We start from the raw sequence: 72,089 nt of genomic DNA on the forward strand, positions 1-72,089 counted from the left end.
AGCAGACAATTCCATATTGAATTCGTTTTAGATATAGCAACTGCTGGAAAGTAATATGCTGTGAAGTAGATTTCACATCTGCTTTTGAGTTATTGAATTATCTTTCTCAAAATTGGGTAGTTTACAAATATTTGCAGAAACCATAAAGTACTACAAGTATTTTTCTTGCTGGAAAATGTAAAATGTGAAAAGGGGGCAGTCCTAGCTCACTGCCTGTTTTGATAGCAAGCTATTTTTTTGTATTATTTCATGTAAAAATGGTGAGCTGGAACTAAAAAGAAAAAGTCTTTTTTGCTTTTTGATGCTCTTTCTACTTAATTACCTCTTGCCCCACTCCAACTTTTACTCTATGGCAATGTCTACGCTGCAAGTACGAGGTGTGATTCCTAGCTCAGGGAAACTTAAACACACCAGCTTTGCTTGAGTTACTGCATTAAAAATAGCAGTGCGGCCGTGGTGGCACTGCTCAAGCTATCCACCCAAGTACAAGGTCCAAGATCCTAGGTATGTATTCGGGCAGCTAACTGTAGCTAACTGTAGCCATGGCCGCACTGCTATTTTCAGGATGCAAAGCAAGTGCATGTACATCTACCTGAGCTGGGAATTACACCTCCCAGCTGCAAGGTCGACATAGCCTACATTTTAGAGTACAAGCAATAGCACATGATCCAAATTTAAAAAGACAATCTCCTCTCTGAAGTCTAGCCATTGATCTTGGGACTTTTCCAGACACTATGCAATCTAGTCAATACAGTTGTAGAATTATTCTTTTTTCAACTGTATAGAATTATTTCAATGGGCAAAAGGATGTCTTCATCCTATGTCATCTCCATTTTGCCTATATATGGCTAGCAGGAGCAAGGGCAGGCAAACAAAAGGATTGAAGATGTCTCAATTGAAATAACATTGTCAGCTCATGCTATTTTATCACGTCTTGAGCTATTTCATGTTTCTGTTAAAGCCACAATTCCTGTAATCCTGTGACTATCTAAGAATCTCAGCTTTCTTTCTTCTTCTTCTTTTTTTTTTTTTTAAAGTAAGCTTCTTGACCAGGGGTTCTCAAACTGGGGGTCGTGACCCCTCAGGGGGTTGCAAGGTTATTATATGAGGAGTCAGGAACTGTCAGCCTCCATCCCCAAACCTCGCTTTGCCTCCAGCATTTATAATAGTGTTAAATATTAAAAAATGTGTTTTTTAATTTATTAGGGGGGGTTGTACTCAGAGTCTTGCTCCGTGAAAGGGGTCACCAGTACAAAAGTTTGAGAACCACTCTTCTAGACCTCTTGGTTCCAGAGAAAAGTTTGAAAATGTAACCTGAGTGTATCCTAAAGGCTCAAAAACTAGAAGGTTAATAAAAAGAACACATTTATTTATTAAAATCTCATCATTTTCAGCAAATCTAATGATTGTGGGGCTTAACTCATGATTTTTGAACATCTGGCACTACTGAATATATTTGAGCTAAATGGAAAAATTCAAGATCTAGTTTATTTTTAAATAACATTCAATTTACAAAGTCAATCTTGTGTTATGATTTTGGCTATTGTTAATAAGCTGGTGTATAATTACTTACTGACACAGTTTAGCAAATTTGTATCAACTGATAAAATCATAAGTACTATATATTTAATTGATTTTATAATGTATAGATGTCTTTTTAAAAGGGCACAACTGAATGCCCTTATGATATGTAACAGAGATCTGCTGAATTTCTTGGCATGTATCAGGTGAAAGCCACATCAAATTCTGGTTTTATAATGAGACATATCACAGTCTAGGTAGCAGGTCACAAAAAGTTCAAGTAATATTTATGAAAGTTGCCATTCATTATAAAGACCTGGTTTAGAGAATGCCTTCAGGATTGAATCCTGAAGACCTAATTACACTGCAAGCTTACGGTGACTTGCCTAGCAGTGAAAACCAGCCTCATTGTCCCTGGGCTCCTTTGCCACCCTTAACCACTTTCCTGGTTTCAGTCTGTCAGCCACTTTTACCTTGCCACATTATTTCCTGAACCATAGTTCAACACACACACACACACACTTGTTTTTCTTTTTCTTTCTTTCTTTCTTTCTTGGGGTGGGGTGAGGGGAGCTGAGGGGCAAATGAATGTGTTTTTGTTTTGTTTTAGCCATTAAAAATAATTTACCACCTTCACTTCCCTTGGCCAAATAAAAGTGAGAGGCCACCAGTACCAGTCACCCATGAACAAACAAACACAATAAATAAGAAAAAGAATAAACCAAACAAAAGCAGCAGACTTAGAACTAAGCAGTTCCCCATTCATTGTAATAGGATGATGCATGCCTAGCACCAGGTGTGTGGGAGTATAAACAGCAGCACTCAGAAGCCTCTTCACCTGGCTCAAAATACTGTTTGCTATCAAGCTCTGTTAGTTTCCCTTGGATCCAGAGAGGTAACAACTCCTCTGAAGTAAGAGAGCCTGTTTGTTTGTTTTTTAAATAGTATAAGGGGACATGTAAGGAAGGAATGACTTCTGTAGTGTGTGCTCTGCAGCTAGTTTCTCCTAATTTTATCTTGAGGGCTTGATATTAATTTCAATTGATAATTTTCAGGCAAATTAGAATTATATTGACCTGTGAACAGGACCTTAACCCTCTCATAGTTTCCCCCCATGGCCTGTCTCCGCCTGAAGGATAGATGTCTCTGTCATGACCTTTGATTGTTAAATGATACAGTATCTATTAGTTAGTTTGGTAGCATTACTGAGATGTGGGAAGTGGATATTTGCAATAGTTACAAAGAGTATTCTTGCAATTTTATTTTGAGTCCTATGAAATTTGGTGGGTTGTTGTTTTTTTTAAAGCCCCAGTTCCTGGAGTTGTGAATATAACTCTCCGCTTTGATGCTTAACAAAAGGAAAGCTGTTAGTCCTCTTGGTTGCAGAGAAAAGCTTGAAAACATGTCCCCTAATGTCCCAATAAGTTGGAGGCAAATAAAAGGAACCACAAAATTTATGTTTTTTTAAATCTTTCTTTAGGACCTGAGTCATGATTTTTGGATGCTTGGAGTTGGCAGTGCAGTGAAATAGAGACAACAATACTACATTTCATATGAATAGCAAAGTAGGTGCTTATAATGTTTTAATTAGAGTAATCCATCTATTTTTCTGACTGATTCTTATCGACTTGTGTAGAGCCTTGAGCTTCTTGGTTAGAAAAGGAGGTGGTGGTTTATAAATATGGCATTTCTTGGTCAAACAAATTGGCTAAATTATTTGGAATTTACAATCTTGGCAAAAGATGATTTCCCCTTATAATGTTAATCTCTTCCTATGCAGTGTTATTTCCAGAAAAGAATACATAGGGAACCCCTCATGGCCTGAAAAGTTAAAATGATGCAGATAATAGACCAAAACTGTGTAAACAATAATGCATTATCACAAGAATGTAGTAAAAATATATATTCCAATAGCTTAGGTCTGAAGACTGCACCCGCAGCCAGTCTTACATATATGCCAGTCTGACATAAGAAAATGAGCAACATGTCGTACATGAATACACAGCTTTATGTATTTCTTATCTATGGACCCACTGAATACTAGACAAGCACATCTTTAGCTATGAGAAATCCATATGGATGAATATAAATTTTGCACAGAGACAGCTACATTCCCCTTGTATGTTAAAATGAAGTAAAATAAAAACTGGACTTTCCCATAGTAAGACCCATAACTTCTAATCACTGATAGAATGGAAAAATCTATCCATTCAGATATGGCTAAAATGATTATGTGATCTTAGAAATAATATTCCTTCTTTCCATAAGTGAATGTTGTTCTAGTAATTTGTAGCTTTTCTTGGATTATTTGTTGTTTCGCAATGATCGGAGGCTTCTTATTTCTAGCCTTAGCAGTGCTTATAAAATGACATACATTTTAACAAAATTATAGTTGTCTGATCATGCTGGCTCAATTCCAGATAACATGGGCATATGGAAAACTGAGCTAGACCCCAAAATTTCAACTTCATTTGAAAAGCTGTACATTTTTCAGTTTAGCATGCTGTGAAGTGAAGGATCTTGGCACAAGAGACTGTCAGAAGTGCTTTGAAATCCCTGAGTGTAATCAAAATGCCTAAAAGTTGTGCATTCTTGACTATTTTAAACCCTAAAAGGGAGTAATGTTTGAGATCCCCCTTAATTTTGTAGAAGACTAAATTGCAGAGATGTGTTAAGTGCAAGGCAGGAGAAGTGGCAAGTCCTTTCTTTCCTGGCTTTGTGAAGACAAAATTTGGAAAGGAAGAAGTGGGGGAAGGAAGGGGATTAACGCTTCAGTAGCATCCAGGAGGATCTCACACTACATGTACAATTCTTGAAAATCTACAGAGAACAAAGCAAGGGAGGAGAGTGAGTGACCAGCTGTAGTCTCTTCTCCAGACTGGTAAATTCAAACTATGGATAAAGGAGGATGTTCTGTGAACTTCATTGATGCCTTTAAGCAATTAAACCAAGTCTAAAGATTGAGTGTGTGTATAAAGGGGTCACATTTAAGCCCTAAGGCTGGACATAGTTTAGCTTTGAACCCTAACTCTACATTGTGAGTCTTAATTTATGCTAATGTTGCTATTCAAACTTGTCCTTGCCTTCAAAGCCCTCCAAAACTCAGCCCTGGTTTCCATCTGCCCTCTTCTTTCCTACACCACCTCCTATGCTCACAATAGCTCCAGGTTAGAATCTTGGATTCTGATGCTACCCACACTTACATGGGTGCTTCAGATTCAATGTGTGTGTAAATGCTAGCAGGCTTGAGGCCTTACATGAGGACTATAGTTATTTACTTTAACAGCTGAGTGACTGTGTTTTAGGCAAGGGCATTTTTGAAAATGTTCTGCTGGGCTGCTCGTCAATGTCCTGTTGCTGCGGCTTATATCCCCCACTACTGTGCAATGGGCAGAGGAACATCTGCTCCTCCCACCCTGCACAGATCCTTCATCTGGAGTGGCAATTCTGTGGTATTGTATGGAATGGTAGATGATTCAGTTGTTGTAAAGCACCATGTAAGCAACAAAAAACCCATGCTTTTCTAATGTAAAATTCCTTCTCAGAACCTTACTTACTGACTGAACAAATAATGTAATCAAAACTCGGTTATAGAGTACACTTTGATCTTAGCTCCAAGAAGTGTGAGTGACCCACATATAGTTCAGATTCATGCTAGAATATCCCATGATCATAGCTCACTTCTTGCTATCTAGGTCAGGTAAGAAAAAGTGTTACTAAACAAACATTTAAGAATTTCTCTTCAGCATTTTTTTCCTATTTAAAAAACCCACCCTCACCAACCTTCTCAAATATTGGATTAAGCTATTTCAGTGCTGGTATAGCTTTTAGATATAGCCAGTAAAACAAACCAAACACGTCAGGAGAAACAGGAGACAAAAAAACCTCACTAAAATGTAATGTATGGAGATAGTTTTCAATATTTAAACTGCTAGATGTACAGTAAGTTATTGCAATCAAATAACTTGGAGACCGTGAAGTCCAAACTGCCAAGGAGTCATTCCTCTGCATAGCAAACCACAGCTGGGTCTGAAGTTTTCCAAATTAAAAAAAAAAAAAAAAAGGTAATGGTAACTCATACCCTTGTGTGTGTTCTCACAAGTGTTCCCCAAGAAACGCTTGCAGTCAGGAAGAAGCTGTTCTACTTTTGGCTGGCTCTCAGCATTGGGGAGCTCCATCTCTCTAAGTAGATTAGAGGCAAGCATGGCAAAAGAGGTAGGAAAAACATTTAAGGCAGCTCCCGATACTGCACTTCACTATCTGCTACCAAAGGGAAAACCTAGAGAAGGCCAAGAGGCGAAGATAAGTAAGCCACATAAATACAACATGTAATCACTGTATTTCTTCCTAGAGCAAGTATTGTATGCTGCACATTCTGACCTTGGCTGAAGTGCCCTTTTTCAGAGAGAAATCATTCTGACTGTAGCAAGAATTCTCTACATTTCATGCTCCCATATTAATCTGCACATCGAGGCTGAGAGCAACACAGCTCAAACTGTAATTGGGAATCCCAGTAAGCACTTCCAGCTTCTCAAAGCAGATGGATTAACACGTTAGCACTCTCATGCAATGAATTATCATCTGCTCCGGATTATCTCTCCTATGTATGAAAACATCAGTGTCTTTCCAAGTCCAGTGTTAGGTCTTCTATCTAGAACTGCATGACTGTTACAGGGAGAAAAAAATAGAGCCCTTTCTGTGATACACTAGGGGGAAGTATGTTTTAAGGAGACAAACTGCTAAAATATATTTATGCTCATTTGAAGCTTGTCTCTTATGGTTGTCTCAAGAGCAGGTTCCACAAAAGGGACTTAGGCTAAGTGTTGCAATGCCTCCCTTTAGGTGCTCTGCCATATAGTAGAATCCACGGTCCTGAGTTAGCTCAGGCTTCCTTTACAATGCATAGGGAGAAATAGGAGCCAAAGAGTGGGATTAACAAATGCCAGCATGCTGAGTGGGGAGCCACCTAAACTAACCAGCAGGAAATGCTAAGCAGATAGCCCGGCCCTAAACCCTGCCTAACTCCAAGTGTGAGGGAGGCACCTTTCTCCAGTTGGGGTTCGCCGCCCTGAACCCTCTCTGGAGTTAGGGCCAACCTGTCTTAAAATCCTTTCTCTCCAAAAAATGTAGGATGTAGTGGTGTTGGATACCGCCCCTTGTACCCAATAGCTCAGTGGTTAGAGCACTCACCCAGGGTCTGGGAGACTCAAGGGCAAATCTCCACTCTCCCTAAGAGGAGTAGGGACTTGACCCCAGGTTTCCCACCTTCCAGGTGAGTGCCCTAGACGCTGGGTTGGGGGGTATTTTGGGATGGGTCTCCCTCAATCTCTCCTGTTGAAGCTGTTCCACTTTGTATACAATCAAATGTTCACTGGAGCAGGGGCTTGAACCTGACTCTCCCACATCCCAGGGAGTGCCCTAACCACTGGGCTAAGGAATCTTTTTCTGTCTCTCCCCCAAAGAATACTGGGAAAAGGGGGCACAACCACCTCCAGATATGTTTTGTGCAGGGCCCACTCCAGTAGAGATGTTCTAAGGTGGCCTCAGAGCACAGCTACCAGACCAGGCAAGACAGGCAGCGGATCGTTTAGCTGGTAAATCCTGCCAGGGTTCAGGTGTGAGTTAGATGCCGTGTGTCAGGATTTAGGCAGGTGTGTGCATTCCCACTGGCAGAAATTTAGGCAGCAGCTTAGTGGTGGGTTTGAGAATCTACATTTTGGACTTGGGTTTAGGCTCTTAGGCACCTAAATCCCTTTGTGGATCTATCTTGCTGCACTAGGAAATTGTTTTTAAACAAAAAGGACCAAATTCTCTTCTTAGTAAACTCTGTTCTCTCTCAATCTGGACTAACTTCATTGCATTTACACCAGCATTAGCTAGAGTAGACTCTAACCATATGTTTTTGGAAAAGTGCAAACAGACATTAAGCAATTGCTACCAGGTTGAACTGTTGGTCTTGAACCTGCAAGTTGCCCTTCATGCTGAATTTAAGTTATCAACCAACATAGAGAAAATAAATGTCATACTCAAAGACAAAAGTTTATCTTCTAAATCTTTAAGGTCCAAATATTACCTCTTAGTCATCTTACACTCGTGTGACTCCACTGATCTCTCTGGAATTATTCCTGATTTGCATAAGTATAAATGTTTTCCCTTACAAGTGCAGTACATGCAGTAATGGAAAACGGGCACAAACCAAATCCACAGTTCTGATCTCTGGGTCCAGATCCAAACTTCCTTGGACCAGTTCTTGGATCTGATAAATCTGTGGTGTGGCTGCAGATCCAGCCGCCCAAGTATGTTTTAAGGGCTATTACCCCACAATGATCTAGTCATGATGCAAAATCATACACTTATATCACAGAATATGATCCTTTGTATGATTATTTTTGAAGTCCACCAATAATGTAATCAAATGATTCATGTTACCGTCTTAATGGATAACAAGTAATGGAACACTAGGCACTAAATAAGGAATGTAGCCACAGTGGGAAGTGCTAATTATACCAAGTACATTGGGGAGAGAGGCAGAGGTAGGAATCTTGGTTTATGACTTGTGGGGATTAGATTTTTGTGGTGGTGATGGGAGGGTGTGGCAGACAGAAGAGATGCAATGTGATGTTGCCTGCTCTCTACAGATCAATCCCCTCCAGCTCCACTGATGCTATATTTATGTTTGTTTGAAAATACAGATTTCAATGATAGGAGAAAAGCTGAAAAATGGGGGCCAGGGAAGAGAAAGGTTCCCATGACAGCACAGATCCAGAGAGCTGTACTGGGATGTGGGGCAGGGGTCGGGGGAGAGAGTGTCAAAGGGGAACCCCTTTCTTCATCCCTGCATCCCCTTGCAGCTGAGTGGAATTTGACTGATTGTAGGGAGTTCTTCAGTCTTCTTCTATAACCTGTAATGGCCATTTGAGGTCACATCTATTGCCCATTCTACAGGGGGCAAGATAGATAACTACCATGAGTGGAAATTCCACAAGAAGCTCACAATGTTTCCTGCCCCTTTGCTGAGTTATTCCCATGGAAGTAATTTATTGAGCTTTAAGGTAATGTTGTCTTGGTCAATATTTGCTCTTCACGTCAATAAATAGTAATTCCTCCTGAAGTGAAGAAACCCAGTCTCTTCTTACCTCATAGTAAAGGCATTTTGAGAAGTGCCCCACATATACAATGTCACTCTGGTAACTGTGCCCTTTGGAGCATCACGGAGGAACTGGCACAACTTCACAGGGATTAAAAAGGATCATGAAGTTTAGTTTGTTTACACACTGAATTACTATTGTAGTCTGGTTTTTGTGGTACCTTTCAGCACATTGCTATAATAAGTGGCATTTACATTTTCATTTCCAGTTCACCTTTAAGAGACTGTGCCTTTGGGAATGAACTTCCCTATTTGTTAATCTTGCAGAGCTTGATTTATTCTAAATAGCCGCATAATTTAAAATTGGATATAAATAATATGCCAGTTTACAGTTCCAAGTTTGCAAACATTACCAGGCGTATTGCCAGATCCAAAGCCCATTGAAGTCAGAGAGTCTTTCCACTGACTTCAGTGGGCTTGGCTCAAGATCACAGTATTTAGCTACCATGATTAGTCCACTGCAGTAAGCAGTACACCCACTAGTTAGGCCTTCCAGGACTGGACTTTAAATTAGTAACTATTAACTTTCACATTAATCTATCTTGCATACATTGCAATTTAAAAGCATGGAAGCCCCTTCAACTTGCCCCTCTTGTTTTTGGCGGGGCGAGGTCAGGAATGGAAGCTGTGGTCCTGTCACCAAATATTCCAAAAATATTATTTGCAGAAGGGTCTGTACTCTGAAAGACTGTACTTTGTGTTCCTGGAAATCTGTCCTATTATTCATCAATGCCTGTGGTATTTCACAACTTGGAAACACAGACCCACATAGAGTAGGTATTCTTAACCAATATGAAACTACTGTAAGATGTCATGAATCAAACTTACTGGCCATCCTCACGAAAGACTTCATAAATTCAGACTCATTTTCAAAACAAACAATATACATTGGCGAGCAGGGCCAAACTAAGGTGAATCTAAAAACGTAAGCCTAACAGAAATGGGGTCTTGCCCCAGATACAGACTTCTCCAACCATGCCCAATGGATGTTTTCAAAACTAGAGAATTCTTTTATTCTTATAAGAATAATTATCTGTGCACTCATCTCCTGAGTGAAATGATCCCTCCCTGAGTAAGGACTGCAGGAGTTGATTCATTCTGAGTAAACTCAGACTAAGAAACTTTCCTCTTTTGAAAAAATCCTCAAGGGAATTGAGTGAAATCTCTGTAATTTTCTTTTGCAGTGGTGCATCTTTTACTTCGAGTTGTAGAAGGCATGAGGATGTTGCCACTCTTTAGCCAACATCAAACAACCTGACGTTATGGGATACATTTCAAAAACATCTGCCAATGTGACCTATGTAAAACTGGCATGATCAGCATGATAAATCCCAAGGGCACATAGCCTCTTTGTAATCCGAGTGTCACCCGCATCCATCTCTGGCTTGGTCCTTACGATGTTCTGACTGGATATTCTATTTTTGTCCATCATTGGCAATCTTATCATATCACCATGGCATCCGCATGATCACTGGCCATGTAGTGGCATTCCTTGGCAAACTTGCTTCATAATTTGTTGGTCTTCCATCCTAATGATACGTCCATATCAAGAAAGCTGTTGAAACCAAACCAGTGCTGACAAAGGCAGTTGCTGATCTTGTCCTGCCACTTAATTGGTAAAACTGGTAGTTGCACGCTAATAGAAATACAATACCTCTTTCAAAAACGACTAAGTTAACACGAACGAGGTACCTTTTTAGTTCATGCCAGCAGCATTTGCATGGGGGAGTTTCTAGCATGGTGTGCAGTGCGCACAGCAATTTGCGTCCCTATAGTCCAAACTGCAGGGCCATGTAGACGGGTGAAGCCTTAAGTCTTGTGGTCAATTAAGAAATGCTAGTTATGTCATTCAGCAGCATGACTAATGTTTAAAGATGATAATATAAATCTTTCTTCACTAAAATGTGTGGTGTTGTAATACTGAATTACTAAAATGGACACTTGCAGCAAATGACTTCTCTAAAGATATGTGGGGTTTTGAAATATCCGGTGACTCTCCAAATCTCAAATATTGTGCTGTGAGGATCTGAGCATGGCCTGTAAGTCTTATGCAGGCAAAACTCCCATTGACTTCAGTGGGGCGTTTCCCATCTTGGGGCTTGTCTACACTAAAGCTTTTTACCTCAAGTTAATTAATTGCTGATTAACTATAGGTATTTAGCACATTTGTAAAGACTAGGCTGAACAGTTTCCAAAGGTTTGTTCCAGGATATGATCCATGTGTGTATTTTGTACTTTGAATGGAAGCTTAGATTCTGCAGATGGTGATGCTCTTGTCTGGGAAAAACTTCCTATTCCTCCTAGGTGAATGGATTTTTTTTTTTTCCACGCTACCTTGTCATCTGTGCAACTTGATCAGTATTCTAATTACCAGTACATAGCCAGATAGAAGGTACATCTTCATTATGTAACAAAAATAATGGTAAAAACATAACAGTAACCAGTGTGTACATTACAAACAAATCACCATGGAAAACTGATACTTAGGATGAGGGTTTCTGATTGCTAGTGTTAACACTTTCTGAAATTCACTGTTGATTTTAGATGGACTCACTGTCAAGCTATATATTACAATTTTATCAGTTAAAAACATTAAAAATATTCAGAGCATTTTTCCTCCGAATTTCCCCCCCTCCCCCCCCCCGTAATCACTTTCAGTCCAGTGAATGGTCTCTCTTGACACACAAAAAAGCTACATGATGCAAAAATGCAATCTCTAGCTGTATTCTTAAGTCAGAGCAACACCATGCTTTGAGTGTCTTCTGACAGGGGATGGATCACTGGACAATTGCCTGTTCTGTTCATTCCCTCTGGGGCACCTGGCATGGGCCACTGTCAGAAGACAGGATACTGAGAGAGGTGGACCATGGTCTGACCCAGTATAGCCATTCTTATGTTCTTGCCCATGAATATGGGGACATAATCGAACAGAAAAGCTGAAAACCAAATTAAATTCCAAACAGTTCTTTTCAGTGCTTCTAGTTATTAAAAAATGAGCAGTGAAATATTGCTTCAAGTTAGTTTTATCACTTTTACTGGTTTCAACCTAAAACTTAAAATGCTTTTTATAATATTCATAGGACTGTAGTATATAAAGGTAATCTTCATTCATTCTGCATTTTATTTAGAGGATCTGTTGACATCAATGGAGAAAAGACGCAGAACCCTGGTTGAGCACAAGTTTGTGACCAAAGTTGTATTACACTGATTGGAAAATTATTTTCCCCTTTCAGTGTATCGTCACAGCTGTTGGGGAAATACAAGTTATGATTCAATAAGCATTATTATAAGAAGTCAAAGGACATTTTAGCAAAAGATACAGAGGCCTGATTCTGATTTTACATCTATCTTTCACTAGCATAGTTCTGGTAACCAAAGTTATTCCTGATTTGTACCAATATGAGATAAGAACCAGACCTACAACACTTAGGACATGATCCAAAGCCCACTGAAAACAGTGGGAGGTCTTTAAATTGTTTGCATGGGTTTTGGAGTAGGCCATTAGGGTTATGTCGGAACTTCAGGGAACTTGCATGATTGACACCCATATGGGAGACCTGGATCAGCCTAACTTGGGTGTGGACAGCCAAAGTGCAAAGCCATACTTCGAGTGCATCCGTATTTGTGAAAGACGCTAGGACTTCTGGGGGCACATACCATCATTCCTAGCACTGCAATAAACTGTGCCAATCTATGAATTCTTTTGCAGTGTGTCATGGGACACCTTGTCTGTCCTTTCTGGGCCCCTGTGAGGATGTGCTCTTAGCCCACCAGGTCAGGAAAGGAAACTCTTCCTGGATCTGCACAGTCTAAATTCTTGGTTTCAGCCTCTGTTCCAGCCAGTGACAAGGCCTGGATCCAACTCAGAAGGATGACCTGTTCCAGCAGTTGGCATTATTGCAATTCTTATTTCAGAAACATTAGGTCAATGCAGGTCATGACACACAGTGGTGGGCATTTTGGCACTGGTTTGTTGTTCTGAGAAGGCAATGACATACCTTGCTAAGAAGATTCTGCAGGATGCATGCAGACATGGAGAAGTGGAGACAGCAGATGCAGGTTTAATAGCTGTGGGATCCCCCTACACTGATCAGAAACTCTGGAGTAGGACCACAAGCAAAGAGTGGTGGGACTACATCATACAGATGTGGGAGAAACCAGCAGTGGCTTCAAAACATCTATGTGAGGAAGGCCACATTCCTGAAGCAGTTGGTGGTGCTTGCCCCTTCACTTCTTCATTGAAGACAGGACCTTAGAGAAGCTGCAAAAAAAACAGAAGATCTTTCAGTCCATTTAATAAAGTATTTACCATTCCTGTCAGAAGGCAGGTGAAATAATGACTATGGAACAAAGAAACTTAGAGTCAGATTGTGTTAGGTCCTGACCTGAACAGGTGCTAGGCATGATACCATACTGGAGTGCAGATGCTGCTCCGCCCCACACCCCAGTGCTTCCATAGCTACTTGAAAGGGTGAGGGAGGACAATGGGGAGACCACAACCCTGCTACCCTGTATACTGGTCAGCTGGGGTATGGTGAAGGTGTTAACAGGCAATGTTGAGGGAACACAACCCATTGCAAGGGTGGCAAGACAACTGCTGCAACATGTGCTTCCTAGGAGACCACAGGAGAAATTCTGGCTGACTCAGAAAAACTGAGCTCATTAAGACAGAATTTTGCATTCATCTGCATTGAATAAAACATAAGAAGTTGTCCAAACTTGGCTCATACTGCTGTTTGCAATGAGGTTTCATACAAGTGAAATGTCGGGAACAGCACTGTCTTAGGTAAGCAGTAATCGTATGAGGAATGTATTTGTGAAATCTAGATGCAGGACTGAGATCTGGGTTAGTACCTTTGCTTTATCCTCTGTGAACTTCCATTTTCAATAAGTAGAGGTCATGTAAAATGACTAGCAGCCCACGTCCACACCCAGCAGACTGAAGCATTTCCTAATTAGGTTATATTCAATCTTTATAATGTGCTAGTAATAGATGTGATACTGCAGTGTAATCTCCACTGATATTATTCACTTCCCAGGAATGTACAGCTGAAGCTGCTCTGCTGGCTCTGACTGAAAACAATGGGTGTGGAGCTGACAAATAAAGTAGCTGTTTTACATTCCCTGAGCTATTCTGATTCTATTGTTTAAGTGATGTCTGCTGAACAGGTACTCACATTAGAAAACCAAGCACAATTTTGTCGATGTGGCAGCTATTTCTGAAGCTTATTAAAGCTTGTTAGTGCTTTTCCCATGCAATTAAAAACTGGACTTGCCTGTTGTAATATTGCCTGGCAGTTATGAATGGTTTCAACTCCCATTTTATACTGAAAAAATGAGCTCATACTATATAATTGCAGGCTACCCCCAAAAATATTTTTATTCAGTATCGTCAGACTCTACATCAAAGATGTCAAAGAGCCTGATCCTTCAAGATGCTTAGTGATCTCAATTCCCACTGTAGTCAAATGGAGTGAAGGGTACTTGACAGCTTCCAGGATTAGCCCCTAATGTTTAAAGCTGATGGCAATTTTTGTATGGAGCAAGACAAGTTAGAATGTTCCAGTTAGAATTTTGGCTTTCTTCTTGTTTATAATCTTAGCAATTTTCATCAACATTACAATATTTATTCTATGTCTTGCCCATACACTCCATGTACATTTCTTAACAATTGCCATATCCCTTCTTATTTTTCTCCTTCAAAGCTTACCAGACAATAACCATTAATTGTCTTTATTAAAAACAAAAGCTTATTGAGTTGAATTTGTTCATTTAATATATACAGTGACCTTGATTCCTTCCCCAGCTGGCACGAGCGTATTCAGTTTGCATCCCTCTTCCAAGAGCTCTGCAGAGAGAGGCAGTTTGAGCTTGCTGTTGGGGATCCAAAGGCTGCCTGTGGACGTGTGTGAATTAGCACGTACCATGGCCAGCTTAACCGTGCTCCCGCCCTCGTCAAGACCATCCACTTTTGGGGCAGTGCTAGTTATTAAAGTGATCCTCTGAAGGTCCACTTGCTGACGTTGGGGCCTTAGATATAATAGCAAAAGCCAGAATAAAAGGGCAAAATCTTGCATGGCACTTGCATATCAATATGTTATGATTCAGACGACATAAATAAGGTGAACATGGCTAAAAACAAAATAATCCCCCTTTCAAACAAGGGGTGAATTAGTCTTTCTCTCTCCCACATCTGTAGTATTAACATTGAAGAGGAGGATCACGTTCAAGCTAAACAAGAGACTCTGGACATCAGAAGTAACCGTATCAGATTCTTAAAAATGGGTTCCAATTATTATAAAAAGACTTTCAATACTGTTCTCTAGATATTCTGTTAAATATCCCAGTGGGATATTTATGGTCAAAGCTAACCACGTTTCTTTGGACTTTTCTTTTAATGATTTCAGCGATCTAAAGAATTTAGATGAAAAGCAGAAGTATTTTTGCTTTTTAAAAAAAATCAGTAGAAAAGATCCACTGCTCAGCCTGCTAGTAATTTTATTTATAGAAATTCCCAAAGTGGCAGTTACTGAAATAATCTGTGGCCAACAGGCTAAAGAAAACTTCAAAAAATTCAAAAAAGTCTCCTTCCAAGAACCATATAATCACTTCCATGAAATTGTGTTATGTAACCCCTGGGCATTGTATTGACGTGGTATGAACAAATGAGAGAAGGTGAATTACTGGAGATCTACGTATCTTCAGTAATCCACTTGGATTATAAAAAGGTGGGAGCAGAAATAATCACACATTCCAGAATGTAACCTTTTGAGTGCACTGTGAAACGGTATTAAATGGCTTTTGAAAAATATTGTAGGCTTGGAGTCAAACTTCCTTATTTATGACCAAAGCTTTTCGTGAAAAGCATTTACGTTACGGTGTAAACTCTGAACTTCTTGAGTTTACACTGTGCGCTGTACTGCTGTAGTGTAGACAGTTGCTACAGTGACAGAAGGTTTTTTTTCATCATTGTAGTTAATCCATCCCCTCAAGAGGCCGTAACTAGGTTGATGGAAGAATTCTTCCATTAACCTAGCATTGTCTATACCAGGATTTAGATTGGTTTAACTACATCTCTTGTGATGTGCATTTTTCATACCCCGAGCAACGTAGATAGGTCAACCCAAGTTTTTTAGGTGTAGAGAGGTGTAAAGGGGTATACTTTAATGACCATAAAGCCCTTGTACATGCCTTGTCAATTTCAAACTGTCAATTTCAAAACACAAAGGAATCTGTTTACAAATTACATTTAAGTTCTGTGCTTACTAAGTGCCTGCTTCTGCTCCGAGTGAAATAAATGCTAAAGTGCCATTGACTTCAATGGGGCATATATAAATCCATTATAATTGCCATATGACATACTAGAAGTGGGATTTAAGTACTGAGCTGAACTGGGACTAGTATGCCTAATGTCAATTAGGAACTTTAGCTAAAATCAACCTTTCAACTCCAGCACAAGTTCCTACCTATGAAAGCTTTAAATTACAGAGAGAAAGCATAAATCCTTGGTGGGAATGGGACCGGCATTTCCACTCCTACTTTGCAATCCATTTACAAGTAGCTGTATGTTGTTATACAGTGTTAATGTTGAGATTTTAATTACACAAGAATTGGGGAAACTAGGAATTGAGGTTCCCATAGCAACCTTGATTCTTCCTCTGATATGTATACCCGACAGTAGGGGGAAAATGCATTTTCTATTCAACTACTCCTCCAGTAAGACTATACAAACAAGTTGAATTGTGTGTTATGCTTAAACTGCCTTTTTATAAGATTATATACATTTTGAGCAGGACTTTTTTGCACTATTAATTCTTTATTTCTTTACAATATAATCTAAGCAGTATTATTACTTATCTATCTCTATAGTTGTGCCTGGCACATTACAGGATAGATAAAGGATTCCCCATCATGAAGAGCTAACAATCAGGAGGATACTGGAATGAATTGGGGGAAAGGGAAAGATGACAGTAAGGATAAGCATATAAGGAAAGTAGGATGAATAAAAAGGAGTACTTGTGGCACCTTAGAGACTAACCAGTTTATTTGAGCATGAGCTTTCGTGAGCTACAGCTCACTTCATCGGATGCATAGGATGAATAGGATTCCTACCAGAAATGGGCTTGAAGAAGGAGAGGGTTACTTCATGGACAAGTGGTGAGAGAATGATCCAAACTTAGGGGACAATATGAAAGACTGTATAGCTGAGGGTAGGAGAAGGGAAAGGGAGCAGTAAGAGGAGAGGACTTGGACAAATGTGGCATATCAGAGGAGCAAAAGAACACTAAGTCAATGATATAGGTGAGAGTGCGCTTGTGCAGATCATTGAAAGAGAGGATCTTGAATCTAATGATCCAAGAGACAAGAAGCCAGTGAAGGCATTCAAAGGGGCTGGGATGTGTGCCGTGACTGAAACAGATTTTTGCAGGAGCCCTTGTTAAATGTTGGCAGTCAAAGGCACCTGTGTCTATTTGACTATCAAGTCCTCAAAAATGGTTGGTTGGATTTTCTTCAAACTACCGCTGACACAAACTTCACCTGTGAATTAACAAGTAGCATGACAAACTTGAATCCCAAAGATATATTTAAGTGGCTTATAACAGGGTCTTTAGAATGAAAGCACAGTCTCAACAGTAGTCAGCTTAAAGACAGATAATGCATAAGTGCATTCTGGCAAACAATAAACTATCGCAAAGGCGGAGGTGAACACTTCAGAAGTAAGAAAGGGACTCACAGAAGTAAGCTTTTAATAAAAGATTCTTTTTTCCCCTTAGGTTTCTTGGTGGAATGAATTTCCACCCCATCACAAACTGGCAACTCCTGTATCCTATAACAGTTGGGGTAATACTGAGCTAAGAAGAATATATATATTTTTTGTAAGTAGCATTACTTGGGGCCTGAAAGTATCTGTTTTCTGCACAGGAGATACTTGTGTTTTTCAGACAATGGGTCCCACTCTTCCCAAAGTGTTCTCTGGGTGTGAATGGAGATGATGTGACAAAGACGGCTTAAAGCCAACTTTGCGCTACCCACAGTCTATGCCTGGCCCCCTGTTTAAGTTGAGAGCAGCCTAGATGCTGCTCTCAATTTATGTAGACTGTTGCAGCAACTAAGAATCCTTGAAATACCTCATGCTCTGGTTATGCCACTACTACTAAGGGCTGCCAGGGCACAGAGCCATTCCAATTCTCCAGCACCAGTGGGACTAGGCTCTAGTTCCAGCTGCTGTCGGTACTTTCATTGCAGCTGGGAGGCCCCACCACACAGAGAGTAGCAAGGGAAATAACTTCCTGCACAAAACTCCAAACTGTCAGCAGTCCAACTGAGCAAGCAAATTCACCTCCTGGGTGTGAAACCAAACATGGAGTGTGTTTGTCTAAACATTTAAAAAAAATAATTATACACAAATGAAAACAGTAAGTGGAATGGAAAGCCCTTGAACTCACCAATAGCATTTCCTATCATGAATGCTATTATACACAAACTTTTATAACAAAATAACTCAACTTATTATAAAACAAACATGAAAGCCTCCAGCCTCCCATGTATTCATCTCCGGAGAAGCACTTGGTAACAAATAATGGAGTTGTATTCTGCCTTCGCTCTCTGTGGGCTGGAGTCAAAGAGCATGGGCTGATTCCAGTAACATCAATGCAGCACTTGATGCCATTCAAGGCATCTTACAGATTCATCCCAATTTAAACCAGAGGGAGTTCGGAGCAAATCACCACTACAGCGGGCCATTAAGACGGTGATAACTCAAATACCAGAATAATTCACAGTAACACAAGTATGAAAAGTGACAAGAATGTATTTAAAAAGAAAAAAGTTTGGAAATTCAGTTATATACTGAAGACTAGTGTTTACCTCTTCCATCGAATGAGAATCAATCACTGCAGTTTTCCTTTAACAAGTGAAACATGTTTTTCCCCTCTCCAGTACTTGCTGAAGGGATTTTTATAAAGTTTACCAAAAAAATTCACTTCAGCACTGAGTGTATGAGACCTCATTTGAAAGGTGGTAGGGTTTTTTGAAGGAATTATGAAAATTGCTGGATCAGGGCCTTAACTCTATGCATAATGTGTGGTTGGATGGTTGTGCCCACCCAGAGCCCTCATGGGGCCTGTGTGTGGGTGCAGTAGTCCACCTGCATGTTGGACACTCCAAAATTAGGGCTGCACAGTGAAAATGCTTTCTCAGTCCTGTGACACTGTATTTATATAAACTGTAAAAGGAATTACTCCCAATTGCCCTGAAGTAAAGTGCTTAACAGCCACTGACCATAGAGGGGAGAAGTATACATACTGGGTATGCATCTAGCATTTATACTTATAAAAATACCATGCATAATGAAAACTGTGTAAATATTTATAAAAATACCTTTGTGTAAGGTCTGTAACATATTTAATATTTTCAATCAATTCACATGTAGTGCTTGCGTGTCTGTGCCAAATGTAACATTTTGAAAAATGAACCTTTAGTAAAACTGTCAGAAGAGTTGTGTTAAGTTCAGGTAGCTGCCAACAATAACTTCTGGGAGCATATCATTGGAAGAAGCCAAACAATGCTGGGGTCTCTATCAGAATTAACTATGGCACTTGTAAAAATATTAACATCATTTTAGTATTTATGGGCTTCCTATCCCATAACCTGCGGGACTCCCAACAACTATTTTCTTAGTTAACATTCTGGTTAAAGCATTTTCGCTTTCATCAAATAGATGGAGTTTCCTTTTAAATCTGGTGTTCAAAATGATCTTGGTTGTGAGAACTCCTAACAAACACAGAAGTGTCTCTCTAAAGTGTGTTTATATCTTTGGGCATAGCAAAAGCCTGAGCTCCGTTGCCAATTCTTGCTATGTTTGGGGGTTTTTTCTCTTAAAATCCCAGCTCCTGGACTGATGGCACTCCATGCAAAATCTCACCACTCCTTTAAGACAAAATGGTCTCCCCAGCCCTCCTGGTTGCAGAGAAAATCTTGCAATCCTGAACTGTAAAGAAGCAAAAATCAGGAAGCAAATGAAAAGAACCCCAAATGTGGTTTCAAACTCATTTTCCGTAGCCAATCTTGATTTTTTGGGGGGGAGACCTCTCCTGACTTTTTTTTTTTTTTTTTTTTTGAATGCCTGGCATTAGTTCAGATGCAGCTCTAACTAGGGAGCAGTTAGCAATGCCTCCATAATGCTGCGCAAACTAGCCATCACGAGATATATTTAAAATCAAGTGTGTCTTGAGTGTATTCCAGCCAGCCCTGGGCTGTGCCAGGTTTTCAGTTCAGCTGCAGTTTGCCTCACACCAGAGAGCTGCCTAGCGCCCAGTCCAGCCCTCTGCAAGCACGTGGGCTTAGCCCTGAGCGGTGCCGGTGTGAGCAGACACCCAGGCTCCAGAGGGAAGCGTTGGCCACACGCAGGACCTGCTGCAGACATCAGGCTTGCAACAGCCTGTGGATGCTGCTGCTGCTTTCTCGCCTGCAGCCTCTGGGGACGAGCAAGGCGCAGAGTAAGGCGTTTCCCATCCAATGCACCAGCCCGGAGAAGGGGGAGGGCGCGCAGGGGAGGGAGCTGCCGGGTGACAGGCGGTCACAGGTGCTGCTGTTGCCTCTGAGTCACGGGAGAGGCGTCTCCGCGCCCCAACCAGCTGCTGCTCCCCCTCCCCCTCCTCAAGGCTGCTGCGGCTGCCAGCCCAGGCAGAGCCAACTCCTCACAGGCGGCCTTGCTTGCAGGAGGCGCAGCCACCGAGCCGCGCAGCCGGGGGAAGGAGCAGACGCCCTGGGAAGCCGGTAAGTTGCTGCGCACAGAGATCTGCGTCCCCAGCCCCTGCATGAGCCTCCTGGCCTGGCAGGCAGGTGGTTTGCAGGCAGCGGGCGTTTTCTTTCCCTTGCATGATGTGGAGATCTCGTATTTTGGGCTGCAAGCGGCGGCAGGGCGGGTTTGTAAATACTAACCCCCCAGGGAGCAGCACTCCCAAGGCGCGAGCGGGGCACAGTTCAGCTCTCAGAGCTGCTCGCGGCATCGCCCCTCGGCTCGCCCTGGGCATGTCCAGTGAGCCCGGATCCGCCCCATGCAGCAGGACTCCAGTGTTGTGCTCTGCGCTCAGGGCTGCCCGGTGCAATGCGACTAGTGATCCTCTTCTCCTTCCTCCGTGCAAAACAGACACAATTCTGCTCCCTCCCAGAGCCACCCAGTCCGTCAGGGCTCAGATTTCCCACTTGCCCTCTCCCTGTGAAGCAGGTCCAGTTCTGCTCCAGCAGGCAGCCCCCTGGCACATATCTGCTCCGATATTCTGCAGCATGTGCATGAAACGGGCACAGTTCTGCTCTCCCCGTGCATCTTGGCTGATACTTTGCTCTCCACAGGGAACAACTGGCAAAATTCTGCCCTGGGATCTGTCTACCCAGCGCAGCGTGGCTCTTCTGTTCTGCCCTTCTGTCTGCACAGAGTGGGCAAAATTCTGGGCGTGGAGCTGCCATAAGCATCACAGGTTTTTTTTACTCTGCTCTCTCAGGAGCCGATTACAGGAGTCAAGATGCAGTGTGCTTTGCCATAACACTTGGCAACTTAGAACAATTGCACTGAAACAGCTTGGCTACTGTCTGAATTAATTTTTAAAAAAAGCTGTCAATTTCAGTGACTTCAGAAATTAGCATTCAGACAGACAAATGTAATTGATGCAATTTATTACTAAAGGTGATAACTGGTTTCATTTCCTACTTTCAGAGTCACATATTTGAATAAAAATAGAGTGGTGTTGGGTTTTTTTGTTTCTTTTTGGCAGGATGTCATTTTTGCAGTGCAGTTCTGGATTGGGTCAGTTTAAAAATAAATATCTACTTGAATGCTGCATTTCTGAATAGCTACGTAGCTGTGACTTGAATGCATCAAAGCAGAGTACTCAGCTGAAAAGAGAGGCTATGGTACAGTGTAATATGGATTGTCTGACAGATTGTAAGTCAGGAACTCACCAAAGGGGTTTATTAGGATGCTATCTAAAAGTAAAGCTGAGGTAAGATTTTGAAAAAAATTATTTCACATGAAAATAAAATCCCAAATGCAGGAAGCAATTAGTGGAAGAGTTCATCACTGTGGATTGTAGTTGTGATTTAAAGGTATTTAGAATCTTAATATTTATAAAATATTGCTTCATTTAACTAAAATGAGCTTGAGCTTTTACTTTTCTTTGAAAGCAGTTGGGAAATTGCTCCACTGTCACCAATCATTTCAGTGGGTCATTCATTATTCCTTGCTAAATGTGGATTAGAGAAGTATGCAGGGGACAGTATGTTTGAATAAACAATTAAAAGCATGAATTTAAAAACAATTGAAAACCTTAAATGGATAATTCCTAAAACTCATCTTCATTTGAAATCTTAATGAGATCATTCTTATAAAATGATTGTGCTTCACTTAGGATTTTTTGAAACATGGTACCAATAAGGGAATTGTGGTTCTCAGTGAATCTCCAAGAGCAGGATTTTGTGCATGCTTCACAGGAAAAGAGAGCACAATATTGGAATCCAAAATGTCACCTGGGTGACTGCAGAAATATAAACGTGTATATAGTTAAATGATTACTATGTTGCAAGGATTTTATTTTTAAATGGTGTTGTGAAGGACCTAGTTTTTTTACTGTGTTCATATTTAGATTTATATTCTTACAGCAGCATGTTACAAGTAGCATTTATAGCACCGGTATTTTGAAAAGTGACTAAAGTAGATCTATACAGCCAAAATATTCTTTGATTTGAGCATTTGTTTCTACATTGGAATATGCTGGAATAAATTGGTTTTTAAACAGGTTTTTGTTTGTCTCTTCAGAAAAATAGTAAAGAGTCAGATTTTCCCTGGCCCTAGTATGGGTGAGCAGTGTAGGGAGAGGAGGCTTCACAGGGTCCATCCTCTGCACAGATCAAGGAAAATTACAGTCCTCACTCTCATGAGCTCAGCGAGAGTTCACTTGTGCACTGTCAAGAGTACGTATCACCCCCAAGAATGAGGGGACACATAGCTGTGGCTCCCCCCTCCCCCCCATTACAGCCTTCAAAGCAGGCCAAATGCACCAGGAGGAGAAGGGTCTGGAGTTTGCAGCCTGGGGGGAGAAGAGGGGAGAATTATCTTTTAAAGTGCAGTCTCAACCCAAGCTTTCCCTGGGGCATTGTGGCTCTGCACTAGCCCTTCAAGTGATGTGGCTACATACTGCAATCTAGTGCCAAAGAACTGTTTAAAACTCTTCCAAACCACTTGTATCAGCTCTGATGTGACCAAGTAAAGCCATCGGTTTGGCAAACAAAACTGTTCTTAGTTTTTTTTTCTGTAAACCAAAGCAACATACTTAATAATCTGTTTCAAATAAAATGTCTTCCTTATGGGTGAAATCCTGGTCCCCGAGCCCAAGTCTTGAGTAGGAGTTTTGTACAGGGAAGAGTTTCTCTTCATGTCTCGTTACCAAGTTCAGAGCACCTTCCTGGCTCGCTCTAGTTCTCCTTTTATTTCTCCTTTTCAATGAGGTGGTATTCCAAAGGATCAAGAGAATTCATAAACTTGCTGTCCATGCATCTACCACGCTCCCGTTCTGCCATGAGTAGAACTGCTGCTCCACAGGGACTGCAGAGTCCACTCTGTGGCCTCTTCGTATCCTGACTCCACTGCACAGCAGAAGCACAGTGTTCGTGCTACTGCAGGATTTGATCTAATTGCACAGCTAGTGATGCAAACGTAAAGTAGTGAAAAAAATGCAGCAAGAATTACATTACACTCGAAACAGCCATTGCCCTCCTCTGGGGGTTCCCAGGTTATCCTGAATGGAGTCACTCTGCCTCCTTTAGAATGGCCTTAAAAGGGCACATCTTCACTGCAGAGTTAACTCTGGGTATTGTCAGCTTGGTTAGCATAGCCCAGGTGTGAGCAGTCACGCTGCAAAGCCCACTGCAAAATTACTGCGTCCTCACTGGTGCGCCACTCAAGTGTGTCGCTAGGACTTATGGGGCATGTGCTGCAGTAAATGGTGCCGCTCTGATTCTTTCCCAGTGGATTGTGGAAGAACTTGTCTTTCCTTCTGGGCACAGGGGGGCAGGGACATGAACAAGAGAACTGTCAGCCCTCAAGTGACTTTTTTCCTGCATCCTCACTGAAAAGTGGACGAGTTACCAGCCCAAGTGAAAGCAGCCCCTGAGGTCTAACCCACTCTTCCAGCTAAGACGGAATTTAAGCACTGCAAAACTCAGGTGAAAGGGTTTTTTGTGTGGACGCGAGAGAGATTAGAGGCAACACTAAAATAAGAGCCCGAGTTTGCTCTGCAACGAAGACAGCACGAGGGAGGACACAATAACACAAATGTGCCCTTGTTGTGGGAACGCTCACACCAGGCTAGTCTAACCCATTTGCCAACTCTATAGTGAAGACATACCCTAAAATGTGAATCCATTTCAGTATGCTTTGCAATGGACCTACTCCTTTATTTAACGTTATTAATTGTATTTTTGGATGCCCTACTTGAGGTAATCATTACTTCCAAAATCTTGCATTGAATTTAAAATAGTATTAAGCTCATCACGCTATTAATCCAACATGGGACTCTTACAGGAATCAGGTATAACAGAAGCAATCTTGGAGTAGGCAGACAACAGTGATATTTTTGTGGTTTTGGAAGTAACTCAGTGAGTTTTGCAAAACAATACAGATTGAGTTAGTATACAAAAATGACAGGGAGCTAGCCAGGGTGATAAGAGGAACTTTATGCTGCCATGGGATAAATGCCCAGGTATTGCAAGCTAAGCATTCGTTTTCACACTAATACTGTTTGAGTCCACAAATTACTAATTACATTTATAGGCAACCTTTGCCTTTGGTGGTGTCAGTGAGCTGGAAATGTTTTTCTTCTTAAAAGTCTAGGAAATGATATACAAAAACCTACATTTGCTAGGACTGCACATTCAAGCACCCAAAAGCCCAAGAATGCAAAAGTTATGGTTGAAATACTCAACTTAAATTTTACCTTCTTGCATGTACACAGTGATCATTTTATTGAATGTATATGCTACATCTTTGCCTACGGTTGTAGAAGAAGCTGCTATAATATATTGGTCAGAAAACTTAATGCAGTCTCATACATATAAAGATAGCATGACCGTGCATGCAATGGGATAGAGTTAAGGGGGTGTGTTCAACCTTAACTTTTACATTAGATTAAATGTAGATGCTTAACTATACGCTCTTAATGTTGCATTAATGTTGTATGCTTGCATTTAATTGGGAAGAAGTTCAGAAATTCTATTTCACTACCTAGATCGCTATCAGAGGAGGTAGTAAAGGCATTCTCTTTGCAGAACAAGTTTAGATAAGACATTAGATGAAGTGATGCAGGCAGTTATCTTGCTGAGGGTCAGACTGGGTGATACAAGTGATCTTTTCTGTGATTCTATGCCATTGCAAATAGTGACTGACCTTCTGTAGAGATAAAATTGCTGATTACAAGCTGAAGTCATCCAGACTGAGTTTCTCATCCAAGCTTCACAGAAGCTGTCCAGATGTACTTTTATGGCAGTAAAAATATTTTAAAGGTAACATGCAAAGCATTTTTTTAAAACTGGGTTTGTTCACTCATTTTGTGTGTGTTTTTTTTTTTTTATGGTGTATAAAGAAGGGCTAAAAAGCAGTAGGAGTTTTTTTTATGTTTTTATCTTAGAAATATTTGAAATATCAAGTCTGATCTTCATTGAGATCCAAGAGAAATCTTCCAGCAAAACAGAGCATGTGTATTATGAGCTCTTGCATCTTAATGGCAGAACTGAGGCATTGAATCTTTAATCACAACGTTCTTTCTCCGAAATGTTAATTGGACATTGGTGTGAAATCTTAACTATAAGAAACAATTTGAAACAATCTGACTAAAGAATGTTAATATTGTTTGTTTGTTGGCTTTTAAAAAATCTGGGAAGTTAATGACAAAAATTAGATTAAAAGAATGTTAAGGTTGCAAAAGTTAGGAAGTGCCAGAATTAAGGTTGGTTGTTACCTTAATTTGATTCCCTTGTGCATATTTACTATAAAACCATCAGTCATAACATAATCTCATACTATTTTTCACCACAGGACTTCACCTCATTCAGTGCACAACGAATGAGGCCAGAGGTTTCAAGAAGAGAGAAGATATTTTCTTATTTTAAGGTACTGGGCCAGGAGAGCTGGGTTCTATTGCTAAGCTGCCACAGACTTCCTATATAGTGTTGAGTACCACTGTCATAATGTGTATGCACAATGGGGCTGAATTAAGGTTGCACAGGAAACTTTAATCCTGGCATTTCCTAACTTCTCATTCCTTGACTTTGCAATCTTAACATTCTAATTTTGGATTTTTTCATATGTAATTTTAATTATGAAGAATTTTGAACATCATAAGACTTTACTCCTGCTTCTTGCACTATCCAGCAAGGGGATCAAAGGAGTTTCCCTGCCACTATCACCAGCTTAGAATTCTTCTAAGCCAGTTGTAAAACCAACTCTGTAGATAGCGGTACTCGCTTTTCTCCTGATCCACCTGGGAAGTCAATCAAAGACACCTGTGAGGATAGGAGTACTACTGCTTTAGATCTGTAATGACCCAGGGGGAGGTGCTAGAGCAGACTTTAGGTTTAAGCTCTTCAGTGAAGCACAGGCCAATGGTGGACCAAATAGCCATTATTCTAGTAAAGTTCCTTGTTCAGTGTTGAAAGGAAGTGACTCTGATTCACATGAGAGGGCCTACTACAAGAGGGGCTGTAAGAGACCAGTTGATTATTTCTTTAGTACTTGGGAGATGCTCGGGGACTATGGCGCTGAGGGCATATACATGTTTTAATTTTAGTTTGGTGTTTGTTTGTCGTCCCCCCTCCCCCGCATGTGTATTCTTGCCCTTTTTAAAAACATAATAAGAACAGCTATACTGGGTCAGATCAGTCTAGCTCAGTATCCTGTCTTCCGACAATGGCCAATGCCAGGTGCTTCGGAGGGAATGAACAGAACAGGGAAGTTATCAAGTGACCCATCCCCTATCATCCGCTCTCAGCTTCTGGCAGTCAGAGGTTTAGGGACACCCAGAGCATGGGGTTATATCCCTGACCATCTTGGCTAATAGCCACTGATGGACTTATCCTCCATGAACTTATCTAGTTCTTCTTTTTTAACTTTTTTTTTTTTTTTTTTTTTGGCCTTCACAGTATCCCCTGGAAACAAGTTCCACAGGTTGACTGTGTGTTGTGTGAAGAAGTACTTCCTTATGTTTGTGTTAAAATTGCTGCCTGTTGATTTCATTGCATGACCTCTGGTTCTTGTGTTATGTGAAGGGGGAAATAACATTTTCTCCACACTGTTCATGATTTTATAGACGTCTACCATATCTCCCTTAGTCATTTCTTTTCTAAGCTAAACAGTACCAGTCTTTTTAGTCTCTCCTCGTATGGAAGCTGTTCCATACTCCTAATAATTTTTATTGCCCTTGTTTATACTTGTTCCAATTCTGCTATATCTGTTTTTGAGACGGGGTGAGCAGAACTGCTTGCGGTATTCAAGGTGTGGGCGTACCATGGATTCATATAGTGACATGATATTTTCTGTCTTCTCTGTCTCTTTCCTAATGGTTTCTGATGTGTTCATTTTTTTTTGACTGCTGCTGTGCATTGGGCAGGTGCTTTCAGAGAACTATCCATGATGACCACAAGATCACTTTCTTGAGTGGTAACAGCTAATTTAGGCCCCATCATTTTTTATGTGTAGTTGCAGTTGTGTTTTCCAGTGTGCATTACTTTGCATTTATCAACATTGTATTTCACTGCCATTTTCTTGCCCGGTCACCCAGTTTGGTGAGCTTCCTGTGTAACTCTTTGCAGTCAGCTTTGGACTTAACTATCTTGAGTAATTTTCTTGGTAAATCTGACCTTTCTAACTGTATTCAACAAAACATTAAGAAAATGTACTGTGCTCAAAAAACAACTATTCTTCTCTCCATCCAAGGGTGTTGGAATGGGGGGGGGAGGGTGCACGGGGGCCATGGCCTTCCCACTTTTTACTGGCTGTAAGGGTGAACGACGGGGAGTGGAAGCAGAGAGGAGCAAGTGGGGGTGGGGCCTCGGAGGAACAAGCAGCGCAGGGGTGGGGCCTTGGGGTAAGGGGTGGTGTGAGGTTGGGGGCTCAGAGAGAGAGAGCAGTGTTGGGGGCAGTGCAACGCAGTGGGACGGAGCCACGGTTCAGTCGCCTGTGCACCCCCGCTTTTAAGGCACTTCCACAGCTCCTGTCTCCATCTGTATGTGTATCTCTCAGTATTGTGTATATGGGCCTACTACAAGAGTAGAATCAACCCGTTTTATATTAACATCTCTTTAAATGCTTTTCATACATCTTTGATAGAAACCCTCTAAATGTACCATTAACTCAATTTAACTGTTGTAGCTAAATATGGTTTGATTTAGTTTCCTAAAATGACTTTAATTCTATTTATTCTCTGGGGTAGACAAACGAAACCTGGAACACGGGCAAAGATTAGACAGAGATATGTCACTTTTTTTTTTTTTTTACTGTACGCTTCAAAGTGCACATTCCAAATATGCCAACATTCAGTTTTCAGTTTGGCACACCAATAATTAAGTAACAGTAGCATGCTCAGACTACCTATTGCCACTGCTTCTAATGATTCATTGACAGTGGTAAGTAGTGTTTGGTATCAGTTTACCATCTTTGTTTTCAGGTACAGTTGATATACTCTCTTTTGGGGATTACAGTGTTGAATTTTTCTCTAAAATGTCTCCCGACTATAAGACTCTATTCCTGTCTTGTATAACAACTATAAATTATTGACATCTCCCTTTTCAGTTTCAGACTATATCTATACCAGTATAAATCTTCTTAATTTTACAAAAACTGTATGATGGCATGATGAACCAACCATGATAATATTCTTCTAAATGTGAATACAAATCTGGCTGAGTTTGTTGAGAGAATTAAGGTCATGTAGTCACACGGAATTTAAAAACAAAAAGCCTAAGAAAACAAAAGCCGCATATGTCAGAGTAATACTGAAGGAAGGGGGAAATGCCACAGGATCTGCCCTTAGTTTTTAAATACAGCAGTGCCTAGTCATGGAAGTTGGGGGGAGGATGGGGGAGAAAGGCATAATATACCCTCAGATAGCTGTCTCTCCATCCTTGGTTATACTTAACTTTTCTTCACAAAGATATCTCGGCTCCTGTGTGCATGCCCCACAAATCAGAGAGAAGGGCTACTGGTGCAATTTTTATATGTACAGATATGTTCAACTATGTTAAGTTCCTTTTGACAGCCCCTACCTTTTATCTCATTCTTCTTTCTAGCTCTTTTGGCCTTTAGATTGTTTGTTTGCTCTTGGCCCTGAGACTTCTTAAACAATGAGAGAATTGTATGGCCAGAATGCAAGTGACATTGAGATGATAATGTGACTGATTGTCCTACATGTGAGGCACTTGTATATTCCAGCTTGCAAAGGATTGATGCAAAAGTTTACTACCCTTGATCAGTTTAACTTGGCTGCCTGTTTGCTCATGACTTTTTGGAATAGGACCCTGGAAGAATAACCACAATTCAAGAGGGTGTGATACATTGTGACCAAAGACACTTCCTGCAGTTTGGCAACATCTTTCAGTGATGTATGTATAGATCAGCTTCCTGCAGCTCCCATTGGCCGGGAACAGTGAACTGCGGCCACTGGGAGCTGCGAGCGGCCATACCTGCGGACACTCAGGTAAACAAAGCATCTCGCGGCCCTCCAGGGGCTTACCCTGAACAAGCTGCGAACCAAGTTTGGGAACCCCTGGTGTAGATATAACATGCACACATGGGTTCTTCAATACTAGTAGGGTGCATAAGGAATGGAATGGAAAACAATGCTCAGAATATTATAATGATGTTATATAAATCAGTGGCACTCCCTCGCCTGGAGTGCAGTGTTTAATTCTAGTCATCCCATCTAAAAAAGATATAGCAAATATTGGTTTCCTTTTTAAAGGCATACAAAATGAATGATATAGAGAGGCTAGATAGGGTGAATAGAAGAGCCCGTTGTCAAAGACATGATACCAGACTAGACAGCACTGGTTTTATGGCAATACTATGTTCCTATATGCACCTTTCCCAGTTGGCAGGATTTGATACACTTTCACTGACGTACAGTACATGAGCAATATGCATTTGAGGGGCAATGCTTTAAAATAAAGTACAGAAGACCCTAGACCTGTCCCTGGAATCTCCTAAGCTACCTCCGTTCACTTGTGCCTAGGGTCCACAGCCACATCAACAAAAGCACAGATTTAATGGTAGAGTTGAGTGGTCAGTTACAAAACAAAATTCACTTTAATTTCATTCTAAAAAGTTGCAACATTCTTCATTAAACAATTATTTGACAGTTATTACTCAACCACCTCTGACCAACAGTATCAGAATTACTAATGGATCTAAAAGGATCTGCGCAGGAGATGAAAATCGACAAACGGGATAAACCAGTGCAAAATAGTAGTTTTATTGCAAACAGCCATCTTTTGTCTAATGTTAAGTAATTAAAAAGTAAAAATTTATTTTTATTGACTTCTGCATATCATCTTACCTTGAAACGACTCTAGAGCTCTACGTTGGCAGAAGACTATACGCATTTCCTAATGTTAATGTTGGCATTGAATAGCAGCTGGAATGCCAGGATGCTACTTTTGTGACTTTGAAGGAGACTTTGAAGGAAATTGTGGAGTGTCATGTACTAAAACTGTAACAGTGTTTTCGTAATTTTAAATACTTTTAGTGATGCCTTTGCCTAGCAGAAAGTATATCCATTAAAATTTAAATCTTTGAATTGTGTTTGAAAAATTCACAGAAAATATGACAGGTTTCAGAGTAGTAGCCGTGTTAGTCTGTATTCGCAAAAAGAAAAGGAGTACTTGTGGCACCTTAGAGACTAACCAGTTTTTTTGAGCATAAGCTTTCGTGAGCTACAGGATGAAGTGAGCTGTAGCTCACGAAAGCTTATGCTCAAATAAATTGGTTAATCTCTAAGGTGCCACAAGTACTCCTTTTTCTTTTTACTGAAAATATGAAAAGAGAATCTGTATGCAGCTGAACAACGTCTAAGGAAAGAAATACATTTTAGGCCCCAATTCTCAGATGAAGCAAGGATTTAACTCCTGTTTAAATTAATGGGCATTTTGTATACATAATTAGAATTGGGCCCTAAAATACCATATTCTCTCACTTCCTCTGACCCACCCACACTTCACATTTGCAGGGAAAGACTGCAATACTCTACAATTATCATTACAACTTCCTCCTGTAGTACTGCAAAAGAGATATTCTAGCTGTTGTTACAATGTCAGTATTAACATCATGTAAGTGTGGGGGGAGGGGAGACTACACACAAACTACATTCAAAGAATGTTAAATTGGAAAAGTCAAGCACTCCTAAATTAGGACGGGGTAGTCAATAGGCGGACTGTGGACCAAATCCGGACTGCCAGACGCTTTTGAAGGGACCGTGAAATCTTTTTATTTACCTATAGGGTTGTCGATTAATTGTAGTTAACTCACACGATTAACTCAATAAAATTAATCACGATTAAAAAAAATTAATCGCTGTTAATCACACTTTTTTAATCTCACTGTTAAACAATAGAATATCAATTGAAATTTAATAAATATTTTTGGATGTTTTTCTACATTTTCAAATATATTGATTTCAGTTACAACACAGAATACAAAGTGTACAGTGCTCACTTTATATTATCACTTTTATTACAAATATTTGCACTGTAAAAATGATAAAGAAATAGTAGTTTTCAATTCACGTCATACAAGTACCTAAGTGCAATCTCTTTATTGTGAAAGTTATAAATGTAGACTTATTTTTTTTTTGTTACATAACTGGACTCAAAAAAACCATGTAAAACTTTAGAGCCTACACATCCACTCAGTCCTACTTCTTGTTCAGCCAATCACTAAGACAGACAAGTTTGTTTACATTTACAAATGCTGCCCACTTCTTGTTTACAGTGTCACCTAAAAGTGAGAACAGGCGTTTGTAGCTGGCATTACAAAGTATTTATGGGCCAGATATGCTAAACATTCATATGCGCCTTCATGTTTCGGCCACTATTCCAGAGGACATGCTTCCATCTGATGAAGTGAGCTGTAGCTCACAAAAGCTTATGCTCAAATAAATTTGTTAGTCTCTAAGGTGCCACAAGTACTCCTTTTCTTTTTACGAATACAGACTAACACGGCTGTTACTCTGAAACCTTCCATTCTGATGACGCTCATTTTGGAAAAAAAAATGTGTTAATTAAATTTGTGGCAGAACTCCTTGGGGGAGAATTCTGCCATATGTTTCATGTTATAGCAATCTCGGATGATCACCCCGCACATGTTGTTTGTTTTAAGAACACTTCACTTCAGATTTGACAAAACGCAAAGAAGGCACCAATGTGAAATTTCTAAAGATAACTACAGCACTCGAACCAAGGTTTAAGAATCTGAAGTGCCTTCCAAAATCTGAGAGGGACAAGGTTTGGAGCATGCTTTGAGATGTCTTAAAAGAGCAACACTCTGATGCAGAAACTACAGAACTGAACGACCAAAAAAAAAAAAATCAGTCTTCTGCTGGTGGCATCTGACTCAGATGATGAAAATGAACATGTGTCGGTCCGCAGTGCTTTGGATCGTTATCGAGCAGAACCCGTCATCAGCATGGATGCATATCCTCTGGAATGGTGGTTGAAGATGAAGGGACATTAGAATCTTCAGCGCATCTGACACGTAAATATCTTACAACGCCGGCTACAACAGTGCCATGCAAATATCTGCTGTCACTTTCAGGTGACATTGTAAACAAGACGCCGGCAGCATTATCTCCTGCAAATGTAAAGAAAGTTGTTTGTCTGAGCAAATGACTGACCAAGAAGTAGGACTGAGTGGACTTTGTTTTATTTTTGAGTGCAGTTATTTTTTTGTACATAAGTTGAATTTGTAAATTCAACTTTCATGAAAAAGATTTCACTACATTATTTGTATTAAATTAATTGAAAAATATAATTTTTTTGTGTTTTACTGTGCAAATATTTGTAATCAAAAATAACATAAAGTGAAGACTATGCACTTTGTATTCCATGTGGTAATTAAAATCAATATATTTGAAACCACAGAAAACATCCAAAATATTTAAATAAATGGTATTCCATTATTCTTTAACAGTGTGATTAATCGTGCAATTAATCGCTTGACAGCCCTATTTACTTATGCTAACATTGCCTGTTTCTGCCTTTAAAAGCCCAAGCTCTCAGCCCCACAGCTGACAACCTGGGCTGTCAAAAGCAGCAACAGGTGTTGTAAATGCAGGGCTGACCACCTGAGCCCCAGGGCAGCAGGGCTCTGGGCTGTCAGTGCCCCACACTGTCAGTTAAGTTGGTGAGGACACGCACCGCTGATAGAGTGTGGACATGAAAAATCATAATAATTACTGCAGTGGTTGTATGTCGATCTAACTTAAGTCAACTTAATTTTGTGGTGTAGACTTGCCCTTCTCATTATGATGATCGTTATTGCAGTGTGAAAAATGTTTCTCTGGAATCTGGTACTTGACTATACCTAGGGCTTGACCAAAAAGTGTGGACCTTGACAAAAAATAATTGGCTACTCCTGAGTTAGGAAGTGTCAGAATTAAGGTTGTCTGTCTGTACAACCTTAATTTGGCCTCCTTATGTGTATGCACGATCGCATTAATGACCTAGTACTATTTTGCTCCACCTCACCTCTCAGTACACAGCATGGACTATGCTCTGGGTTGATCCCAGCCTCTTCTGGCTCCTTGTCCCAGTCTGCCCCTCCACCCACCCATGTAGCTCTTGCTCTTGTCCCTTCTGCATTCGAGGCAGAGTGCGTTCTCCACCGTGCCTTGTGGGTGTCAGCAGGGGAGCACTGAGAGCACAGGAGACAGTCTCTGCTCTCACTTCCAGTGCTCGACACCACAGTGGCCCGCAGCTGAGAGCAGCAATTGCAGGGAAAGTCTCCTTGCTCGGCTCTAGGCTGGAGCACGCTCTGTTGTTTTGTGGATATGGTGCATTCACATGGGAGCCATAAGGGGATGAAACTTGCTCAGTGCAGATGAAATCTTTGGCGAACTTAGCTCCCAAAGTAACAAGTCTTTAGTGAGCATGCGTGAATTGCAAGTTTTCAAAGGCTTCTAACTGGGCCACTTTGAGCAGTTTTTTTTTCAGGAACAGCAAAAGGCACATCTCTTACACAAAGGCAAATTTCAAACCCATGGTCCAAAGCGTAGTCGCACAAGAACTCAACAAAATGGTGGTTTTGCCCATGTTTTTAAAAAAAAGATTTATACAATGTATTTTTTCCCTAAACTTCATTCTTGGAAATGGCTCAACCATTTTTGCTCAAATTATCCCAAAATAGTCAGCCTTTAGGCAAACACCTGGCTGGAAAATTTCAACCCAAATGGCTACAGATTGGCAAAGTTATAAGCAACTGAAAGCAGGGTCTTATAATGGAAAGTGTTGGCCAACCTGAAGAAAAGGCAGCACTACCTGTAATACATGCTGTAAGAAATAATGTATTGACCACAAGTACCGTAACATGAAGGAAGTTGTATTTATCGTACTCTGTATGGAGGAGAGGGTTTCAAGGTGGGGTTCAAGATGTTTGTCTAAAATGGCAAAGTCAGTCAGATGATTTGATTGATTGAAAGTGTTTCTTTGATATGCAATACTAGGGGTTGTCAGTTTTAGAATTTTCAGTGTGTAGTCCTTGGGTTTATGAGCTCCCAAAGCGTCTCAAGCCTAAAATTACAGTTGCTAGAATAGGAAAATTATATGGGCACACAACTCAAGATAAACGGCAGTTTGAGAGTGTTGTTTATAAAGACTCACATCATCTTGAAATGTAATTTAAATAACTGAACCTCAGCTAATTTAAAATGTATTAAAAATATTTAAATCATCTGCTGTCATTAATCTTTCACTCAGGCCTGTCTAAGCTAGCAAATTGGGTCCGTTTAACGATGCTGGTCAGGGGTATGAAAAATCCACGCCCCTGAGTAGCATTGTTAAGATGAGCTAAGTCCCCTTGTAGAGAGTGCTAGGTTGATGGAAGAATTCTTGCTTAAAAAAATGCTTTTAAAAAAAAAAAAGATATTTATTTGAAGACTAAACCCAAAGTTTTTAAAACTGGCTGCCTAAAGTTGAGCACTTAAATTCACTTACTTTAGGTCCCTAGCTTTAGGCACTCAAGTTTGAAAATTATATTGATAGTATTTTGTAATCTAGTCAAAGCGAATGAGTTAAGATCAGCTGAATGTGTACTGTTTTGGTTGCATATTAGTTGAGTACTACTCAACTTCCAGTTTGAAAGTTTTCAGACAAAAAGCTTTTCATGGCAGCTTGACAAGAAAGTGAATAGCTAAGAAAGGCTATATTCGATACTCCATGCAGGATTTCAAGTAGAAAGTCAAAAGCAGATTTTGAAAAACTAGGGTTTTCCTTTGCTGTTACCAGTTGAATGAGATTTTCCTCTCACCATTTTAAGGAGTGTTACCCTTTCACTCTTCACAGTAGTCCTTTTGACTATCGAGAGAAGAGCCAATGAATTTGAATAAATGGCTTTTACAAATTTGGTATTTTGTCCTGGATTTAAAAAAATGTTTTGCAAATATCTCTTTTTCTATTTAAGGGGCGGGGGGGGGGGGGGGAGCCTTGTTTTGAGCTCAGCTAAGCATCTTACTGTTAACTTTCTTTTGTCTGGGAATTACTGAAAAAACTAAGGTGAAGTGAAGTTTGTACATATTAATAACTTCCAGGTAAAAAGCCTTACAAGGACATTAGTCAGCCAAAAAATATTATTAAAGAGCCAGGAAATCATGCAGCCTGCAGGAGATGGAGTAAAAATGTGTGCTATGGAACATTGGTTTTATAATTAGTTCCTTTTATTTCTGGTACCAAGTGGGATGTGGTGTCACTTTGCTAACTTTTGATCTTTTCATGTAAGGGCTGTATCGTGATCTGGGCCTAGGAAGTTGACATTTTGGATATTTGTTGGTACCTAGCTTCTCGGAGCCCTTTATAGGGGAATGGGACTGATTTGCCTCCTCTGTGGATTTTGTCTAAGTAGGAATTTGTGCAGTAGGTTTGTTCCATGTATTGTGTATGATCACAAAGCACTGAGGGTATGTCTACACTGGCAGAGTTACATCGCTGGCAGTTTCAGCGCCGCTTAGAGAGCGTTGAAGGGAAAACACTGTTGTGTGTTCACACTGTCAGATGCCTGCACAATAGCATGCTCACACTTGAGGCGCTTGCTGCGGTATTCAGAGCGGTGCACTCTGGGCAGCTATCCCACAAAGCATCTCTTCCTCTTCTGCCACTAAGAGTTGTGGGAAGGCGGAGGGGGTTGTGGGACATTCTGGATCCTGTCCCAATGACCCGTGATGCATTGCTTCGTATCCCAGCAATCCCTGTACTTCTGTCTGCATTTGGCACATCTTTCAAAGGTTTGTGTACTGTGTGCTCTGCCTCTTCGGTCTGCAGGAATGGATCCTGCACTGTTGACTAATATGCTGCTCGCTCTGACTAACACGTCATGAGTGGCGTGGAGTTATTCCTTAAAGTACAAAGGCAAGAGGAGTGTGACATTGATCTCGCCACGCGTAGTAACTATGACATGAGATTGCTTGTGGCATTCATGGAGGTGCTGACCATAGTGGAACGCTGCTTTTTGGCTTGGGGAAACCAAGCACTGAGTGGTGGGATCACATCATCATGTACATCTGGGACGATGAGCAGTGGCTGCAGAACTTTCGGCTGAGGAAAGCCACATTCATGGGACTGTGTGATGAGCTTGCCCCAGCCCTGCGGCAAAAGGACATGAGAATGAGAGCTGCCCTGTCGTTCGAAAAACTCTTGGTTATTGCACTGTGGCAGCTGGCTACTCCAGACTGCTACCAATCAGTCGCTAACCAGTTTGAAGTGGGAAAGTCTACCTTTGGACTTGTGTTGATGGAAGTGTGCAGGGCCATTAATCACATCCTGCTCCGAAAGACTGTGACTGTGGGCAACATGCATGACATTGTGGATGGCTTTGCACAAATGGACTTCCCTAACTGCGGTGGGGCGATAGATGGCACACATATTCCAATTCTGGCACCAGCTCACCTAGCTACTGAGTACATTTATCGGAAGGGGTATTTCTTTATGGTTTTTCAGCTGCTTGTGGATCACCGTGGGCATTTCACGGACGTTAACGCAGGCTGGTCCAGAAAAGTGCATCATGCTCGCATCTTTCGGAACACTGGCCTGATCAAGAAGCTGCAAGCAGGGACTTTCTTCCCAGACCAGAAGATCACCATAGGGGAAGTTGAAATGCCCATTGTGATCCTGGGAGACCCCGCCTACCCCTTAATGCTGTGGCCTATGAAGCCATACCCGGAGAACCTTGACAGAAGCAAGATGCTGTTCAAGAACAGGCTGAGCAAGTGCAGAATGACTGTTTGAGTGTGCTTTTGGCCATTTAAAGGCCCGCTGGCGCTGCCTATTTGGAGGGCTAGATCTGGCCGATGACCATATTACTAGGCTTATAGCCATGTGATGTACGCGCCATAATATTTGTGAAGGGAAGGGTGAAAGCTTCACTCAGGGCTGGACCGCTTAGGCTCAGCGCTTGGAGGCTGAATTTGAACAGCCAGAGACCAGGGCTATTAGAGGGGCGCAGCATGGGTCCATAAGTATCAGGGATGCCTTGAGGCATCAATTTGAAGCTGAAAGCCACTAATATTTGTTGCTATGCTCGGGAGTGCAGTTCTTGTAATGCTAGGAGGTGATAGTGATTGGTGCAGACGATGCACTATGAAGGTTTAAGACAATTGCCTGACGCTTTGTGGCGCTCTGTTTTCTTTCAGTTAATGGAATAAAGATTGCTTTCACATCAAAACAATTATTTTATTAAAAAACAACAACCTGAGGAGAGAGACAAACAAAAAAAACACATTAGCACTCTGGGGGATCGGCGAAGGGAGGGTCCCAGGAGGAGGTGGGGTCCCGGGACAGTTAAAGATTTGTATATGTCCAAGTATTGTATGCAACCTTGTCCTTTGGAATACAGTGCAGCGCACACTTTACTTCAGCAGAGCTAAACTGCAGAGGGACGGGTGTTGAGTGCAGTGGGTACTAGGAGTCCACAGAGCTGTCCTGTGATGGGGCAGGAGTGGAATTCAGTGGGTACAGACTGGAGGTGATTGTGGATAAGTGTGTTGGCAGTGTCTGTGGGGCGCATGGGAAAGTTTTTTGCTACAGCGGCTGCAGGGGAGGACGGGTGCGTAGTTGCTCGGTTTGCAATGCTAGTAGCGCCTGGAGCACGTCCGCTTGGCACTCCATAACGTTTAAGAGCCACTCCGTGGCTTCATTCTGGCAATCCGCCTTCTCCTTTCAGTCCCTCTTCTCACTGTCCCGCCACTCCTTCAATTCTTGTTTTTCGTCCGTGGAGTGCATCATGACATCACGCAGAAAGTCCCCTTTAGTTCTTTGTGGCCGCTTTCTAATTCTGCACAGCCATTCAGCCGGCGATGATAAAGAGGGAGGGTGGGCTCCCAAGTTCATATCTCTGAAGCCAAAATGCAACATTTTACAGAAGCAGTATTGGTTGCAACATACAGATCTCTAATTCAGTGATTTAAGACACTGCCACTATTCACATATCTATCCATAACTAGCTGACCCCAGGCAAGCATATATGAGCCACAAGACCCCCAAAATGGTGAGTAACCACAGGGGTATGGGAAATTAGTGTTCCAGGGCCGTACTGTCCACTGGGTACATGGCTCATGGGGAGAGCCAGCACTGTTGGGGGGCATTATAATAATTATTGCCCCCACATTTTCCACAGGCTTTGTTCATTATGGACAATATCTCGCTGCTGAGAGTGAGCAGGGAATCAAGGGAGGGTCTTCTCCAAGACTCTTGCATAAAGGCCAGGGCAGAAGCCACTCACCTGTGTGCAGCAATGGTTCCCTCTCTTAATGGGGCAAGAAACAAAGCAGCTCTGCCAAAGAACCTGTGGCAGCGGATTGCTCAGTATCTCCATGAGAGTTTCCTGGAGCTCTCTGAAACAGATTCCTGTGAAGTGAGGGGGTCCGTCAACACCCTGTTCTGCCACTCAGACTAGGCACATAGTGGTACGTGCATCATACAGACATAAGCCTGCTTTCTGCAATCCTCCTGCTCCTAACAACTTGCTTCAGTGATTCCCAAAATCAGAGCCACTTACCAGGGGCCTCCTCTCCTGTTTGCGCTTTTCCAAGCTCTGACAGTTGTGACTGGCTAGCCTCTTCTGGGGTAGAGAAGAGCTCCTGGCTGCATGCATCTCTGATCTCCGAGTTGTCCTCTGCCTTTGGGTCTCCCTCCCCCTCCACATCCTCGTCCAAGATTTCCTCCTCTTGGCTCGGTAGTGGAGGTGGGGTTGCCGCCAAGTATCATGCCCTGCTCTTTGTAGAACTGGCAGCTCATGGGCGCAGCGGTTTGCCTCCCGTGTCATGGGGTAGGCATTCTGCAGCTCCTTCGCTTTCACCCTGCACTGCAGCATGTCCCGGTCATGGCCCCTTTTTGTCATGCATCATGAAATCTGTCTGTAGGTATCATAATTCCTACGGCTGGAGCGCAGCTGGGACTGGACAGCCTCCTCCCCAAATGGTGATGAGGTCCAGTAGCTCGGCGTTGCTCCAAGCGGGGGATCGCCTGGTGTGTGGAGCAGGCATGGTCACCTGGAGAGATGCGCTGAGACCACTGCATGCATCAGCAAGCAAACAGGAAGGGGACTTTCAAAATTCCCAAGGAATTTACGGGGTGGGGCTGATGGTTGGTTGGTCGGTCACCCGAGAGCAGGGCAGTAGAGTTCAAACAGATGACCAGAGAGGTGAGGACAGGCATTGTGGGACACCTCCCGGAGGCCAATCACTGTAATCGCCACGGTGTCTACACTGGCACTGTGGCGCTGTAGCCCCGGCGCAGAAAGCTCTACGCCTCTTGTCAGGGTGGTTTTTTTACAGTGCTGTAACTGCGCAGTTTTGCGCACCCAGTGGCGTGGCAGTGCGTGCATCTCGGGAGTTACAGCACAGAAAGCTGCTTTACTGTGCAGAAACTTGCCAGTGTAAACAAAGCCTGAGTCAGCACAACCCTCCTATAGTAAAGATTAATGTTCTGTGGTCACTGGTGCGATCAAATTCTTTGTTATGGATTTCCTTAAGTTATCATTGGGGGTGGCAGCATTGGTTGTATAAGTACCTTTACTGTGAATTTCCTCCATGCATTCCAATACTTTAGTTTCTTGAAAGATGAATCTTTGCTCTAGATTTCCAGACTTTCTAATGGTGGGGGATGTTGGTCTGTTTTTTTTTTTTTTGTTTTTTTTTTTCTTGATGACTGCATTGATTTTAGTAAAGGTTTTAATCCTTAAATTACTGATATGCACTCTCCACCCTAAAAAAGGGTTTTGTTTTTTGCCTTAAATTTCCTTTATCCCTGTAAATAGCTTTAACATGGAACTAGGAAGAATAGTGGACTTGAGTTAGAGAGAAAGCAAGGACATTCGCTCTCTTTCCTGCTGGTTTCCTATGTTCTGCAAGAGGGGAGCACCTTTCATGTAGACATGGGCTGGATGGAGACTTCCTCCTTTGATCTCAGGAGATATGTAGAAGGCAGAGGGGTGAATAGGATGATCATAATAGCTGGGAGAGGGAGCAACACATCAGTGGCTGTTTCCATTCTTTCTGCCTGCAGACCTCTTGAAGCCCATGTAATGATTCCTACTCCAGCTGAACTTTAGAAGTGTGCAGGAGTTGAGGCCTCCACATGGGTAAAGGCATAAACCCTAATTCAGTAGCATCACCCGTAGATCCTTAAGAAGCTCATTGTTTGTCATCCCCTGCCCCAAACCTTCTTTTCCTCCCTCATGAATCTTAAAGGACTCATTGGGGTCCCCTCACAGCTAAGGGCAGCTCATTCAGCTGGGGTTAGGTATGATCAGAAGGGAACTTGGTGGAAGGCATCAGAGCAGGAGACATTCTCCTCTCTCATTTCTTTGAAGCTAAAGACTAAAGAGGAAACCACCTCTCCTCTGGTTGCTTTGTTCTGCTGCCTAGCCCCCTTCTCTGTTAGCTGCCAATGAGGCTCTGCAACTCCTGGCAGCCTAGTCTTCAGTTTCAGTTTTAAAATAATGACTTCAAAATATATCAGGGACTTAACTGCTCTACTGGAGCTAGAGTTTCTGAGCAAGTTCCTTGAAGGAGAAGTTGCTGGGATTTCCACCACCGGGAAAGGAAGTGGAGTGTTAGTTGAGCCTCTCGCATGCATCTGACAAAGTGGGTATTCACCCACGAAAGCTCATGCTCCAGTACATCTGTTAGTCTATCAGGTGCCACAGGACTCTTGGCTGCTTTTACAGATCCAGACTAACACGGCTGCCCCTCTGAAGCTTCGCAAAGGCATGGCCTCTCTCTGCTTTGCTGCTGGCCTCCCCTTATTTTTCTTACTGACCTGGTTAGTTGGTGTCTGGTAAATCTTTAAAACACTGGGTATTTTAATGCCCTAAAGGGGAGGGGTGGGATGGGAAATAACTCTTCCCAGAATCCTGACTTGTAGTGCAGAAGTAACTCAATTATTGAATTACTAACTCTTTAATATTAATAGATTATGGGAACGATGATTAAGATGGAATACCATGGACTGCACTAATGTTTCTGGTTAGTTCTGCTGTGCAGAAGCTGAACAGAGACTGTATTCTCCTCAGAGTTATTTATGCACTGTGAAAATATCTTAAGGACAGCTTCCTAAACGTCCTACTTTTCCCAAAACAGTAGAAGTCTGTCTAAATATAAAATATTTAAAAGTACAGGATATTCTTTAACATTAGTCATAATATTCATGGTGGAAACAAATTCTGGTACAAATCTTCTGGTTTTTCACATCAGATACTGTTGCTGTTTTTGAATTTTGCACTAATTCAGTTTGACACAAGGCTCCATTTTCTGATGAGGTTAGAGCTATGCTCTGTCTTGAAACTGCAGGAGCAAAGGAAAGTGCCTGATGACAGGAAGAGTAGGCACATTTTTAAAGAGGGTAGTATATGAGAGTGACTACGTAGGTGTTGACCAGATCCAGACTTTGAAGGTCATGGGTTTAAATTTTGCATAAGACTGAAATTTTGCATAAGATTCTGAAAAAGATTTGGGGGTCGGGGTGGATAATCAGTTGAACATGAGCTTTGTGTGACACTGTGGCCAAAAGGGCTAATGAAATCCTTTGATGCATAAAGAAGGGAATCGTAAACAGGAGTAGAGAGGCTATTTTACCTCTATATTTGGCTCTAGTGTAAATGTTACTTGAATACAGTGTCCAGTTCTGGTGTCCACAATCCAAGAAGGGTGCTGATAAATTGGAAAAGGTTCAGAGAAAAGCTACGAGATTGATTAAAGGATTAAAAACATGCCTTATGGTGACAGTGTCAAAGAGAAGGTTATGGGGTGATTTGATTACAAGTATCTACATGGGGAGAAAATACTTACTAATGGGTTCTTCAGTCTAGCAGAGAAACACAATCCGATGGCTGGAAGTTAAAGCTAGACAAATTCAGACTGCAAATAAAGTGTACATTTTTTTAGTGAGAGTAATTAACCATTGGAACAACTTACCAAGGGTCGTGGTAGATTCCTCACCACTGACCATTTTTAAATAAAGGTTGGATGTTTCTCTAAAAGATCTGCTGTGGGAATTATTTTGGTCAAGCTCTGTGGCCTGTGCTATACAGGAGGTCAGACTGGATGATCACAATAGTCCCTTCTGGCCTTGGAATCGATGATTCTATAAAATATGCCAAATTTTCCCTTTTTCCTGTAGGACAAACCCGTCTGTATGGATTGTGTCTGTGCTTCTGCTGTTGCTGTCTGTAGCATCCCCCTAATAGGCACATAAGTGAATGCATGCTCAGTCAGTCACTGCACTGCTCCTCTTGGGGACACACTTGTAATGTCTTTATCAGTAGAGTTAAAATGGTGTAAGAGGACCAGGCCCACTACTTGTAGGAGCAGCAGTGACATTAAAATTATTCTTTGCTTTTGCAAGAGTGCAGTGGATCATGTGGAGTTACATATAATGTATGCATATAATCCAAAATCTTAAGGGTCCATCCTGCTTTAATTGGAATGAAGGGAAAAAGAGGTGTGATTTTTGATTTCACTTACACCAATTGTAGGTTGATGTAATTCCATTGGTTTCAACAGTTACTTCTAACTGAGTGAGATCCGAAATGGGCCGAAGGAACTATGTTGGTCTTTCAAGCTAGCAAAATGAGTTTGGAAAAGTGTACCTGTGTGCACAGTAGTTGAGAACCAGCTGCTAATCCTAACATTATTTACACCTAACATTTAATTGTAAAACGTACTAACAAAATATTTAAGGAAACTAGAGCATAATGTTAAGAGATACTTGTTACTTTAGCACTGTGCAATGTACAATTTTTAATGTGGAGTAAGGTGGTTTCAAAATTGTTAAAACACTTTTGTGCCCTGAGACTTTTGTATGCCAAGTTTCATCAGGGAGCAAATGATGATTGCTAAGCGATTATGAAATTAGGGACTTACAATGGAAAATCCAATAGCAGTGCTCCAATACATGGAAAAAACACACAAGAAAGCTTTTCATATCTTCTCCCACATGGGAGAAGTAAATATTCTCAAGTATGAAAGGGCATTCCACCAGAATAGTGTTAAGATTGGTTTAATCAAGCAATAAAAACACACCAGTCTATACATTTTACTGAAATAATAAGTAAAGACACTAGAAGTGCACATGTTGGAAGAGTCAAAGCATAGTGAAGATTAAGGCTCTCTCTGGATTTTTGGTAGTCTCAATATTTGTATATTGCAAGTTTAGCTTTCATTTTAAAATGAGTTTTTTAGTCTTTCTGCTCGCATTGAAATTTTTCCAGATGTGACCCACTGAAATGCTGACTTCCGGAGTTGATAAACTCACTGAAACAGTAGCTTTGAGAGGTGTGAATTTAGGAGGGTTAATTCTGAAACCCAGTGACTGTTACATAAATGTCAGCTGCTGTGTTGCTAATAAAAGCTTTACTTCTAATGCGCTTTATTCAGAGTGTTTTGAGTTGTTTGAAAGGGCGTGCTACAAGAATACAGCTGCAAGATTTAGAAATGCCTATAACTTCGGGTTTTTTATTAAATATTTTATTTACTTTTGTTTGGTCTTCAACATTGGACTCTGAGGGAGACAGGTGATGTGGGAGGATTAGACCGTCTCTATAGAGGGGTGAATGTGGCGCTCTCATGTGGGTAGTGAAAAGCTGAAGAAGATTGGAGAATTTTTTTTTTAAGGTAAATAAATCAAATTAATTTAAAACTACTCAAAAATACCAAATGTTCATTATTCTTGTATTTTGAGTAAGTTTACATAAAAGTAAATCCCACAGTATTTTCCAAAAATTTCGTTGGGTTCCGGAAAAGAAAATTCAGCAACTATCCGGAGATCTTATAGTAACATACACAAACCATGAGTTTATTAGTATTCTTGTGACTGTCAAACTTGTACAATCAAGTTATCTAAAGAGGTGATATTTTGTGTGTGTGAGAGACATACAGTGAAGAATATTATTAATTATCCAATAAATCTAGTTTATATGTAATGACATTTTTAAAGGTATCCTCTAGAAATATTTTTGTTGACTTCACTAAGTATTTTTTCTGTATGAAAAAAGAATCCTAGAATGTGGGTGGTGGAGGAGCACATGAAAGAAAAAATACAATAAATCTGATATCAGAGGGGTTACCTATAGAGGGCTGTTGTGTGAGTCTCTCACCTTCAGGTTCAAATTCTGCCTTGGATTAAAAATGAAAATTTGTGGGTTTTGGTCTTGTTCTAATTCACAGTGAATATTTGTTCCTCAAGTTATAAGTCTGCCTAACTTGGCATAATTATTCTTGGCAGTTTATGCTCAAAAGAGGCACAAGATTAATGTAGTAAGAGTGTTGTAGATCAGTTTTAGAAATGCTCTGTCAAAGCAACGTGTGGACATTTTTACAGTGACTGCTGCCGTATAAATCAAAACATAAGTGTATTCTGCAGGCAGAAGGAATCTGGTGGATCCAGGGAAGCTCCATCCTAGTGACTCCATGGTAGTTTTTTTTTTTCCCCAGTTGACTCCATGAATTTCTTGCAGTTTGGACCAAAGAAGCAGCAATGAAAGGCTGATCCCCTCACAAGATGTGAATTTACCTTCACTGAAGTTTCAGGAATTTGTGGGATTGGAAGGCTGTCTCTTTGGGACCCCATGTTCCTTCCCATGTGAGAGAGACCTTTCCAGAGTGTTTTGGGACCCGTGCCAAAGAACCACCTAAAACCAAGCCTGATTGGCCCAAAAAAACTTGTGAAAACCTCAAAAAAAAAAAAAAAGGCGGGGGGGGGGTTGTTTATTTGTTTGGGTCTTGGTTGTTTTTTTTCCAGCTTCCCCACAGGCAAGCAGGAAAAAATGCAGGCCACATGACTGCATGAAAACAACTGTCCCATGCCACAAAAACAAGCCAAAAGTTACTTAAAATAATCTGATTTGGCAACCTCATGACCTTTCCTGTTACTATAGATGAGACAGGACTACTTGCTTTTCTCTTATCACATTCAATCCTATTCTTCAGGAAATGGGTGAGGAGCATGTCATGATTACATCACTCTGCTGTTTACCAGACTTTCATCCTCCCTCTGTTAATTAATGCAATTTTCCTTGACAATACTTCAAAAGTAAAATCTGGATATTCATGTGGATATTGGAGCACTTTGAAGTATCAGCTTTTACCAGAGTTTAAGCTTTGTTCTCAGGACAAAAGTTCCAGAAGGAGACCTTATGGAATGCAGGCAGAAAGCAAGTAATATGTACAACTCCTGCTCCTAGAAAGCTCACTCTCTCACAGATAGGTGCTGCTTCGATTCAGTCCTAGACTGCCACCTTAATTCCAGGCTGCCTGCAAAGCTGTGTTGACAGAACTCACGCTGCACATGGGCAAATTCTGGGTTATCAAGTTGACTGGAGCCACACTGTGAGGTGTAACTTTTACCCTGCATAACTTTTGAAATATTGCTCCCCCAAAGGGACAGTGGTTGATGGACACTAGCTGAGATCAGTCCCAATCTGGTGTGATAAGTTTGGGAATGATCAGAGCCATAGTACGTGGGCTCAGTTGGAATTCATGCACTTTTTTATAAAAAAAACATGATTTTTAGGGGGCTGCATCTCAGGAACCAGTTGCTCCAAAAACCTTAAATTTGGACCACTAGTCCGACATCAGACCCTCAAAATGTACTTCATTTTCCAAGACCGTCTGAGAGAGCCTGGAGATCGTAGAGCTTTAGAAAAATGAGCTGTTAATGAGCTAGTTCCAGTCTTAATTATAGTGGTGCTGCTGCCACACTCTAGTATTTCATGCTTTGTACCTTTATTGTTCTTGCCAAACGTAGAATAAGGTCCGATCATGTTTAATTAGTTGAAATTAGTCTGCTTTTGCAAAGCAGTATCTGAAGCATAACTGGTTTTCAAAGCAATGCCAGGCACTCAGAGCCTAAACATTTAAGAGGCTTTGGGCATTATTCTTATATATAATTAAAGCTGGGCAACATTTTCCAGTGTTGTATCTGAAGAAATGATGTTTTACCCACAAAAGCTTATGCCCAAAGAAATCTGTTCATCTTTAAGGTGCCACCAGACTCCTTGTTGTTTTTGTGGATACAGACTAACACAGTTACCCCCTGATACTTTCCAGAAAAAGATATACCAGGTACATTATATATCAGACATGACATGACTCCTGTGGAGGACTCTTTACCAAGTCATGTTTATTGTCAGCAAACAGATTCCAAAAGGAAGCAGCAAGAATTGCGTTTTCTCTCTGGCATGGTGCAGTCATATCAGCAAAGTCCGAGGCAAGTGATAGGTGACAATGACATATCCCAGCTAGAAAGGCAGTGTCTGACACATGTCTTTCACTTGTATGAGAAATGGAGCACCCAACATGCAATAACCCGAGTCCGATGATGCTCACACATGTAACTCTCATTGAAATCATGCATTGGGAACGCAAGATTGGGCCCATTTTGAACACTTCGTTTTCATTCTGTTAGGTTCTCTTCCAAATGATGATCTAAAACAAAACTGAAAAGAATTTTAAATTATTCTAACAACCTATATTGAATTATACATGATTTATAAAAAGTCCTATTTGGGGAAATGATGCAGAGCTCAAGTAAAAGAGCTTGGTTTTGCTCAAAAACCTTATTGTGTATGTCTACATTGCAGCTGGGAGGTGTGATTCTCAGCACGGGTAAACAGGCTCATGCTAAAAATAGCAGTGTGGACGGTGCAACATTAGTGAGAGCTCGGGCTAGCCACCTGAACTCAAACCCAGGGTTTGGACTCAGTCAGCTAGCGAGAGCCATCGAGTACTAGTCGAGTGCTAATAAGTGCCGCAGTGTCCACACTGCTGTTTTGAGTGTGTTAGCTCAAGCTGAGCTAACATGAGTCTGTCTACCCATGCTGTGAATCACACCTCCCCAATTGCTGTGTAGACCTACTCATTGAGGTCTGCGGGAGAGCAGAGTTTTTAATCCAGTTCAGGACTTCACCATCCTCCCACCCATGGTGATTTATCTTTTCTACTTTAATCTTTGGGGAAGGGAAGACCTACAACATAGAGAGGTTCACTCTTACCTATGAATAGGATTCATACAAATTGTCTTGTTTTCCATTGCCTTGCACTTTGTTTTGTCACTTACACATATATACAAAGTTTTTACTTGGGCATTAAAACTTTCTCAACACCCATGTTTCTAAGCCCTGATCTACACTATGGGGTTAGGTCGAATTTAGCCGCATTAGGTCAATTTTTTAAAATGAATGCTTTTACACAACCAACCCCATTCCGTTGACCTAAAGGGCTCTTAAAATCAACTTCTGTACTTCTCCCCGGGGAGGGGAGTAGCGCTAAAATCGAGCTTGCTGGGTCGAATTTGGGATAGTGCAGATGCAATTAGACGGTTTTGGCCTCCGGAAGCTATCCCAGAGTGCTCCAGTGTGACCACTCTGGACAGCACTTTCAACTCCGATGCACTAGCCAGGTACACAGGAAAAGCCCTGGGAAATTTTGGATTTCATTTCCTGTTTGGTCAGCGTGGTGAGCTCAGCAGCACAGGTGACTATGCAGTCCCCCCAGAATTGCAAATGAGCTCCAGCATGGACCGAAAGGGAGACACTGGATTTGGTTGCTGTATGGGGAGAAGAATCTGTGCAGGCCAAACTCCGATCAAAAAGAAGAAATACTAATTATATATATGCCAAAAATTGCACAGGGCATGATGGACAGAGGCTACAACAGGGACACGCAGCAGTGCCGCGTGAAAGTCAAGGAGCTCAGGCAAGCCTACCAAAAGACAAAGGAGGCAAATGGTCGCTCAGGGTCAGAGCCCCATACATGTTGCTTCTATGATCAGCTGCATGGCATTCTAGGGGGGGACCCTACCAGTACCCCACCACTGTCCGTGGACACCTGCAAGGGGGGAGTCTCACGCAACACCAAGGAGGATTTTGTGGAAGAGGAGGAGGAGGATGTGCAGCAGGCAAGCAGTGAATCCATTCTCCCTGGCAGCCAGGACCTTTTCATCACCCCGGAGCCAATACCGTCCCAAGGCGGGCTCCCCGACCCTGAAGCTGGAGAAGGCAGATCTGGTGAGTGCACCTTTGTAACTACAGTACAGGGTTTTAAAGCAATAGTGTTTAATATTTGATTTGCCCTGAAGAATTGGGATGCATTCGTGGCCAGTACAGCTACTGGAAAAGTCTGTTAACGTGTCTGGGGATGGAGCGGGAATCCTCCAGCTACATCTCCATGAAGCTGTCCTGGAGGTACTCTGAAAGCCTTTGCAGAAGGTTTCTGGGGAGGGCTGCCTTATTTCGTCCTCCACGGTAGGACACTTCACCACGCCAAGCCAGTAGCAAGTAGTCTGGAATCATTGCAGCACAAAGCGTGGCAGCGAATGGTCCTGGGTTTTGGTCGCATTCAAGCAACATTTGGTCTATATCTTTCCGTGTTAGCCTCAGGAGAGTGATATCATTCATGGTCACCTGGTTGAAACAGGAGAATTTTTGTAAGGGAACAGTAAAAGGACCCCATTCATGCCAGGCTGTTTGTGCTTGGCTAAAAGGGATCACCCCGGAGAATAGCCACGCGGCAGGGGGAGGGGTGAAGGGATCATCCCAGAGAACAGCCACATGGTGGGGTGTGGGGAGGTGTGTGCTGCACATCCACCCGAAAAGCGCAGCCCCTCCTTTTAAATGTGAAACCTAACCGTCATTGCTTGCTATGGGAAAGGATGGCGCTGCAGTTTGAAACCATTCCCACATGTTATGAAGGCATAAGAAGCCAATCCCGCATACCAATAGGCTTACTATGGCTGCCTGGAAACCGAATTCTGTTGCCCAGCCATGTGTGATGTGTCACCATACCGGCAGGCGCTCAATATAAAAGGCAAAATGCAACCTTGTACCTAAAGCACATGTGCTGTCTGTTGTGAATTGCTTGATTCTCTGTGAAAGAGTCTCTGTTTTGTTCTCAGAAATGTATCATCTTGCATTTTACTCTCCCTTTTTATCTCCCCCCGCAGGTGCAAATGTTTCCATGCGCCCCCTATCATCTCCGTCCCTGAGGTTATCGCAGATTAGAAGGCAAAAAAAATTCACTCAAGATGACATGTTTTCCGAGCTCATGCAGTCCTCCCGCACTGATAGGGCACAGCTTAATGCATGGAAGCATTCAGTGGCAGAGGCCAGGAAAGCATTAAGTGAGCGCGAAGAGCAGAGGCAGGAGGCGATGCTGAGGCTAATGGGGGAGCAAACGGATATGATGAAGCATCTGTTGGAGCTGCAGGAAAGCCAACAAGAGCACAGAGCCCCGCTGCATCCACTGTATAACCGCCTTCCCTCCTCCCCAAGTTCCATATCCTCCTCACCCAGACGCCCAAGAACGTGGGGGGGAGGCTCCGGGCACCCAGCCACTCCACTCCAGACGATGGCCCAAGCAACAGAAGGCTGTCATTCAAACAGTTTTGATCTGTAGTGGGGCTACAATAAGCAATGTGGCCTTGTCCTTCTCTCCTCCCCCACCCCGCCCGGGCTACCTTGTCAGTTATCTCCGTTCTTTTTAATTAATAAAGAAAGAATGCATGGTTTCAAAACAATAGTTACTTTATTTCCTTTGCCAGCTGTGATTGAAGAGGGGAGGGTTGTTGGCTTACAGGGAATTAAAATCAACAAAGGGGGGCGGGTTTGCAGCAAGGAGAAACACCAGACTACGGTGTGACAGTTCTGTGTAAGTCATGAAACTGGTTTTCAAAGCCTCTCTGATGTGCAGCACACCCTGCTGTGCTCTTCTAAATCACCTTGGTGTCTGGCTGCTCAGAATCGGCCACCAGGTGATTTGCTTCAACCTCCCACCCCTCCATAAACGTCTCCCCCTTACTCTCACAGATATTATGGAGCATACAGAAAACAGCTGGACTGGAGACACGTTGATGGAACTGTGCAGGACCATTAATTGCATCCTGCTCCGAAACACCATGACTCTGGGCAACGTGCATTAGATTGTGAATGGCTTTGCACAAATGGGCTTCTCTAACTGCGGAGGGGTGATACATGGCACGCACATGCCAATTCTGGCACCAGACCACCTAGCCACCGAGTACATTAATCACAAGGGGTATTTCTCCATGGCTCTCCAAGCACTTGTGGATCACCGTGAGCGTTTTACAGACATTAACACAGGCTGGTCCGGAAAGGTGCATGACACACGCATCTTTCGGAACAGTGGCCTGTCAAGAAGCTGCAAGCAGGGACTTTCTTCCCAGACCAGAAGATCACCGTAGGGGAAGTCGAAATGCCCATTATGATCCTGGGAGACTCCAGCCTACCCCTTAATGCTTTGGCTCATGAAGCCATACACAGGGCAACTTGACAGCAGCAAGGAGCAATTCAAGAACAGGCTGAGCAAGTGCAGAATGGCTGTGGAGTGAGCATTTGGCTGTTTAAAAGCCCCCTGGAAATGCCTATATGGGAAGCTGGACATGGCCGATGACAATATTCCTATGTTTATATCTGTGTGCTGTACGCTCCATCATAATTGGGAAGGGAAGGATGAAAGCTTCACTCAGGGCTGGACCACTGAGGCTCAGCGCCCGGAGGCTGAATTTGAACAGCCAGAGACCAGGGCTATTAAAGGGGCACAGCATGGGTCCATAAGGATCAGGGATGCCTTGAGGCATCAATTTGAAGCTGAAAGCCACTAATATTTGTTGCTATGCTCGGGAGTGCAGTTCTTGTAATGCTAGGAGGTGATCGTGATTGGTGCAGACGATGCACTATGAAGGTTTAAGACAATTGCCTACCGCTTTGCGGGGCTCTGTTTTCTTTCAATTAATGGAATAAAGATTGTTTTCACATCAAAACAATTCTTCTTTTATTAAAAAACAACAACCAGAGAAAAGAGCCTTGTGGAAGGCGTTCCGCAGCTCCTTCACTTTGACCCTGCACTGCAGTGTGTCCCGGTCATGACCCTTTTCTATCACACATCTAGAAATCTGTCCATAGGTATCATAATTCCGACGGCTGGAGCACAGCTGTGACTGCACTGCCTCCTCTCCCCAAATGCTGACGAGGTCCAGCAGCTCGGCATTGCTCCAAGTGCGGGATTGTGTGGGGCAGGCATGGCCACCTAGAAAGGTGTGCTGAGACCACTGTACGCATCACGGAGCAAACAAGAAGGGGACTTTCAAATTTGCAAAGGAATGTATGGGGTGGGGCTGACGGTTAGTCACCTGAGATCAGGGCAGTAGAGTTCAAACTGATGGTCAGAGAGGTGAGAACAGACATTGTGGGACACCTTTCTGATTTCAGAGATATCCTTTCAGGTGTTAATAAGTACAAGGCTGTCTTAAGATTGCTGATTGAAAGACTAAAATAATAGTTCCTAGATGAGTGAATTACAATTTCAGTGGGGTGGGTAACTGAAATTTTAGTATGACCATTATAATGGCAGCTTTATCTCATTGTGCATTTAAGTAGAGGCAACTAAGGTGCTTTTATCCAGTGGGGTTTGATTGTGTGAGGGGGTTTTCCATATGGGAAAGGCTGCAAGATTTAAAGATGCAAATAGCTGAATGATTTTTCCAAAAGTGTGATTATTTATTTTCATCCTTGTCAAGGTTCCTTCCCCACTCTGAACTCTAGGGTACAGATGTGGGGACCTGCATGAAAGACCCCTAAGCGTATTCTTACCATCTTAGGTTAAACGCTGCCACCACCAAAGTGTCTAACAATAACAACGGGAAGTGCCTACTTGGAAACGTCTCCCCCCCCAAAAAAATATCCCCCCAAGCACTACACCCCCCTTTCCTGGGGAAGGCTTGATAAAAATCCTCAACAATTTTCACGGGTGAACACAGACCCAAACCCTTGGATCTTAAGAACAATGAAAAGCAATCAGGTTCTTAAAAGAAGAATTTTAATAAAGAAAAAGTAAAAGAATCACCTCTGTAAAATCAGAATGGTTTACAGGGTAATCAGATTCAAAACATAGAGAATCCCTCTAGGCAAAACCTTAAGTTACAAAAAGACACAAAAACAGGAATATACATTCCATTCAGCACAACTTATTTTATCAGCCGTTTAAACAAAACAGAATCTAATGCATATCTAACTAGATTGCTTACTAACTCTTTACAGGAGTTCTGACCTGCATTCCTGCTCTGGTCCCGGCAAAAACATCACACAGACAGAGAGAACCTTTGTCGTCCGTGTGTCGTCCCCGTCCCCTCCCCCCCCCCCCCCCCGGCTTTGAAAGTATCTTGTCTCCTCATTGGTCATTTTGCCAGCGAGGTTCTCCTAGCTTCTTAACCCTTTACAGGTGAAAGGGTTTTTCCTCTGGCCAGGAGGGATTTAAAGGTGTTTACCCTTCCCTTTATATTTATGACAATCCTCAACATAAGAAGGGACTTTGTGGGGAGAGCAGACATGGAAGATATCTAGAGGCAGGGACTCTAAGTTCCTTCCATCTGTCCTAGCCTATCCTTGCAGTTCAGCTATCTTCGCCACCTGTCTAAACATTGCTGGCATACTTTTCTTCTAACGTTTCATTAAATTGAGGGAATCTAACTAGAGGAAATGAAAACGTTTAGGGACAGAATCCATATAAGAAGTGTTTCACACCTTTGGGAAGGGAAGTGGAGAGGAAAGTGCCTGAAAATGAACCAGTTCCTTTTATACTCCCTTCAGCTCATCAAGACATCAAATATTTGAAGCTTTCCATGCATTCCCTGTCACTGATAAATAAATATATGTCCAGTGGGGAGCAGGGTGCGTGATTTTTCTCATGTATTTGTGGTTTTTTGTCGTCTTTAGTTTCTTTTGAATTAAACTGGGACAGAATGGGTAAATTTAATCTAAAAGGGCTGGGTTGAGCAGAGTTAGGGTAAATCATTGAACTGAACTGGCGTGTGAATTGGCCTGAATCTTTTATGGAGTAATTAAATCTGTGGCCTGAATCAAAAGGATGCAAACTCTTTAGCAGGGAGCAACAAAAGAGCTAAACAGTACTAACTGACTTGGTTGGAGCTACTCAGAAGGGATTTGGGGCTATATAAACACGGAAGTTAAGGGATCTTTTCCAGGAAACAGACATATATGTCCTTCTCTCATATTTTCCAGGGCCTGCTGCCTGCTACAGATACAGAAATCTAGATGGGATTTCAGAGATAAGAGATGGTAAGTTCTTAATTAAGTATATCAGTACTGCTTATATTATAACTAAGGGCTTGTCTGTACTGTACTGACTAGTTTGCCCTGACTTCAGCCATCAGCCAGCCATGGGTTGCAGCTGCACCAGAGCCTCTGATCTAGTTTGAGTAATGCATTTTCTGTAGAACCCATTTCTGTCTTGCATGATTACTCTATTGGCCTTTGGTTTTGTAAGCAGCATAAAATATATTCTGTATGTATGTTGAGTGCCCAGCTTTTCAAGGGAGTTTGCCATTGTGCTAATTGAGGACCATTTCAATGCATGTTCTTGTTAGTGTTGACAAACAGGAAAGTATCTGAATAGCAGTCTAGTACCTAATGCATCTCCTGGTTTTTTAAATTCAACACAAAGAGTGTCTTGTCAAGGCTTGAAAAATACATTCATCTAATGATTAAGTGACAAATCTACAAGGCAAGTACAGAGATTTTCCTGTTAAATTCTGAAGAGTTGAAGATTATTTCGTATGTTTCTAACTCTTGTGTAAATTAAGAGAACCTCCCAAATGTAAACTGATGCAGGCTCAATGCAGTGTCATTTTGTTGAGTTGGCAGATGCACAGATTAGTTGCTTTTAGTTTTGCCAGGCAGCATCAAAGTGAAGTCAACATGGTTCTGGTCACTTTTGACTGCTGCTCACAGGGTTCTGAACAGCAGCAATGAAACTGAAGATGTCCGATGTATGTTGCTTCTGCTTGGGAAAGTTCTGAGCGTGCACTGGAGTTAATCAGAGGGGAGAAGATTCCAAGGGTAGGGGCAAAATAGTGGAGACCCTCTCCCTTGAAGGAGGCACCTCCTTCCCCCTAGCAGTTTGGGGATGAGACTTCAGATTTAAGGCTTGATCTGAACCCAAAAGTTACACCGGTGGAACTGAAGGTGTGGTGATGTGCCGATCTTGTTAAACTGGTGCAACTTTGTATGTAAAACAGTGCTAAAACCCCTGTTAATCAGAGATGGCTATGAAAGATGGAGCCCTTAAAAGAGATCACTCTAAAGTGGTTTTCAAACTTGTTTCATTTGCGGACCCCTTTGGAAATCTTAGATATAGTCTGTGGACCCCAGGTTGAAAACCATTGCTCCAATAGAAATCCCATCCTCACCCTCCCAAAAGATGGGATGGGTGTGGGGGCTGGGTTTCTTACCAGGGAATTGTGTCTGGCCTTGCTGGGGGTGGAGATGGGAATCTGTCTTTACCGTATGTATTTACCTCTCCCTGGTAGCCCTAGTCCTCAAAAACTAGCTTGTAACTGTTTTTGAAGTGCTGGCTGAGGTATAAACTGAGGTATCCGTTGAAAATTTTAGGCTGCATGAGGGAGGCTTATGCTGACTGTGCACTGAGTTGACGAGACTGCTGAAAGGAGTCTGAGACAGCATTATAAATGTTTGCTTGGTAACACAGACTGGAAGGTAAAACTGCTTGAGTGAAAACAGGGTTATAACTGAAAATGTGTCATTGAGGCGGAAATGTCTCAGGCCTGGTCTCTATTCAAAGTATGTGGGGGTTGGGGAGTGGATTTTTGTTGTTGTTTTATTTTTAATTTGAAGGAGATCCTTTTCACCTTCTTTTTTTTTTTTTTTTAATTAAGTTTATTTGTTCCCTTTTTATCTATTTATTTTACCATTGTGCCTAGGAGCCTTAGTCGTGGACCAGGACCTCATTGTGCTATGAATAGCCTTGGCAGAATCCGGGACTTTTATATCAACTATTAATACTGCATTTTTCACTTTTAAGAAATTTTTTAAACCATTTTTATTTTTACAGTTGCTGTAAATTTAGGCAGGGGAGGGAGGTATGGCTAGGGCAATGCCAACAGCGGGGTTGCAGGGGGCTACCAACAGCAGGGGTCCAAGACACTGAGGCACAAGGTGCAGGGCAGTATGTGGTCATGGCCTGGCAGAGCAGAGACCCCTCCCCAGTCAGGACTGCCAGAAGGAGGATGAGCTCATGGCCATGGGGTGTTCCTGAACAGTTCCTGCCTATGGACTGAGCCATTCAGCCACTGCACTGGGTGCCCTCCACCATGGCCGGAGGTTCGTTACTGTTGTCCTCCTCCTGACAGCCCTGGCCAGGGGTCTCTGCTCTGCCCTGCTAGGACTGGAGCCTTCCTTTCCCTCACCCCTACCTTGTCTGCAGGCAGTAGTGGATTAGCCATGGGCCAATGGGGCCCGTGCCCAAGAGCACCAGCAAAATGGGTGCCCCCGCACTGGCTTGCCCTGCTCTGTCCCCCCGGCGCTCCTGCCAGAGAGCGGGGTTGGAGTGCAGGGGCTTGTCCCACTCCGCCTGCCTGCTGCTCCTGCTGGGGAGTGGGGGAAGCCCCCGCAGCCCAACCCCACTCCTCCCCTGCAGGAGCGCCGGAGGGTGGGAGGGACTACAGGTGGAAGGGGTAGGAAAGGGCCTCCACTTGCTCTGGCCCAGGGACCCACAAACCCCTACTCTGCCTCTGCCTGCAGGGATCCGTTGTCCTGGGCCCTGCAGCAGCCCCTGAAGTTCTCTGCTGTCACAGATCCGCTCCCTTGCTCTTGTCACAGCAGGGCTGCAGAGGCTGGCATCATGGGCCGATCATCCTGAATGAGTGATGAGATTGGATGAGGAAGGGTCATAAAGTTCCTTGGAAGTGAGGACACGTAGCTGACATTTATATGATGGAGAAAGGGAAGCCAAGGGAGGGATATGAAGGTCACTTTTCCAGTGCATGTTAGAAGTTAGTTAAGAGTTTTTAACTAGGCACTTAGTTTTCTAGTGTGCACTTTTAGGAACTGACTAGCAATAAGTCAAAAGGGTAAACCTTGCAGAGGGCTGACTTTCAAGCTGGGCCAGTCTTTCTTGTGTTGTTTGGCACCAACAGTGAATTACTCCCACAATGTTGCTCCTTCCTGAATCAATACTAGGCGCAGTTAATTGTGGATGTGAAATTTTGCCTGTAAAAACTGGAGGACTGGCTTGAAAGTCACACCCAGAAAGCCAAGAAATAAAAAAATATTAAAGTGAACTTGACCACCTTGCACATAAATTATGTTTTCTGTTCTTAAATATGTACCTTTATTTTTAATGCTCATTTTAGTAACTAAATCTAATTGACTGCAGATAGCATGCAGCCTGCCTGAATTAATGTTGCTGTTAGAACCTGTAACCTAATTCCATTGGCTTCAGTAGAGTTTAACCTGGGATATGGTTTTTAACCCTTTCTGCACTTCCTATGTCCTGTGATTTGTTTCAAATGTGCAATTTTGGATTGACATAGATTTTTTTTTTTAACTTAATTATAATTGAAGTGCTAATGACAACTGTAGTTAAGGCTGAGGTGGGAGTTTCCTTTCTAAGATCTTTTCAGTTGTGCATAACTTTCTAAAATTTTGACCTTTCAGGGAAGCAAAAGAGGGCCTACAGTTAGGCTGCTAAATAAATGACCTGATTCTTTCCTTTTTTTTGAGGGGACGACGACAATGAGAGGTGGTGGATGATTAACACTCTTGAAAATCAGGTGTCTTATTTAGATGCTTCAGTATGGGGATAGGAGCCTAAATCTAGGCGCCACAGCTACACTACATCTTAAGTTGTCATAGTTATGTCACTCATGGATGTGAATTAGCCAAACGTAACTTAGGCCGACTTAAGGGTTGGTATGGACAGCACTATGTCTGTGAGAGAGCTTCTCGCGCCAACATAGCTACTGCCGCTTGCTGGGGCTGGAGTAATTAAGCCGACAGGAGACCTCTCTCCCATTGACTTAGAGCGGCTACGCTAGAGAGCTTACAGCAGGGCAGCTGTGCCGCTCACTGTAAGTCATAGCCTTTGACACCATTTTTTGAAAATCTTGGCTATATGAGTCTAACTTTGAACTTTCTCAGACCTGTCTCAATCTTAATGCGTATAGGCCTCTGTGTTAAAAAGTGTGGGGTTTTGTTTAAAAAGTGTGAGGTTTTTTCTTTTAAATGTCAATGTGGAAACCTTTGAATATCATTGCTGCCTCTCCAGATTGAATATGACTGACAGAGTGAGAGAGAAACGGAGATAGTGAGTTTACCAAGTGAACTGTGCTCAGCAACCGTGTCTAAGGAACTCTGACTTCAAAAAACTATGAAGTCAGGAAGAGGTTAGCTAGCCCTTGTTAGACTAAAGCCTTTTATCCTGCTTAATGAAGGGAAGCAACATCATAAAGCTAATCTGCAGGCTGGAACTGTCAGTACCATTACTAATTGTTTTTGTAAAAGCAAGGCTGAGTGAACCATGAAGAGTAAGCTAATAACCTGCTTTGTTTCCCATACAGGTTTTCTCAGGTTTTGGAAGTAATAGAGTACTTGGTCACTGACTCCTCACCTGAAGGACAGTTGTATGCTTAAACTTGGAAGGCTCTGCATTGGGGTTCTTCAGCTCTCTTAATTTCCAGATTCTCTTTTCCAGAAGAAATGGACCCTATGTGTGAGAGCCATCCAAGTCAATAATGTGACAACGATAACATTGAAAGTCTGCTGGAGAAGAATCACTAATTCCTATAAGAAGTGGGTTGGTTTTTTTCCATCCCTTATAAAACAGACCACCTCAAAATCTGCAAACAAAATGCCAGCTAAGACACCCATCTACCTGAAAGCTGCCAATAATAAGAAAGGGAAGAAATTCAAATTAAGGGATATTTTGTCGCCTGATATGATCAGTCCACCACTTGGAGACTTTCGCCACACCATACACATTGGGAAAGAGGGACAACATGATGTTTTTGGGGACATCTCATTTCTGCAAGGAAATTATGAGCTGTTACCTGGGAATGAGGGAACACCAAGAGTTGGTCAGTTTGGTGGACATAATGAGTTCTTAAGGGCAAACAGCACCTGTGACTCCATGTTTACAGAAACTCCTTCACCCGTGCTCAAAAATGCCATCTCGCTTCCTGCCATTGGTGGTTCTCAAGCCCTTGTGTTGCCCTTATTATCACCAGTGACATTTAATTCAAAGCGGGACTCCTTTGGGCCATCAAAGAATCCAAGGCTTAGTTGTGAGCCAGTAATGGAAGAAAAATTGCGGGAGAAAAGCAAACAGTTGGAGAATGGGGAAATGTACAAAGATGACATCCTATGGGAGCCGAACGGTTCTGGGTCGCATTATACTAATGGCAGAGAGAGTCATTCATCCAGCCTTTCTGAACAATGCACTGATTGGCAAACAGTTGACTTACTTGATGACAGTCATCTCTCATGTGAACTAACCAAGGCAGAGACTAAGTCAGAAGAATCCCTTTCAGATCTTGCAGGCTCGCTTCTTTCATTGCAGCTTGACCTGGGACCCTCACTTCTGGATGAGGTCCTCAATGTAATGGACAAAAATAAATCCTAGGACTGGTGTACTTTTTTGCCTCTTTGTAAATGATGCATTTTTTAAAAAAAAACAAACTGAAGAATATATATATTAAAAGATCAGCTGTATTTGCAGTTTGGGTTTTCTAAAAATAATCTTTAAAAATATTTTTTTATGTTTTTCATGTGATGGTTTGTTTTTTTTTGTTTGTTTTTTTGTTTTTTTTTTAAGTATGGTAAACATCTCGTAGCAAGAGGATACATTTTAATAAAAGTTTTCAGCAAGCATACAAATGTCTTTCAAATACCAGTATTAGTTATCAGAAAATTAAGAAATGTTGTTGGGGGATGATAATACTACTTGTGACCATTAGCTTAATTGACCTTCAGTGGCTTTTGAGTAATCAATCTGTAAGCATCAGACTAGAGACTTAGGAGGTGAAGAATAAATATTAACTATTTCAACATTGCTTTACATCTAAGATTCTTTCTAGAATCTTAAATTGTTTTCATTAGTACTATTTCTTTTAGCTGCACTGTAACTAGTTCTTCAGTGTTAAACTATTGCTCTGTGTTCAAATGTGAACAGCTTGGGGTTGTTCAATTTTAAATATAGGCCAGAACCTCAGGTGCTAAGGATCTGGCCCTATATCTATAGATCAGATCATAGATCATATGTTGTAAACACAGGTAACACAAACAAAATATTACTGTATTTAAATTATTTTAAAAGTTAAAATATATATTTTTGTGCTTATTTGGCTTTTTTTTTTTTTTTTTTTTTTTTTTACTGCAGAGTCTACATTTACAGATAGAGTATCATCGAAGTAGTTGCTTGACTTCATTGGTGGTCCTCTGTAAACTGTATTTTTGAGTGTTTGAAAAAATATGTATTGATAACTTAGCTTTTTCCTTCATTTACTACCAGAAATGCTTAAACTTTCAACTGATTGTCACCTTTTAAAGAAGGCACTGATTACTCACAGCGTGTAAAGAGACTGTGCTGCAATGTGATGTTTGGGGAAATGTGGATCCTTTATTACACTACATACATAAATTGCATAGATACTCTGAGCAATACAATAAAGAATAAATGTTTAAATTCCCCCGTCTCTTTGTGATTAAATATGTAGCTCTCACATGAAATATTGGGCCTGATTTAGGCTTGTCAGTTTTGGATGGGTGTATTCCTGGAGGTTTCATCACATGACATCTCTAATTAAAGATTAATCTTTAATTCCTGGAGACTCCAGGACAATCCTGGAGGTTTGGCAACCTGAGGGCTGATTGTCCACTGCATGGAACAACATTAGTGGAAAATGAGTCATGCAGGAGACAGAGTCAGCCCCATTATCTTAATTAAATGTTAGTCTCTCCAAAGTTAAAAGTAGATAGAAGTTTTACTAAAAGGTCAAGTCTTTCTAAGCTAATTAAGAGAAAACTAATGCAGATGAAAAGAGTTTTTAATTGCAGCTGAGGGGTGAGGTTCTAGCCTCCACCCAGCTCCCTTTGTGCTGGATAAAAGGGTCAGAGCAGTATAAAGGAGCCTTAAACACCCATATTCAGATGGGGAGGATTCCTCCAGTACAGACACAACCATAAAGTTTCCTTTTGAGGACTTCATTGCAAGCCCCAGCCACACTGTAAGGGTTTGAGTTTGGGGGGAGGAAAGGTATGTCAGGTGGGGTTGAAGAGTACGGTGCTGCAAAAATTCTAGTTGCTGTAAGTGTGTGTGTGTGAGAGAGAGAGAATTGTGGCAGGGAGAAAAGATAGAAACCAAAATTTTGCAAATGAAACTTGATAATTTTGGATAAACAAATGATTCCTCTTCAAAACCTACAGAACCAAAATAACTTTCTGGAGTTTTTTTTTGTGGGTGGGTGGTGGTGGCTTAAACTAGTTCTAGCTTCTACTGCGTGGAATTAAACCCTTTTGCCTAGACCAATTGTTGGACTTCAGTTTGGCCCTATCCAACTCCCTGTTGGATTAAGGACTCCCATGAGCCATTCAGGGCCCATTATGGAGGGGCATTCTTCCCTGAGCTGGCTGAGGGAAAATCTTCAAAAGGACTACAGTTCAAGAATGAGATTGGGCTCTTTCTGAAAATTAGCCTGAGGAGCCATTGAGGCCAGCCTTTTGCCTTTGGCTCCCTGAGCACTGATGATGAACTGAATTGTGAGGATGTTCTTTTAAACCCACGTTTTTGCTTTTGTGCAAACTTTGAGATTCAACAGGAGTTGCCCCAAGCAAGGACTGAGTAGAATGGAGAGTCTGATCGTCTGCTGGACAAACTGGGAACAGGAGCTCTGCAGCTGTATTACATTTGTATGGGGAACCCTGTGGGACTAGTTGGGGGAGAATGCATGTACCACCACCCATACTTTCCAGGCTTACAGAGATCCCTGGTGGAGTTGGGATTATGATGAGGTGTTTACCCAGGCCGCCTGAGTAGCGGGAAAGAGCCAATTAACCCTGTGATAGACTCCGTGGGGAGGAGAGTCAGGGCTAATATGCTTTTAATTGATGGTGAAGCACAGCTGGGTGAGGGGAAGACTTGCAGTCACTCTGAGTTTAGAGAAGAAAAGGAAGAAACCAGGGGGGGCATAGAGGCCCTGGGATTCTGGCCATAGGTGCTGACTCCATGGGTGCTCCAGGGCTCAGCAGCCCTGCCGATCAGCTCCTCCTCCCCCTCCCTCCCAGTGCCTCCTGCCCACCGCAATCAGCTGTTCAGTGGCGTGCAGGAGGTGCGGGGGGTGGGGCAGGAAGAGGCAGGGTGGGGCCTTGGGGAAAGGGATGGAGTGGGGGTGGGGGTCAAGTACTCCCCAGGAAATGACAAAGTCAGTGTCTGTAATCCTGGCCCTGAGGCAAGGCATACCTTGAGGAGGGTGGAGAAGGAGCCCAATCAAGGTAAAGTAGGAAGTAGCCCAGGGAAACCAGCCAGGTTTGGGAAAGTGCAGACCTTCGCTGCTGCTTGTATGGTCCCTGGGCTAGAACACAGAGTTGTGGGTGAGCCTAGGTTCCCCTACTAGCCAGTGGGAAGTGGCTCAGGCTGGGTAGTGGAACAGGAGATTGGCTGAGACAGAGGCCCAGTGGGACTTTGATACCCTGGAAGCAGAGGACAGTAGTGATCTGGCGGGAGGGCTAAGCTACAGAGAGCACCGTGACTCATGCAGAGAGAGAAGGAGGCTGCGGCTCACATGAATGAGTGACGGAAGAGGGGGTTAGACCTGAAAGGAGCTAATCCCCACAGGCAGTTGGAAGGAGGTGCCCCAGGGAGGAGTGAATCCCATCACAGGAAGGGGGGTGGAGGGGGAATATGGAGCCAATGGTTTGGTAGTAGGTGGGAGATCCCCACATGAAGGAAGGGAGGGTCCGCTGGCATGATCACACAGAGGAAAGGTTTTTCCACAAATGGGCATAAAGGATAAAATCCTGACCCCATTGAAGTCAATGCGAGTTTTACCATAGGCTTCAATGAGGCCAGGATTTCACATAAACACTGTTATAAGCTGCTCCTCTAGAACCGACCTCAAGAATATATATTGTATCTGTCTGCCAGGAAATAGTGATAGAGCCCATGGACGATCCAAATATTTTTATCATCACCCTCAAAAAGTCCATTAAGGATCACTACCAATTCCAGCCATGCTACAAGGTTAGTTTTAAAAACAGCTCTTTCCTACACTCCCACCCCCTAACAATCTGCTACTAAATTTGCCTTCGCTCCTCTAGCTAAGGTACTTAAATGCCCCCTTTACTGTAGTAGTTGAGCACCTGATAATCTCTAATGTACTTCTCACAGCACCCGTGTGAAGTGGGGCAGTGCTGTTATCCCCATTGTACAGACAGAGAACTGAGGCCCAGAGAGGCTACGTGACTTGCCCAAGGTCATGCAGGAAGTCTGTTGGAGGAAGGACTCGATCCCTGAGCTCTCAAGTCTTAGGCTAGTGCCCTAATCACAGGCCATCCTTCCTGTCCCATCATGGTTATGCTGGGAAGTTGTTCTAGGCTACATACTGAGTCTCTCCCATTTGTAGGAAATGTGGGAAGGGGAAAAGCCAATTTATTATACAGAGAAGAGAGACCACAACATCGTGGAAACTCTCATGAACTCAGGTTTCAGAGTAGCAGCCGTGTTAGTCTGTATCCGCAAAAGGAAAAGGAGTACCTGTGGCACCTTAGAGACTAACCAATTTATTTGAGCATAAGCTTTCGTGAGCTCCAGCTCACTTCATCAGATGAACTCAGTAGTTCTAATCTTTCCACCTACCAGCTGATTCCGCACTAGTGTGTTTGGAAGATATGGGGAGTATGGAAGAAGGATTTTGCGTTTCTATAACAGATGTGCTCTTTCTCTGTGTAGGCAGCTTCACACAAAACCAGGATTTGCAACCTTTCCAGAGCCTGCACTTGATCCGAAGTGTGATTTCTTTGTATAAATAAACATTGCGAGGCAGTTGGATCACACTCTTTAAGAAAAAGCAGCCTCTTATGTTGCTTTTAAGGTAATGTGGTTTTTAGCAAGTTGTTTTTCACTCCAGGTTAAGCTTTCAACTAGTCTTACTACTGACTTATCCTTTTAAGTTTCATGTTCTTTTACTAAATCCCCTGCCCATTTTGCTGAACACTCAACGCAGTTTGTTTAAACAGCTATGTGCAGGGCTTAATTTGTGCCAGGGCTGAGTCTCAGCACCTCTAGGCTTGGCGGTTCACAACCCCGGCACCTCTGGATGTGTCAGTTATGAAAGAAAAAAAAAAATTGCTTGAGCCGCGGCACCTCTTTCATTACAAATTAGGCACTCGCTATGTGCCTATCTGAACCATCATTTCTTTTTATTTGATCTCGTAATTAGACCTGCTGAATGTGTGATATGGCCTAGAGGCACTGTCGTGGAGTAGACTGATCTAAAGCCACAACCTTGACTGCAAGCAGAAAGGATGGTGAGGATGGAAAGCTTTTCAAATGCACGTTTGCAATGAAGCAGAAGGTAAAGGAAATTTTAGTGGCAAAATAAGTTGCATCTTGTATAAATGTTTCTATTTTCCAAGTTCCCCCAGCATGAAAGTTTCCCTAATAGCACGTGCCGGATCTGTGAATAAGCTTAGGTTTGCCAAGCATATGTGTAAGATTTTCCAGCACATTTTAAAACCGAACTGGATTCGGATCTAACATAATTTTTAAAATGCATGCTTCTGTAAAATACCTCTCTGTTTTACCCAGCTCTGGCTGATCTCATCTGGCATTGTAGCTGTCACAATATGCATTGTCAGTGATGTTGGAACTCATACTGCTCCATTTTAGTGTTTGGTACGTAGATGGCCTGATTTTCCATTGCTCTGCTCTGCCCCTTGTGTAACCACTGATACCAGTACAGAGTGGATGTTGAGAGCTACCATTTTTTATTTGGTAAGTGACTAGCAAAAAAAAAAAAAAAAAGGCCTCTCACAGAACAGGGTAATGCAGAACTGGGCCCAGAGTATCTAGAAAACTATTACTGCAATGATGGATGACTCAAAATACACGTAACACGAGGTCTGAGCAGAGAATTAACTTCATAGTCCTTCTAATATTTGCATTGGTAGGTGTCAGCAAAGTAGTTTGGCTGTAGGGGTTAGGATTGGGAAGCTTTACTCTGGCATGTGCTGGAAGCTATCACTAGATAAAAGAATGGGATGCAACATTTAGGTTTTAAATCAAGCTCCTAACCCAAGTTATTGTAACCTGGTTTGGCTAACCTGAGTTAAAAATGTGCTGTGCCCCGCCCCTTTTGGGGGGGCGGGGGCGCAGTGTAGACCTAACCAAAGAAGTACAACACATTTTGGCAGCTGGGATGTGAGTTGGTTCAAGGGCATATGTCAATGCTGGAATATATGAGGTAGGTTAGTAAATGTTAGCAGTGGGAGGGCTTAGGTGGAATACTTTTTTTGAGAAGGTAGAAAACCATCTGCATGGGAAGTAGTCCTTTGACATTGCAAATATAAATAATCCTGCTGTAAGCATAACAAACTGTTGTGCTATGTATCCCAAAGCCAAGTAAAACTAAGATGATGCGAAGGATGGCAGAGTTGGATGCACACTAGACTTTCAGAACTGGGTCCAAGGAAAGCAATTAACAGTCTTTTGTAAGCAAATTAATTGAAGAGCTGTGACCTAACTTGCTTTGTCTGCTTCCATTTACTTATCTAATGTTCATATGAAATGTTAGTACATCTGTTTCCTATAAGTGTGTTTTTCATGTTATACTTTTTTTTTTTTAAAGGGGGGGGGGGCTTCCTGAGTCCAAAATCAAGGCTCTATCACTCACTAATTGCTTCTCTCTAGTTGCAATTTTAAAAGTGCCAGAAATCTTAATGTGACCCAGGTGCCCCATGTTGGCAACAGATACAAGTCTATATCCCAGGGTCTGGCTAGACATGCCCAGATGGGAATGTTTCCCCTGTGATCACCATTTTCGTGATATTTCACCGAAGGGGGCCCTGTGTGGTCTCTGCTGAAAGCAAAGAACTCACTGGCTGTCATGGTTATTGTGGGATACAAGTATGGAAAATATTTTAAGAGTTATGTACCATGGAGAGTATTGTATTCCAAAACTGCAGGATGCGAAACTGGTCACCTGGGGCCGGATGGCTCTTAGAGCTGACTTAATCAAGAGTGAGAACAATTGACATCTTTCAACCCAGCCCAACCAAGTGTTTACAGTCTAGACAAGGTGCAGGCTTGGGTCTTTATAAATGAGCCCAAGACCATGAATGGGGGGTCTATGGAGCAAACAAAATGCCCCGATTTTGAAAAGAGACAAAAGATCTGGAACTGTATAATAGGAGAAAGAAAGGCACAAGATGGTATCCAGTACAGAGGTGACACTCTGCCGGCATGAGTGTCTCATGAAAAGGGGATCCTTTCCAGCTCTTTCAACTGGACAAGACCTGTGTGACTGACTATTGGGTGATAAATTAGACAGGAAAGGAATTTGTTAAGTTTAGCTCTAAATTGGATTTCATGTTTATCTGTAACTGTATGTTTCCAATCCTTATACTTGCCTCTATTTGAATCTTTATCTTGTGCATTGTCAAATAACCTTCTGTAGGGTTTTACTAAAGACACAAGCATGTGCTATGGGCTTGGAAGAGAGTTGAACTGAGGTGAAGCTAGTGAACTGGGGTGCAGCAGCACCGGAAGCTCCCTAGAAGTGTGGGGGCCACTGGCACCCGAACCGTGGCCCTGCCTTCCTACAGTCTTTCCTCACAAGGCCCCCGCCTCTTCCCCCCTAAGACCCAGTCCCCCATTTGCTCCTCTCTGCCCCCTCCCACTCCCATCGCTCGCCTTTAAGGCAGGTAAAAAGTGATGGGACCATGGCCTCCTGCCCCCCCCAGCTCTGGTGCCCTCATGTACAGATAGGTTGGAGGGACCTGCGCCTGGAGGTGGGAGCAGAACTCTGGGGACTATCTCCCTCCACAGACTTAGGCCCAAGTTATCTCTGTTCCACTTCAAGGCAGAGCCTAAGGGCTGGGGTGTACAAATTGGTAGCTTGCAGAGGGAAAGAGCATGGCTTGCGGAGCCAGAAGTGGGGTGCTTATGTTGCCAGCAGCCGACGATGTTGGATGAGTTCCCACGATGGGCACAGACAAGGCTCCCTTACACTATAAGCAGGTGGTTGCAATTCACCCTGTACTACTTGAGTAGCCCTGAATGTGTTACACTTAAGTAGTACTTAATGTTTCCTATTTACTTTTTTAGATACAGTAGATTATTTTCATCTCTAAAATTAAGGGGGAAAAATGAGCTGGATCATCGGCTGGTGTAAATCAGCATAACTCCATGAAAATCAATGAATACCGATTTATACCAGCTGAGGATCTGGCGCACTGTCTTTTTATAAGACTGTTGCTGTGTATCGCCATTAATATTCTCTACTTGAATTTTTTTTTCCTGTCTGTCTCAAAGAAAATGGGAAAAATCTATTTTAATTTGCATTTCTTGAGACTCAAAAACTTCAGGAATCATAGAACTGTAGGACTGGAAGGGACCTCGAGAGGTCTGTCCAATCTGGGCTGTACAAGTTATGTGATTTTTTTTTATTTTATATATTCTCCTCTGCTTCATGAATCTTATCCCAACTCCCAAGAAACGGACTGTACTTGAGTACAGACTCCTAGTAGATTTTTGTGAATAAGACTTTTCGTTGGGAAAGAACAGTGAGCCAACTTCTGCCTTCAATTACTTAGAAACAAATTCCATTGAAGCCAGTGGGAATTGCATGTGAGTATCTGACAGAATCTGGCTGACTGACAAACGATGAAAACCTTGGGACAAATCCTATTGCTTTATTCATGCATCCATGAGCACCGTATACCCCGTGGGTACATTCACATTCGTGGAATCATTTCATCTAATCACAAAGAGAAATCAACCACTAAAAGGGCTCCTTGCCTTTTCTCTGCAGACAAGGGGGATGGCCATGGAGTGTCGCCTCTGCAGCATTAGTGCCTTCCTCCAGACCCTGCAAGAGGCCATTCACAGGGAACTAAATCTGTAATTGAAGAGTGGGGTTCTCTCCATGAGTTGTCCCTCCATCAACCCCAAAAGCATTCCCCCCCCCGCCACTAATATTTATTATTAATCAATATTCATTTTCTGTGCACTATTTGCATGCTGTTGATCCTTTCCCCGCTCCCTCCCCAGGGGGACTGCTCTGGCATATTGGCTCTTGAGTAGTTCTAACTTGGGCTTCTGCAGAGATGTTCTGCGGAGGGGCTGCAGACAGCACCAGCTTTTTCATTTCATGTTTGTACAGCACCCAGCACAATGGGGCTCCTCAGTGCTACAGGAATACAGATAATGGAGTACTGAGACATGAGGGTTTTGAGGTACAACTGAGCTCCATTTGGCACAGGTCCTGAGGGGGGAGAGCACAGGTAACTGCGCCATTTTTGTGCCTTCCCTATTCTGAGACTGGACTTGCAACCACCAGCCTGTGGGTCCCAGGGGCTGTTGCAGCAGCTGGGAAGAGGAGTGCAGCTGTATTACAGCCAGGCCCCTTTCCCCTCCACCACTTGGCCCTTATGCTAATGGCTGCGAGAAGGGTGTAATAGGGTCATTACCCCCATCTCACCACACAGAGAGCCCATTACACCAGGTGAATTCCCTAATGACCAGCTCTACCTTCAGGGAGATTATTTTCAGTTGAAATATATTTTTGTTATCTTTTGACGTGATTTATCTGGTGCCTCTATAATCTTTAGTCTGACAGTTTCGCCTCGGTTTCACCACCTGTTAGCTGTGTGTTGACACACTACTGTTGTCACATGGGACTTGTGGACTGTGGACACACGGAAACAGTGAAGGGAGGAAGGGCAGAAAGAATTGAGGAATATTGTTACATTAATTTGATTTACAAAATTCCAATCCTATGAAAATCACCCCTTCCATAAAATCCACTTTTAAGGGCAAGATGGCATGATGGCAGAGTTTAAGGAACTCTTACCTTAAGATCTAACCAGAACTAAGGACTAAGCCCTAAACAGAAAGTTCCTGAACATTAGCTTTTTAGTTCCTTTTGATTGCATACAATCATCACTATCCACCTCCCCATGATGTTGAAAATTCCCACCCCCTTTCTCTCTCTTATTTGTGTATGTTTTTCCCCCCCTCCCCATTTAGAACACTTTCCAGGTTACTTTCCTCTGGCAAGGGGGAAGATAGGGGTCCCCACTAACAAACCACCCATCTAAATGAACCAACCAGAATTAAAAGAAGCCAACCAATATTTACCGGTAATGGTCTTCCATGAGGAGCCGCACTGTTACCTTCCTGGCAATACTGTGTTCCGAAAAACAAATGGTCCTGTGGAACAGCATAAAAACATAACACATACAAGACTCCTCTTATGTGACCCAAAATGGAGTTTCACAGCCATCAGTTAATACTGCAGCTTCTTCTGGTTCCAGAGAAATCCTCACAAAATTATTGCCCTAAGATAAGAATTACCAACTCTCTCCTTTTTGAAATATGGGCAACTGGAAAAAGGAAGACGCCAACTCTGCAGAATGCACCCTGCAGTTGGGTTCTCCTTCTCTCACTTCCCCGTGACATACTGCATATAATTCACTATGAACTATAAATGCAATTAACAGACCGTTTTAGCTATTATTTATTAATTAACCCTCAACAGCTCTACCTCTTGAGTTACTATGCTCTCTGTAGTATCTTGCTCCATCACGAGATAGTACTACTTACCTGCCTCACAAGAGTATTGTGAGGCTAAGTTCATGAATATTTATGAAGCACTCTGAGCCTCTTGGAAAGACTATGCTATGAAGTGCTGACCAATATTATCTCATTATTTACTTATATCTTCCCATCTGTCTATCCATCAGTTGTCTCTTAGATTGTAAGCTCCAGGGGGCAGGGACCATCCTTTTGTTCTGTGTCTGTACAGTGCCTAGCACAGTGGGGTCCCCAAACACTCAAATTATGGTGATCATAATAATACAGTATGGCAATTCCTATGTTCTTCATATATGGCTAGTGATTGGGCGACTGAAGGAGACAGTTGCTTCACTGAAAGCATTTGCACATTTACTCCATCCATTAAACTGCTTTTTATTAATTCATCTAATGCCAGGTGGGAGATGTCAGGCTCAGAAACAACTTTTTTAACCACTAACAGTTAAATAGCGACTCCCTTCCTGCTCCTTTTTTTTAATTTAAGGCTACGTCTACAGCTACAACCTATGTCTGCAAAACTTATGTTTCTCGGGTCTGTAAATATTCCGCCCCCCGAGCGACATAAGTTACATGACACAGGCATTTGCGTGCACAGCACTATGTCAGTGGGAGAGCTTCTCCCGCTGACATAGCTTATGCTGCTCGCAGAGGTGGGTTTTTTATGCCAACCCAAGAGCTCTCTCCTGTTGGCATAGAGCATCTTCACCGGACGTGCTGCTGTATCGGTACAGCTACGCTGCTACGGTGCGGTACATATAGATGTACGTACCCTAAAATTTTTACTGTTTTTGTTCTATTTTTTCTAACATTAGAGATCCTTAGTCCCTTTAAAGGCTACTTAGAGGTGCAGTAAGTGGCTTTGGGTGGGATTCACAAAAGTATTAGGGCACCTATCTCTTTGTGAATCTCATCTTCTGTTGGTAACTGATCCAACATGACATTCTCTTTATCACTCAGAGAAATGCCTCTTTTCTTCCCTAACAAGGCAGGCTGCTTCAGGAATGCAGGGGTGGAAAAACCTTGCAAAAACAGACTTTTTTTTTTTTCTCCCCATGATTTCCAGTATGTGATGGTATCTGCTGGGTTGGAAATACCATGAGAATAGCCTTATTCTTGGTATTTCCTGTCCTGGCTAATATCCATATACATCTACACTTGATGGTTTATATATTTGTTTAATCACCAAACATTTTCGAAATGCAGTAAAGCTTCAAGTCAGTTGTTATTTTATCTGAATTGCTGTAGCCTAGAAAAATTCAGATGGAGACAAAATGACACAAGTAGAATTTTAAATGCTGATCTTCAGCTTCCTCAGTGCTGCAAGAAGTTTTTATTGTTTTTGATTTATGAAATTATTGTTTTCATTCAAGCTCAAACTACAGCTAGGTGAAATGTTAAATGGCCTGCTTAAATGACCTCCGTCTCCTCCAGCAGTGTTTGGGAAATCTCCCACCATTGACTCGATCCCTGCTGGAAATACTAATGTTGATCAACCAACAGCATTTTCCCCAGTTTTTTGGAGGGTGGGGATGGAGGGGTAATTTGATCAGGTCACCTGAAAAGAGGACAAAGGATGGCCATGGTTGGGAAAATCTCAGCTGTTTATAAGGCATGTGCCTTAAAACAGTTTGCCCATCTGTCTGTTACTGTGTGTCTTTTTTAGATGGTATGCTATTGGGGACAGGGATTGTGTCATTGTATATGTGTGGAAAGCAGTTAGCATGCCTTGGGTGCTCCTGCAATCCAAATAATAATAAAATAGATGCCCAATATTGGTCTTTTCAACATGGTAACAGTGTGATACTCCCTGTGCTCTGACATGCAAACACAGATGTCAGGGAAAGGTCAAATTTAGGCCGATTCAATTAAGTGTGAACAGGTGCCTCCAGACCACCATGAAATAGCTGTCTGGGTAAGCCACTCTAATAGGGTTTGTGGGATTCTCTCCTGTCATTGTGTGTAACTTTAAACCATCCAGTGACAACAGAGACTTTAATGAACCAGCCTGCTTGACACAGACACCCTTACAATTACCATTCAGTCATAAAAATGAATCTGTTAAAAAAACAAAACAAAAAAAACCATTTTATTCTGACAGGAGTCCAGATTGGCCCTGCTGTTGAAGTGCTCTTGGGAGGGACCAGGATGAAGGGAGTAAAACTTCTGCTATGGAGTTTCTGGGTGGGGCGGAACTGGAACCTTTTCCCGCAAATCTTCTCAGTAGCAGGGGGTGGGGTTTATTTGACTCCATGTGGAACAAGCAGTGGTTCAGACACCCAAATTCTGTAGCTCTCCCAGAATGTGCAGGAAGCTGGGATCTTCCACACTAAGGCCAATTTTGTGTGTGTGTATATGTTTGTGTATATATACTGTACTAATCTGTACCCCCCACTGAAGTTTTGTGGGATGTAAAGAAATCCAGAGTTTGGCCCAGCACATTGAGATTAAAATGTATGCTACCTAATGCTAATAACTGCTCAATTTTGAAATGTTTATTCACATTTCTTAAGGATTCTTTCAATCCACTGTGGGCAGTTCTGTCACTTCCTTTTTAGGAAATGTCTTTAATTTAAACTGACTCAACAAATATTCTTCATTGTCAAGCAGTGATGTGTACAATTGTGCTTGTACATGGCTATTTCTATAAACAGTTTCCTTTTAGGGGAAAAAATCAATTTACAATGCAGAATACCATTAGTCTTCATTCATGGGAGGTGGATGTGTGACGGTGGCTGTATACTGTACCTGCTAGCTGAAATTCAATATACTTTGCGAGCTCTGCCACAAAGAAGTTTATAATAAAATTATCACCTGCCATATCCCAGCTTTCCAGCTCAACCAAATCTTTTCACTTGTATAAGCAAAAAGTCTGCAGATGATAGATTTGATGTAGGGCAGCCACACATTAATTTATAAGCTTCAATTTTAACTTTCCCCTTCAGTGACTCACTGAGTAATCCACTTGAGGAGATTTTCTATATTGA

General features: G+C 42.2%; 1 protein-coding gene across 6 annotated transcripts; it reads left to right on the plus strand.

Annotated features, from left to right (window-relative positions):
- Positions 1-2,357: 2,357 nt before the first annotated feature.
- CDC42EP3 (CDC42 effector protein 3) lies at positions 2,358-59,982 on the plus strand. 6 transcript variants are annotated; one of them, XM_043543426.1, is made up of 5 exons: positions 2,366-2,433; positions 3,002-3,086; positions 17,443-17,544; positions 53,502-53,558; positions 57,857-59,982. In XM_043543426.1, the coding sequence occupies exon 5, from the start codon at positions 58,147-58,149 to the stop codon at positions 58,915-58,917; it is 771 nt and encodes a 256-aa protein (XP_043399361.1). In that variant the 5' UTR covers positions 2,366-2,433; positions 3,002-3,086; positions 17,443-17,544; positions 53,502-53,558; positions 57,857-58,146; the 3' UTR covers positions 58,918-59,982. The 6 variants fall into 6 exon arrangements, 4 of the variants coding, with proteins under 4 accessions (XP_043399360.1, XP_043399361.1, XP_043399362.1 ...); XM_043543425.1 differs by lacking the exon at positions 17,443-17,544 and having other exon boundaries at positions 2,358-2,433; XR_006289753.1 differs by lacking the exons at positions 17,443-17,544; positions 57,857-59,982 and adding an exon at positions 54,891-57,842.
- Positions 59,983-72,089: the final 12,107 nt, after the last annotated feature.

Source organism: Chelonia mydas, chromosome 3 (assembly GCF_015237465.2).
Source record: "Chelonia mydas isolate rCheMyd1 chromosome 3, rCheMyd1.pri.v2, whole genome shotgun sequence".
Taxonomy (NCBI): domain Eukaryota; kingdom Metazoa; phylum Chordata; order Testudines; family Cheloniidae; genus Chelonia; species Chelonia mydas.

Excerpts from the sequence above, each read along its gene's own strand:
- CDC42EP3 (XM_043543425.1), top strand. The coding sequence starts at position 58,147 with ATGCCAGCTAAGACACCCATCTACCTGAAAGCTGCCAATAATAAGAAA.